This window comes from Artemia sp. Qi Xiang Cuo, chromosome 15 (assembly GCF_049724085.1).
Source record: "Artemia sp. Qi Xiang Cuo chromosome 15, ASM4972408v1, whole genome shotgun sequence".
NCBI classification, from domain to species: domain Eukaryota; kingdom Metazoa; phylum Arthropoda; class Branchiopoda; order Anostraca; family Artemiidae; genus Artemia; species Artemia sp. Qi Xiang Cuo.
Window position 1 is genome coordinate 8,075,853 of NC_142808.1, and position 57,414 is coordinate 8,133,266.

The 57,414-nt window shown below is 34.6% G+C and overlaps 3 protein-coding genes across 3 annotated transcripts in view; all 3 read right to left on the reverse strand.

The window, feature by feature from the left end:
- Window positions 1-3,332, reverse strand: part of LOC148943287 (putative E3 ubiquitin-protein ligase ariadne-2) — a 13,956-nt gene extending 10,624 nt beyond the window's left edge. The window contains exon 1 of the mRNA XM_089100919.1: window positions 3,194-3,332. The gene's annotated coding sequence lies outside the window, so the exon portion shown is untranslated. The remainder of the gene's footprint in view (window positions 1-3,193) is intronic.
- Window positions 3,333-11,107: 7,775 nt separating this feature from the next.
- LOC148943288 (putative E3 ubiquitin-protein ligase ariadne-2) lies at window positions 11,108-28,398 on the reverse strand. The gene is made up of 4 exons (XM_089101081.1): window positions 28,225-28,398; window positions 20,832-21,123; window positions 12,436-12,670; window positions 11,108-11,135 (listed from the first exon to the last, which is right to left on the reverse strand). The coding sequence occupies exons 1-4, from the start codon at window positions 28,396-28,398 to the stop codon at window positions 11,108-11,110; spliced, it is 729 nt and encodes a 242-aa protein (XP_088957207.1).
- A 3,443-nt stretch (window positions 28,399-31,841) lies between these two features.
- LOC148943289 (uncharacterized) lies at window positions 31,842-46,654 on the reverse strand. The gene is made up of 3 exons (XM_089101082.1): window positions 46,552-46,654; window positions 44,421-44,505; window positions 31,842-32,676 (listed from the first exon to the last, which is right to left on the reverse strand). The coding sequence occupies exons 1-3, from the start codon at window positions 46,652-46,654 to the stop codon at window positions 31,842-31,844; spliced, it is 1,023 nt and encodes a 340-aa protein (XP_088957208.1).
- Between the last annotated feature and the right edge of the window lie 10,760 nt (window positions 46,655-57,414).

Genomic DNA, 57,414 nt, shown 5'->3' on the forward strand with positions numbered 1-57,414 from the left:
GCATAAATTATAAACAAAGGAAGAAAATACGGAAAAAAAGAAAAAAAAAATAGCAAAAGGGAGCAACAAAATTGTACAAAAAGGAAGGAAAAACAAAAAAGACAACAATTAATTAGCAAGAAAAAAACTTTAGAAAAAGAGAACAGCAAAAATTATAAAAAAGGAAGAGAATACAGAAAAAAACTATGTAGTAATAGTGCTGTCACTGGTAAAATTGGTCACGGTAAATTGAGCATTTTACGTATTTTAAAGTAATATTACGGACCCCCGTAAAATTGGTATTTTACCTATTTTACGCAATTTACGCATTTTACCTATTTTATCGGTAATTTACGTATTTTACTGACATATTTTACGACGGCTTACAATTTTCATAGCACAAAAGTGCGTAGAAGCTAGCAGAAAAAGGATTGAATATGATTTTGTTTTGTGTATAGCTGTGTTTCCCGGTTTAAAAGGCGGTTTGTCTGACTTAGATCTTTTATTATCAGAACGATAAAGTGTACTATAGTCAGGTAATTATAACTTTAAAATGGTGAAATATTAGCTGTAATAAAATTAAATTAGTTCTGTGAAGTGTAAAAGATAATAAGGACAACAAGCAGGATTGAAATATGACAAATAAGAACAAATAATACAACTAAATAGCCGTGAGAAATGAGAGTAATGTCAGCCAGCAGAAAAAAAAGAAGCGAAAATGATAGATGTAGATATTTCGTCGGGGACTTCCCTCAAGCCGTCTTCAGTTCTCAAAAAAAGAAGGAAGACTAACCTTTTGAATTAACTGCAACCCAGCAGAAGAAAGACTGAATCAAACTAACCAAAAAACCAAGCCAGAATAAATGAAATACTATTCACCAATTAGACTGGGCGAGAATTCTCTGCTTGGTGATTGACTTAGGTTGTCTATTGATCACATTTTCACTAAAAGTGTGCTCAGATGATCTTAAATTAAAATGAAGAGAAATGTTATTCGGATCATTCAATTTTAAGTTATTGTCCATTGGGTTTATAGAAATATCTCCAGTATCTCTACTTAAAGCAAGGTCTCTATTAATGAATTTTTCTTAATTTTAATTGCCTTCCTAAAAGAATGTGGGAAGCCGTTCGCTTCAAATGCAAAAGTTGCCTCATGAAAAAGAACAACATGTTCTGGATTTTCAAAAATGAGGATTTTCATTCTGGATTTTCATTTTTATTTTAAATTTCACATCTCGGGGAAATCTTGTATTCATGTCGTATTTTCCCCAGAAGCTGGCGAAGCCCCCCCCCCCCCCCCCCCTGGAAAATAGTCGCACGGAATATCCCCTTCCCCCGTGGAAAATTGCCCCCTATTTCCCCTTGAATAATTCCAGATAATCATTAGAGGGGAAATTGAAATCTCTACTCTCTTGTTTAAGTCAGGGACAATCGTATTACATTACTTATGGTAAAGAACCATAAGGGTTCAATTTAATAATATTTGTTCGTATATTTTCCCAGAGGCACTTCATGTTGAACGGGTGGTCGAATTAGCTTTGGAGGGGGCTTAGTCAATTGGAAATCGAAAGTTCCAGTCCCCTTTTCTAAGATTAAGCCTCCTTTTCAACCTCCTTGTTACTACCGAATCACTTGTTACTGACTGCAGTGACTAAAAGAAATTCTTATTCTAGTTCAACGGCCCTTGCGTTTCAGCAGTTGTTTAGAAAGAATCTTCAGATAATTAAAGAAATAACTCTAAGGGAGAGACGATAAAAGGGTGGAGGTAGAAATTGTTAAATAATCCTCAGGGCCGTATCGATGACTTTTTTTTGGGGGGGGGGGCTTTGAAACAGGCACGGTCACCTGAATCAGAATCTAATTATGAAAGAGAGGAGTAACACTATGTTACGTATTATACGTAACAAGATGACTATGTTACGTATTAACGTATAATACGTATTATACGTATTATACGTAACAAGATTTGCAAGCAAATCTTGTTGATAACAGTCTTAATGACTGTGAAAGTGACTGAATATTCCGCTCTTATGATCCAGTGCTTTGTTAATCAAAGTCATCAAAGTGCCACAAACCTCATTTTTAATTGCATTCGGTACTTTTACAAATAAATAAAAGATTAGATATATATGATATGAGGAATGTGGATGAATACGGCTATTGAAATATGCAAGGCTGCTAAGGTAACATTTCTTAGGTTTAAATATAGAAAAAAATAACTAATATGATTTTACTCCCAAATAATGGTAAATTCAATTGATTTATTTTAATTTTTTATTCATATTTTTTTTACAAAATAGATGTCCGAAATCAGGCACTGTCCAATTACTGAGGTATTACCCTAGGCATAAGTTTACCAGAGGGATAAACTAGACAGTTAATTAAATTGATAAACTACATGAAGGAGCTTTAGCTTTTTTAAGTCAAAGAAAATCAGAATCATTAAAAATTTCATTAAAAGTTGTAAGTGATACTTAAAAGGAAATGCTCAACTGGACCTGTAGCTACGGGGCAACTCCAAAACACCAATTTGACCCTTTATTTCCCAGAGAGTACCTTATTTTAGCAATTTTACCTTATTTTACCAATTTTACCTTATTTTACCAATTTTTTATTTTAAGGTAATCTTGCAACACTAATTAGAGAAACATCTATTAGCAAAAGGCAATAGCAAAAATAGAGAAAAATCAACTAACAAAATAAAACTTAGCAAAATGGAGCAGCAGAAATTATAAAAAAGAAAAAAAAAGAAAAAAAAATCTATTTACAAAAGGGAACAGCAAAAATAATAACGAAAAGGAAGAAAACACAAAAAAAAATCTACTACCAAAAAAACTATTAGCAAAAGGGATCAGCAAAAATTAAAAAAAGAAGAAAAGACAGAAAACAAGAAAAAATCTCATTAGAAAAAAAAACTATTAGCAAAAGGGAACAAAAGAAATTGTAAAAAGGGAAGGAAAAACAGAAAAAATGAAAAACATATTAGCCAAAAAACTATTAGAAAAAGGGAACAACAAAATTACAAAAAAAGGAAAAAATACAGAAAAAAATCTATTAGCAAAAGGGAACACGGAAAATTTATATAAAAAAAAGGAAGAAAAAACAGAGAAAAAGGAAAAAATTATTAGAAAAAAGCGGTTAGCACAAGAAAACAGCAAATATAATACCAAAAGGAAGAAAATATAGAGAAAAATTGACAAAAAAATGAGCTCACCCTTTCATAATAATGTAAATACTTTTTAAGAGCCTCTCTGGCTTGCACATGAGCTGATTCATTGGCAATGTTGGTTTTTCTTTGTATCTTGAGCATTCATAATATTCAGATCCATGAGACTTCCAGTCTCCTAAGCACATCCAGCAAAAATCATGTTTACACGTGTAACATTGCATATGATTACAGCCACCATTTTTCTCAATACATATATGGCATTTTGGACACTGTAAAAAGTGAATCAATTAGAATAAAATTCGCAGCATTGAACACTTGACAGTAGCACAGACTTGCTGAAATATCATTTATGATTAGCATCAGATGTGACGAATGTTCTTTTTTTATACTAGATTTAAATAGTCAATCATTTTCGTAGAATTAGGAGTAAGATGCTATCCAGCGTTCACACAGCCGAGAATTTATGCAAAAAAATGGCAAAATTTGTTCTTCTTTTAAAAAGGGAACTTATAAACCGAAATGTTAAAAAAGAAGATGAAAAAATTCAGCTAAAAATAAGCATAATACATATGGCACCAAAAACCTTTAAAAGGTGCAATTTCCTTTGAAGGTTTTGCTGTCTTTGAGAAAGTTCGAACTTTTACGGACGAAAAGTGTAACAAAATCAAAGAAATAGTTTCGCTTATTTACTTTCATGGTTCAATATTGCAACACTGACAAAAATGTAATGCTGCTTTAAAAACTTCATAATTTCGATACAAGCCAAAGATAAGCTTTGGAAAATTGCGGTTTTCAGGCATGAGTAGACTAAAGATAGATCTAGGGATTGATATTAAAACCCTAGATGAAGTATATTTCCTTTTTAATGTATTCTTTAATTCCTTTTAATCAACTTAAATTCTTAATTGAGGTCTATTTTAAAAATGTTTTTTTTTTCCAAAAAGCCTCTGTTTTGCAAAAAAAAAAAGTTTGAGGAAAGCATTTTCCCCAAACGTCACTCCTCATTCATATCCCAGCCACCTCTAGCTGCTGTTTCCTATTCCTATATTGTCTCCCATTATTTCCTTTACCTCCCATTTGCTCCAACATGAACAAACCTTTTATTCCCTTCATTACAGAAAATATTAACAAATTATCTCACTAATTTCTCTTTTTTTGGACAGTGGTGCTACCCAGGTTTTTGTATTTATTCGCTTGTTTACACACTCCCTTTTTTAGTATCCCTTTTAAGATTTTTTTTTAGTTTTCATTTTTTAGTATATCTTCACCACTTTTTATCTTTTTAACCTTTTAATTGACATTTCCCAGTTTAATTATTGACTGACAGATGATTGACTGACAGAAACACAAAGTACACTGACACCAGAGCAGGAAAAGACCTTCAGATCAAGTTGTTACTAATGGTCCTTAGGTCTAGTCTTCATCCGTATCGTCTTTTCAGGCACATTCTGTGTTTGAGGTACTTGGAAGTACCTCAGGAGAAAGAAATTTGGAATTTCTATTTAAACTTTCTAAGAATTTATAAATTTCCTTTAAAATGAGCCCTTAAACAGCTTTCTATGATGTTCGAGTGCTCCGAAAGCTGCGGAGGTAAAAACAAACGGAAAAAGCTACTTCCGATGCAGAATTTCGTGGTTTCAGCCACTTTCCAGGACTTAGTAGCCAAGTATTTTCCTTGTTGTTCAAGCCAAGAGATTATAAATTTCCTTACATGTGTTTTTGGCCAAGGCATTTCTAATGGTGTGTTTTTCATTTCAATCTGACACCATTTTTAGGTGTTTCAGGCTAATTTTTCTGGTTACTATGGCCCGTGTTCGTCTTTTACTACCACGAACAACAAAAGTTTGCTTATTATACTTTACCTTTACTTATTATTCTACATTTTCTTTCATTTTTCTTTTCAAAGCATTTTCACACCTGCGAAAAAATTAGATGCTTATCCAGAAAATGTCAAACTTAAATACAACCTCAATCAGTTTCCCCTTATTACTACTCTTTCTCTCCTCTTCTGATTTTTATTTTATTTTCTGGTTCTGTTAAGGAATGGTGTCTTATCTGTCCACCAAGTCAAGCGAAGATATAGAATATCCTTATCGTTCCTAAACTTGATTTCCAATCCCTACCTACAGGCGAGGTTGAATCAGCAAACCTCTAATCAAGAGGATGACTTTCATTCACTGTACTGTCACAGGGTATGCAATAATATAATTTTTCTACAAGACTGTACGCAAACTTTTGATGAAAGGATTATATTGGCAATCTCTGACACTTTTGAATAGAATCGTTTTGAATCACATTACAGATAAGACTATGTTACTATATTCAGTTCTATAAGAAAATTAGACTACACATTTTTTTCAAAGATAATTACACGCAGGAAAAGCCTCTGGCCTTTTTAATAGTAATAGTAAAAAACCAACCAAAGAGAATCAGACAGTGGTCAGCCAAACATAGCACCATACCACAGAGAAACAACTTTTCAAAAGATGCTTGTTATATTATATGTTATGACCTCATTATGTACTGACGTCATTATAACTAACATCATAATATAGTTTTTACTTTTTACGTGAAAACGGAAAAAAGTTTCTGTTGATCATCTTGTATACGAAAATACAATTTTTTCTTTGTCGAAAATTGATATTTTTTTTTTTTTTTGGCTTTTTTTGTTTAATATTGTTGTATTTCTTGTCAATTGCAAAATGCCCAAGATGTGGTAATTTTCTTCAAAACAAGCCCTTAAACAGAAATCTATGATGTTCCAGTGCCACGCGGGCTGCAGAGAAGGAAAACGGAAAGAAAAAAGATGTTACCCATGAAATAAAAGAAATTTTCCTTGTTTTTCAAGCCAATAGATTTTCCTTGATATTCAAGCGAAGGGACTGTAAGTTTCCTTTATACAGCTTTCCTGTATAGAGTTTTCGGCCAGGGTAATTCTATAAGATGTACTGTTTCTTTCGACTCCACACCATTTTAAGGGGGTTTCAGGCTATTCTGTTAGGTTACTATAGGCCGTTTTCGTTTTTTACTAGGTTGCAGCTATCGCTGCAACCACGATGTGCCAGTGTTCAGTTGTATATGTAAATGTAGAAGTGTTCAGTTGTATGTGTAAATGTCCCAGTGTTCAGTTCTATATGTAGATGTGCCAGTGTTCAGTTCTATATGTAAATGTGCCAGTGTTCAGTTCTATATGTAACTTTTACTATATCTACAAACGGAATTTTTTGTATTTTTTTTTAAGGATAATTACCCCCAAGGAAAATTCTACGGCTTTTTCTTGGTTAGAATAGTAAAAAATAACCACAGGAAATCAGGCAGTGAATTCCGGCAAATATGGCACCATACCCTTGAGAAGGGTAGATAACCAGAGAAGGTTATCTTGTCGGAAGATAAGTGTGTTACATCATCTTTCATACTATTATTTATTTTAATATTTAAGTTACTATGGGCTAGAGTTCGTTCTTTACTATAATTTTTTTAAGGAGATATGGGTTTTTATATTTCTTAACATTGGACGTGATCGTCTTCTACTAGGTTGCTAACTACCGCTGCCACCCGGATGAAATAATCCAAAACTTGTTTTCATCAAAATAAAGACGAGAGAATTTGTCTCTGTATGTTATCATTCAGATTAAATATATATATATATATCAACCTAGAAGCTATTTTCAGGAAACAGATAACAGCAGGCACTCTCGTTTGCATACAAACTTTCAAAAAAATAGATAAAAAATAACAACCAACGCGAGATATCTAAACACCTACAATGGCACGAGGACATTAAAAGATAAAACAACACCTTTAATGACGTAGACAAAGGTTTTGGAGAAGAACTTTTTTAATTTCGTCCAAAGTAATTTTAACAGCTGACAAAGGTTGTCTTATAATTTCAAAATAGCAAAATATTTTATTCTAGGAGAGAGCAATGGCAAATTAAAAACTTTCCTAAACGGTTAATAAATTATTTTTTTATCCCGAAAATGATTTTTATTGAAAATTCAAGCCATCACCCTGTTATAAAAGTTCATAACTAGAAACAATAGTTATGTTTGGTTTTAAGGTTGAAAATGAAATGTTATCTCTTCTTATTTCCTTCATGGGACTGAACCTAGTGCTTATGACTGGCGGTGGTCTTTCAAAAGCTTTAGCATTTTTTATTCTTATGGCTCAATATGGCTATCTTTATATGATTATGGCAACAATGAAAACTGGAGAAACGTTAACTTGCTCTATGATCGATGTTAAAGACTTTGGTACAGAATTCAGTCAGAACATGAAGAGCAACAGAAAAGCTGCTATGAGACTGCTATTCGATAAAGTCAAAGAAGTTGCTCATAAAGTGAGAATTTCTGCGTTTACTTTTGAAGAGAGACTGAAAATCGGAACGTTGTATCTACATTTTGTCGTCTGGAGTTGTGCGTTGCTTTACTCACATTGGTGCATAAAGCTTGCTGCATTTGCCTGTTTAATTTCCTTGTACACGAAAACGTTTTACCCCTATCTAAGGACTGTCTCAGCCGAAGGTGAAAATCCTCCCAAATTACTAGAAAAATTGAGCAAAGAATTGAACTACCAAAATACAATTGAGGACGCTAAACAAAAAAAATAAGATATAGAAGTGAAAACGGTCTACCTTCATCTAGGGACTGACTCAGCAGAGGCTTATTATATATTTCGCAACTAAATGGTTGGAGGCGTAATCTGTGAGTATTGATAGCTTACAAATCAACAAAAATATGCATAATACGTTTAAAGCTTTAGAAATGCTGCGCCTAATTTGCGGAATAGCCTATACTTAGTAATAAGCAATCTCATACTTTTCGTTGTTTTTTCCATGGATTTACCACGTATAAGGATATTGCAGAAAATTAGGAGAACTCTGGTACAATCACAAGTTACGAAACTGCAAATGAAAGTTTTACCAGTCGCCATTTTGATCATAATCATCAGTCTTCCTTGCTAAACCAAAGTATTTACGCCAAAGTTTTGTTAGAACTTTTAAAAAAGCTTATTATTCTAACACCAAGAGGCAAGCTTTCAACCACTGCGCTGCCACAAATACAATGGTGTAATTTTTCTAAAAAGCTGTTCACATACTCTGATAAAAGGAATACGTTTTCAAAATCCTATTTCCATGGCCATGCAGACGTTAAAATCACAAAAGAAATAACTATTCTTTATGTTATAACATTTTTATTTGTAATCAAAATTAGGCATTAAGTGAAAGAAACTGCGTCTTACGCCGACGCAAACGTAGAGCCACCAAATCGCACACACAAATGGAGGGCACCCTCAATGTGCAGGTTTTAAGGGTTGCATGCCATAATCACCTCGCTGATGCCATAATCACCATAATCACCATAATCACAAGGTCCTCGCTGATGCCATAATCACCGATAATGACATTATTCACTGATATAGTAGCGGGAAAGGTGTCATTTAACAAAAATTAACAATTCACTTTCAAAGGGTATTCAAACACGCAAAATTTTCAGTTTTTTTTTAATTCTTCTATTACAATGGATCTATTTTTTAATATAATGCACTGTCAACTTTGATATCCTTCTCCAGGCAATCCTCCCATCCTTTTAGACCTTTTTTTAAGAGATGTGATAACAAGCTATTCCTAAGGAGAATTTGCTACGGTTGCCTACACTGACATGTTGGGAATAGAACAGAGAGTTGAAGCAGTGGCGGTACTGGCTCTCTTGCGCCCGGGGCAAAATCTTGATTAGCCCCCCCTCCTATCTCCCAAAAACTTAAGGCCAAATCTAAACAAAAATTTTCCTTTACTACCAAAATTTTTTTCAGTTTATTCTTTTAAATTATAATTTCAAGTATTTATTTACTGTAGATTTTATTATCTAATTATGTTTTCATTTTATTAATTAATTAACTTATTAATTCTTTTCATTTATTAACTGCGCCCTTTACTTTATTAATAAAATTTCAAATATTACAAAATGATTATAACCGTTAGATTATTTGTTTGGAATTTCGCGCCCATAAAATTTCTGCACTCGGGGCAAATACCCCCACTGTCCCTCCCTCTAAAACCACCTCTGACATGATGCTAAAATTAAAAATTAAAACTAAAATTACACATAAAATTAAATTTAAATTAATTTAATTATATTTGATAAAACTTAAATTAAGCTGAATTTAACTTTAAATTAAATTTATGAAATTAAATATTAATAAAATCAGAGTATTTTTTCAAAAAGATTGGAAAGGGGCTAAAAAATTTCCGAATTTTCTAAAAAATTCGTGAGCCAAATGTGCCTTTTACTAAATGTTAGAATTTGAGGATTTGTTAGATCTTCCCCAAAAAACTGTCACGGATTCTATTGGATATCCGTCTGACAAACCGTAGTTTAAAAAACAAGCAGTACAAAAAAGTGGTTCTTTCCCACTTTCTAGGGCTACTATGAGAGAAAGTTTGAGAAAGCTAGGACACGTTCTGTGGATGAAGGATGACAGATTGCCAATGATCATTCTTTTCGGCCAACCGCCTAGGGCAAAAAGAAAAGCAGGTTTTCCTCGAATGGGGGAGGAAGAGGTCATAAGGAAGGACTTAATAGACATTAGAACTTCTTGAAAGGCTGTGAAGACGGAAGCTTAGAATAGATTGGGATGGAGGAGGAACATACATAGCTGTGTTGTCTGACCTCAGGTGGCTTAGTGCTGCAGTGATTTGTTAGTAGTAGTAGTTAGAATCTGACCAGTTTGATGCACATAAATTAATCTGGCGAATGAGTAGCCTAGGGAACATCTCAAAAATCAAACCCCTCCTCCCATACCCTTTTCAATATTTATCTGAATTCTCTTGGAGGGTTAGACACTTTGAAACTTGGAATGTGCTCTTTTAGGCATCTGTCCCTCCCCTGCCTATACAGTGACCCACCACCACTCCTTCGCATAAACTGATGCAAAACTATACATCCCTACACGCAATTTCTTAATTAAATTAATCTTAGTTAAATAACCATTTTGATCGGAGCCGCATGGACTAGACTTAGATATAAAGTATAAACAAAAATTGGTTAAGTTAACAAATACAAATTTTGGATATCTTACATCTTTGGTATGAGCACTTATATAGTTAGCAGTTTCACTGTCATCTTCACATTTTGAAAGCCACTGTCTAATCGTCTCACAATCAGCTGGAGCGTGGTACTCACTCCCACACCGAAAACTGGAAAATAAATTATATATATATATATATATATATATATATATATATATATATATATATATATATATATATATATATATATATATATATATATATATATATATATATATATATATATATATATATATATATATATATATATATATATATATATATATATATATATATATATATATATATATATATATATATATATATATATATATATATATATATATATATATATATATATATATATATATATATATATATATATATATATATATTATATTTGTAAAGCAAACATATAAAGTTGTACAACAAATAGTAGGACGGGAGCACTTGTTGTTTTTGGTTAATATTGTCTACTAGGTACGGTATGGGAAAAGTTCCAAAGCTGCCAGAAGCAGTTTGACAGAATTCTAAAAGTTGCCGATACTTTAGCAGCACAACTTGTGTTTTGATAGTATCTCTTACAGCAAAAAGCATTTTTACACGTGAAAATTTTATTTTTAGACAAATTCTGCCAACAAACTTGAAAACTACCAAGTAGCATTGATACTATGCTACCCCATTTTTTGCACGGTGGCCCTTAACAGTCTCAAATAATGCATACTAGACTAAAACTAGCTAACTTCCATTATATGTCTCTTCACATAGACATATGGGGAGGATTCAAGCCCCCTGACTTCAGGAATGGGTCACGCGAGATAGTGGACAGCAGGATTACCCCCTCAGAAAAACAAAATAATGATTGAAACTTCTAATGTCGATCTTTTTAAAGCTTATTCATAAGGAGTTTGGCTATGAATCCTGAAAGTATTAAAATTAGATTTTACTGATAAATAGAAGAGTGATCCACTCCATGCAAAAACCTAGGTGTTCTACATATATATCCACGAATATAAATAATAATAATATGACCACTGTTCGAAATTCATAAATGAATTTCGTAGTAAACTGAAAGGACATTGTTTCTCCACTTGTGGATTATAATCCCTCTGGGCGAATTCTCCCTCGAGTGGTTCCATAGTATGGTTCTATCCATACCATCCACCTATACATCTATTTATTTTTTTTATTTTTTTTAGAGGGGGGCAGTAAAAATGGCTGGTAGTGCGTGAGGTAAGTAAGATTTTTTAAAGGGTGATGTTTACCCAAAAAAGTTTATTAACTTCAGGTTTGTCGTTGATTTGTTTATTTAATAAAACCCTTTTCCTATAAAAACTGTAAACCGAAGTATAAATTATCAATAACTAAATATAGAAAACACTCAATTATCTACAGGCGTATTCTTCGCGTAGCAGAGTTCTCACACGACAACAATACAACGTACTATGCGGCCTTACTAGGCTAAAAATACTTAACGGTATTTCCAACAACTTTTGTAAATAAAAATGTAAGTGATAATAGTACAGAAAAATAATACTAATGACAAATGATAACAAAATTGTAAGCGAAACGACATCTGCCGGTCCAGGCCGTCAGAACATTGCTGGGATTTCATTGTAGGGGTCTAGATCAATACAAGGGATTTAGCTTAAGCCAGATACGTCGTAGCATGGTCAAAATATCCAAATTGTTTCCCGGAAGTATGGACACCTTACAAAAGGTGTAAAACCTTTAAGAAAATTAGCATTTATGGCAAAAACCAACATCAAGCTAGTTTTCAACCGAAGTGTGTTTTAAGGATCTCAAAGGTGTCTCAACCCCCGCCCACCGAAAACAAGGAGAATTTTATAGGGGTATTAGATATCCTAACTAGATATAAGAATTTCTTTTACTGATAAGGATATAAAAATCCCCGATCAAACCAATATTAGGCTAGCTTTCAACTGAGTGTATCTGCAGGAGCCCAGAGGACTCTCACTCCCCCGCGTCAAAGATAGCGATTTCGGTCTGCTAAAGTTGGCTCTGTAACCCCTAGGAAACAGTACAGACAAACTTGTCGATAAAACCGAAATAACGCACGACTACCGATACAATGGTTTGACCACAGTAAAACCGTTTTTAGGGAAGGGGGGTCAAACCCTGAACCCCCAATTAACCAATTCAAACAACCAGGCCTCTTTTTCACTGTTCTTGGTACTTTCAGAAGAAAAAAGCCACTTACCAAAACATAGTTTTGCAGGAGGTGCATATCACTCGTTTGGCTTTGGTTTCTTTCACGGATCTAATAATAATACTACAATTAGGGCCAGGACAAAATCGAAGTTCTGGATGAGATTTCACGTAATCACTAAAGGAAAATTGCAAATACTTTTCTCGCAGTCTTGGGCGATTCAATAAAGATAAAACAAAATCTTCGGTGGCTAAAATCTTGCAATCCCCAGACATACATTGTATTCCTGAAATTTGAAAAAATAATTGTTAAGCAACACTAAAACCAACTTTTTTAACACGGAAGTATAGGATAATAATCTCTCTTTTTTCTCTTTGATCCCTTTGTGTTGTTTTTTTATGCATTTTTTTTGCAATTTTGGTACTTTTGTTTTATACACTGCTTTTTACGCTTTTTGTTTTGAATACCACTTGTTACATTTTTGTTTTTGAATACTGCTTTTTACACTGCTTTTTGTCTTGCTGAGGACGGCCCTTGGACAAAGGGCCGAAATATTCATTGAAATTATCTCCACTGTTTTGCAAAAAGATTTCCCTATTGTTCTTCGTGCTTTTCTTGTTTGTTATGGAAAGGCAGTGTGGTCTTCCTCGCTATTTTTACACTGTCTTGTTTTTGTATTCGTATTATCAATGTAATTTTTCTTACTGATGGCGCTGGTCTATCAAGCTCACTGTGAACTTAATAGCTATTATTGAAACAAGGGTACTAGGAATTTGTTTTCAACAGGAAGCCAACAATAAGTATGACATTTATATAAGTATGACATTTACAATAAGTATGACATTTATATGACAACAATAAGTATGACAACAATAAGTATGACAACAATAAGTATGACAATAAAATGACATTTGGCAGCATTGATTGGCACGCTCATATAACATACAGTAGAACCGCGGCTATCCGAAGTAGTGTGGACCGAGAGTGCTTCAGATAAACAGAAACTCGGATCACAAGGACTCTATAGACAATCAACAAGGCAACAGTGGTAGAATAAATAAAATTCGACCAAAGCTGTTAGATTGACATCGTTTTTTGTATTATAAAGGAAAAATGACAAACTAGCAATGTAACTTGATCGCCAATTATAGCTATCTCGCACTACTCAGTGCCTTAACAAAGAAAGAGAGTCTTATTTTTGTTTACAGTACCCTCAACACCGCAGTCAAGGCTGTATAATACTGTATATTTTTATTCATTGATAATTAGTAAAGCATTAAGATAACTGGCATTGTACATTAGCAGGATATGCAATTATGCAAGTAGAAAACCTCGGTTAAACTGGAACTCAGTTAGGCGGGATAAACGAGGTTCTACTGTATTTATTTTGAATACAATTTTAGAAAGTAATAAATATACTTTTAGGGCTCAGGGGGGATGGAAGTCCATCTTAAATATTAAAAAATACCTTTTAATGGCATTTTCATTGAACAAAAATTTTCAAAATAGTTTTTCGTGGCTTCATAAAAAAGAAGAAAAATCTTTACATCCCTCCCCTACATTTTTGTGAATTGGCAATCATGTATATTAGAAATTATTATATATTTATATTTAATAATATTATAATATTTATATATAATATTTATTATTATAGATAATAATATTTATATATAGATAATATATAAGAGATAATATATATAGATAATAATATTTATTATTATCGCAACGATAATTTAATTAACTGAAACAAATAAATGCAAACAACACAAGAAAAGAAAGAGATAGAGAGAGAGAGAGAGAGAGAGAGAGAGAGAGAGAGAGAGAAAGAGAAAGAGAGAGAGATAGAGAGAGAGAGAGAGAGAGAGAGAGAGAGAGTGGGAAAATTCTCGCCTCAAGAAATATTGCTTTGAAAAACAAAAGTTTTTCTTAAAGTTTATTTTTTAACGTAAAATTTTTTTGAAATTTACAACACTGACTGGTACACTCATATAAAATAAAAGAGGTATTTATTTTGAATATATTTGAAAACAAACTAAATGCAGTATATATTGTATTCTATTGTTAATGTAGCCATGTCATAGAAAATATATGCAGAAGAAAGCGCAATTAACAAATTACATCATGTTACATCATGAACACGAACAAAAAAAAGACATAATAGAAAAGAAGAAAAAAAGGAAGAATTCTTGCCCCTAGAATTTCCGCTTTGGCAAAATAAGTTTTTCTTCATTTTACAACATAGATATTCTTTGAATATTTATAACATTTACTGGTACGCTGAAAACGACAAAAGAGGTACTTACAACGCATCAAATATGTTAAATTTTATATATCATTATTATCATAGTAAAATTATAGTTAACATACTCAGGGTTAAACAAAACTAATTGAAACAAATAAATTACAACTAGACCCCGGCGCCGCGCCGGCGGATCGACCGAACGCCGCCGACGAGAGGCCCAGTCGAACGCCGCCGAAGCGTCGTAACACTTCCGGCGCACCGCAGGCACGCCGCCGCCGGCAGAGGTGGCGGCGTTCGGTCCACTTTAAATTATTTTTGCGGCAATTCTTTATTGCGTCAACCGCAAAGTCGGAGCTTTTCCTTCTCGTCTGGTTTAGTATTTCGATTTTCCTGATTAGAAATCAAGCAGAGCTTGCACTATCCCCGAATTTTCGGGTATTTTCCCGAAAATCTATGCGTCAGCCCGAAAAAAAATTTGGTTCCCCGAATCCCCGAAAATCACGCAATCACGATGCCACCCCTAGCCATTTATCACCGGTGACTTTCCCTGCCAAATATTACTTTGCATACCATAATTCTTCACTACTCTCTTGTTCATTAATTTTCGTCTCTTTTGTTACTTTGCATAAAAACCAGACAGATGCAATATGCTATTGCAAATATAGCAATATACACAGTTCTTCATATGTTGACAAAAAGTATCGTCTTTCTGAAATGAGTTTAAATCATTTTGAATGCAGTTTCCCAATCACTATTTCTTACATCATTCGTAGTCAAGAATTTTATTTTCAAGTTGAATAGAATTATAGAACGCATTCACTACTATACAGCTTCAGCCTTTTGTTGGATTTTGAAATTGATAGCCGACAGATTGTTTCTACAGCTGAATTGTAAGTTGGTAGATTTTTTTTGCTGTTTTTAGATAAGATTTTCTTAATGTTTAATACCCAATTATTGAACGCCTGATAGAAAATACAATCTTCTTTCTGGAACATTTTTACCCCCCCCCCCCCCCAAAAAAAAAACAACCTTCGGATGAGACAAAATTTAGCTATAGACTAAGCTATGTACAAGGTTGGGGAATTAAAGATTGAACCGGAAATTACCCCAAAAATATGATTCATAAATAAATTGTAAATTATTGCCTTTAGGGGGGGGGGGGATAGGGGGCTATCATTTTTAAATGATAGTACCTAATTTCTTTTTTATTGAAAGCAGGGATGCCAAAAAGATAATTATTTTTTTCATTTAATGTGAAGACAGAGGAAAATGATATCCAATTCTCTGGGAAACCATGGAAATATTTTGATAGACTCAGGACCCCTCATGGAGACTTATTCATTGTCTTGTGTTTATTGCGATGTCTCATAGGCTACTGGCCTAATTTGGCTTCTGTGTGTGCTCCCTTTTAATTAGATTCTTTGGATCTTATGGAATGCAATGGCGAATCTATAACTCATTTTTGCAAAAATTTGAGGTATGTATGAATATTTTCGAAATTTTTGTTGCTTTCATTGTACCCCTTTACTCATACCCTCAATTTTTTTTTTTTTTTCAAGAAACACTAAGCTGTTTAACGTTATTTTGCGGGTTCGTTTTACCCATATAGTGACCTAGTTAATTATTAAGTAAATTATTTTTCTAATGAAAGCTGAGACGGTATCCTATCAAGTTGGTATCCAGAGGGGGGGGGGGTAGGGGGGTATTATATTTAAATGATAATAGCTCAAATTATTATTTATTGAAATCCGGGCTCCCAAAAAATTGATTTTTTTTAATTTAAAGCAGAGACGGCCTCCTATCAAGGGGGTAATCAGAAGGGGGGAGGGGGTATTGAGCTATCATATTTAAATGATAATATCTCGATTTTTTTTAAAGCAGGGGTGCCAATAAGTTAATTATTTTTCTTTATTTAAAGCAGAGACGGTATCCTATAAAGATGGTATCCAGAAGGGGGGCATAAGGGGTTATTATATTTAAGTGATAGTACCTTGATTTTTTTTTTTTTTTATTGAAAGCAGGGATGCCGAAAAGTTGAAAAGTTGACAAAATTAAGAAGATTTTCGTGAGTTATACTTGATACAGCACTTACATGGTTTTATCGTCCAAAGGGAAACGGACATATGCGCCCAATCCGTTTTTTTCCTATTGATGAAACGGGTTTACTTTGAAAACATTCATTCATATGTATGAGGTAGATTCACACTAAAACGAATTGGTGTGACGAAAGCGATATCGACATCCCCACCTAACGTTGAGCTCGAGTAACAATGGCGCCCTTGGTCCAGTGCCCAAGTTACATTAAAAGGCCAGGTCATAATAAAAGCTTTCAATTTGGAAGGTTCAAGGAGGAGTCTTTGACAGTCTTATGACCTAAGGGTACTATATGTTGCAACGTTCTTACGTATCTACAGTGGTTTAGAAAATTCGATCTCCCCCCAAATGCTTACCAAAAATATCGACAAATGTAAAATTTGGAATATTATAACACTTTTTTCAAAGCTTTGAAGAAAAGCAAAAAAGTCTAAATACGCCTAACTACGCTTGAAAGCTATTTAAAAAAGAAACTCCTTGAAGATTTCCATGGAAATGACCATAGCAGAAGCTTTGAGTCTGGGTGGAAATCAAAGAGGAGTCTTTGAGCAATTTGACCACAGGTGACTTGTTGTTGCGACTTTCTTAAATTTGGCAATTCTTGTAAGGATTTGGAAATCAAAGCCTAAACTCAATAACTGATACTAAGTGTCCTAACATTTTGCTTGGATTAAAAGTGACGAACTAGGATGAGAATTCAACATCTTCCTGGAGCTACTTCAGTCTGCATATTATTTCAATAATTAAACTTAAAACGGATGAGCTTTTCATTTTTTACCTAAGAAAATAGCTGGCATTTCATTTTTCTTCATAGCGAATAAACTATTAAGTGTTTTTTGTGTCATTGTAATTGAAGTGTTGTCATGTGAAGTGTTCATCATGTATTTTTCAATGTGATAAATTTACTCCTTTTAGATGCAGTTTATAATTTGACTGATATTAGGTATTTAACAGTTTATAATTTGGAATGAATCCCCAAAAGAAAAAATGAATAATATCCAAAAGAGCAGCCAAAAGCCATGAAAAAGCAGCAGTTCAGCCTTAACCTACATGACATATATTCTATAAAGAAGCCAAAAAAACTTGAAAATGCATTTTTTTAAAATTGTTATTAAAAACCAATTTTTAATACAAGAAGGCTTCTTAGGAATCCAAAAGAGCAAAAAAAAAACTATCAATATCAAAGTCGCCCATTTCAACTGTTTTAAAGGTGACAAAACAGATATAGACAAAGGGTATTATGAAAAAATTAAGCTTCTAAGTTCAAAGTTTTTACCCAGATAACTGACGAATTTTGTGATACGGTATTTGAAGTTTATATGCAGTAATGCTCGATGAAAAAACTACTAATTTTGATAATTATTTATGTTAATAATACATAGCTAATAGATACTTCAACTACTCGTATCATGCAAGGGTTCTGAAACGCCACAGCCATTTCATATCTACCTGATTTCTACTTCTCTTGATGAATAACAAAGAAGACCAGGTTCCAGCCAGCGACTTGTGAATTTTTGAACTCATGAATAGGCTCGAAACTGGTGTAAATTTAAGCTGTGATTTGAGCAAGACTGATGAAAACATTAATGTTCGCGGTCAAGATTGATCACGCCGGCAGCATACCACCGACATCTTACCGATGGCGCGCCGCCGGCGGCTTGCTGGTGGCACGGCGTGGCACGCTGGGTTTGGAACTGCCGCTGCCGGTTTTTCCTCCTTCACGTGGCGCCGGATTCTAATTACAACACACACATAATAAAAAAGAGCAGGGCCAAAGCCCTGCGAAAACAGAAGGAGTGCAGGAACTTGAGGGAAAGTTTTTTCTTATGTTTTTTTTTAAACATTGATATTATTTGACAATTTATAGTTTGATTCAAGTGAGCAACAGATACTAGCACTAGTGTGTCAAACTGAGAACCCTGCTCTTGTACGACAGAAACCAACTCGGAACTGTTCATTATTATAACTCGAGTAAACATGAGATAACTATGGTAAAACAATGTATAAATCGTATAATGAATCTGGTAGTTTGCTATTTCAATTAAAAAAAAAAACATAGCAAAATGATACTATTGAATTGTCATAAAGCTAAGAACATGGCTACAAACGAATGAACGACTACTAATTTCAAAATAAAATGTTTGGCTACTCGAGACCCACCCTTGAGCATCACCCTTGAGCCACATATAGTGGCCACGCATAGAGCCACATACAGATCTCTACTACCATGGAAGGATTATTGACAGAAGTGGATCGATCACAAAAAATTACTCACAAGACTTGGTCAAGCTAATGGAGCTTGCAACGTTATAGTTCTCCTTCGCGCAACCGAAACCAAAACCTAAACCAAAACCGCAACCAAAACTTAGCAACTGAACCAGGAACAAAAGAGGAGAATACTCGCTTTCAAAAATTCAAGTCTAAGAAGAATCCTCAGCATCTACAGCAGCAGAAGATAACATATCTATCCATCCGCCACATGACGGGCCAGTGCATTGTGATAGGTGCCATAAAAATCATATATGGAGATACCTTAGACAAGCACTACGCATAAGCAATCTCCGACTTACCAATGCAGCACTCCACCGGCAACAAACACACACTGCAGAGGCAGACCCACAGAACCCCACAACAACATGCCAGATCAATCTGCATAACCAGCACGTCAGTCCAATCTTAGTGGGAGGACATTCCAGCAGTAGCAAATAATTGGAATGATTGGCGGCTTCTTCTTGAAATACTGGGTACCACTGGAGGCACGTGTGGATCTAAGGTCTAATATAGGGTAAGAGGCATTTTGAGATCTTGACTTGCTTCAGAAATTTTGGAGAATGAGGCTTATTGGAATACATAAATTCAACATATTTACTCTGTAGAATCAGGACGTGTCTGACCAGCGCTTGGAATGTAGACCTGTTTATAAGTAAAAGTCTTTTCAACTCATCCGAATCAGTATTGAGAAATCAGTTGATCGTCCCTCCCTTCACGCCAATCTCAGCTTATATTGCTTAAAGCTCTTGAACTTAATCCGACTTGAATTATGGTTTGTTCACACCACAAGCCATAAAATCTTTCACACAAGTAGGACTTGAGACTTTATGTTACTTTATGTAGTCCTTTTACATTGCGCCAGTTCTTCATGACACAAAAACAAAGGGAAAGAAAGAGATAGTATAGAATTTAAACCGGATTTTTTTTTTATCTAAGGCACAACACCTTAGACCACAAGCCCATAACAGGCGTTCACACAAACTTATCTGAAAAAACATTTTCAAATGCGTAATCACCCGAGCTGGGATACACTCCAATAAATAAAATATTCACATGCACGTCAATCATAACACCAAAAAGTGAGTTGAGGAAGGCTAGACCACGCTAAGTCTAAATTAGCCAAAGCCAAGAGCAAACAGACGGAGAAAATTAAAGTAGGCAGACTTTGTTTAATTTAAAAAAAAGCAACAAAATCTACACAGATATATCTAAAAATTAAAACAAACTTCAAGAACTGATGCTACCCATGTAAGGTTTGTTTTGTTTTATTTACAACATAATTTTTTATGAACAGTTTAAAAATACACACAAAACAGAAGTGAGGGAGAGAGACATCGAGAGAGAGGGGGAGAGAATCAGAAAGAGAGAGAGGAGGAGAGAGACTAAATGGATGGTTTATCTTCATCATAAATTGCTGATAAAAAATTCAGCATTTATACTATCGTAACAAGTAAAAAGTAAGAATATTGTTGTATTGTTTGAAGTTTTGAAGCCGATACAATATCAAATTTTAATTATCATAAATAAAAACTATAATAACCTAGCATAATTATGTAGAATTATAATAATTAGGACAGTCTTTAACTATCATTAACGGTAGACATAATCTAGAGCTCTAAATTGAACAGCCTGAATAGAGCAGCCAAAATAGATCAGATGGTTCCAGGGCCGCCATTGGTCAAAGACAGAACGGCCAACTAGAAAAATTGTTGAAATATAAGAAGACTAAAGAAAAACAGTTCAAATATATTGCTTTAGTCTATGAGAGAGTATGAAGCGTGAGTGAATTAGTGAGAGAGAGAGGAGGGGATAGAGAGGAGTAGGTAGAATTTGAACTAACCTGTTGTTATTCCTTGTTTAATTTGAACCTCAAAATGCATAATCCAACAGTCTTTGCAAAACAGATGTCCACAACCAAGGGACCTGAGGAAATCTGGAGAAGACGTCACAAAACACACTGTACATGTAGATGGCATTGTAAGTCTACTAAAAGCTCCGACTCTTAAATGCGAAGTCACACATATTTGAGTGTCCACTAAGAGCTTATTGCTGTCACTTAAAAACAACATTTTGACTTTCTCAACATCCCAGCTATGAGCATGAAGCAGCACTTTTGCAAGTGATGGTGTTACCTAAAGGAATATATGTACCTATGATTAACAGAAAAAAGTTAAAAGTATTTTTCAGAGATCAGCGTTTGTCCAGTGGCAGTTATAGCCTCTCTTGCACCCAGGGAAAAATATTTATTGGCCTCTCTTGTGCCCGGGGCAAAATATTGATTAGCATTCCCCCCCTGTCTCTCAAAATTATTTTTTCCAAATTCTCTTTTCCAAAAAATGATTAATAAATTTTTATTTATCAGCAAAATTTTCTATTTTCCAACAAAATTTTCCATTTATTTAAACCCGACTTTTCTTTCTTTAGTGTCTGCAAAATTTGACAACAAAATATCACAAAAAAACCGTTAAAAACAATTAAATTTAGTTTACTTACTTTTATTTTCAAGGAATGGTGATGAAGATGCGAGAAAAATGAAAATTTAGGATTCAATTTGCTTATACTTACTGCAAATTGCGCCCTCTAATATATTTTAATTAAAAATTCAAAAGTTACATAGTGCATATAAGCGTTAGATTATTTATTTGAAATTTTGCGTCCCAAAAATGTCTTCACCCAGGGCAAGTAGCCCTCCCCCCCCCCTAAAAACATCTGTGCATTTATTAGCTATTTGCTACTATCAACAGATCCTCCCAGACAAAAGAAATAAAAAAAAAGTAAAGTATACTCTCTTGTGAGGATCGGGGAATCCTAGTGACTATGTCTGTTCAATGAAAAATACCCGCATCAGGTACCCATTATATACCATCAATTAGTTTTTTTATAGCCTAAGTTTGGTGAATGACTGAGAATTAATATACATAGATAATTTACACAAAATATATACATAATATATAATATAATATATAGCATATAACCACATTAAGTTTAGAAAATACTTCACCATTGTTTCTTCTATTTGACCTTGAAAGGTGCGTCCCAAGGCTGCTCATTTCTGATAAAAGATATTATACCTAGAAACCATAATGGGAAGCAGATATATTTCCTATTTTAGCCAATTTGATTAATTAGTGTGATCATAATACTTTAGCACTAATTTCTTATTTTAGACTGTGTGATAGACAGCAGTAAAACCGTCTGAATAATTTGTGCAAATATAGGTTTTGGATGGGTGATTGTATAATTAATAAGAGTAGTATTTTTTTTTTAAATGTAAATATTTTAACCAAAGCTATACAGATCAAGTCAGACACCCTTGAGGATGAGCTCGATTGTTATTCGACCTGTAATATGTAATATATACCATAATACAGGCTAATATATACATATAATAATATTCATAGATAATCATCATTAAATGGCACAGAACATTAGATTTAACCCTAATATACTCATACCCTTTGGTAGCAAAATCGTCAATACTATGCAATATAAGGCCTTGGGTTCGATTATAAGGCCTTGGGTTCGACCCACGTACCGTAGGGTCGGGCGATAGGCTTGCTTTTTGTCCCTGTACAGAGAACGTCAGCAACTGAACATCAAAAAAGAACGTCAGCAAATGAAACATCGAACCGACCCCATATGCGCAATCAATGGCTCTGAAGCCTCTTGTCCTTTATTTTTAATACGATCACAATAAGTAAAAAGTTTATAGCAGATAAAACTGTTGTTATTTGTTGCTGTGCAAAAATATTGTATTGTGCAGAGTAAAAGCTGTTGTGTATAAATGTTGTGTCGTGAAGAATCTTTGTGCAGTGTAAAAACTGATGTATAAAATGTAGTGTTGTGTGAAAGTTTTGTGCACTGTAAAAGCTGTTATGTCGTGAAAAAGTATTGTGCAGTGTAAAGGCTGCTGTGTGAATGCATTGTACAGTGTAAAAGCTGTTGTGTAAAAATGTTGTGTCGTGAAAAAGCATTATGCAGTCTCAAAGCTGCTGTGTAAAAATGTAGTGTTGTGTGAAAGTATTGTGCAGTGTAAAAGTTGTTGTGTATAAATATTGTGTCGTGAAAAAGTATTGTGCAGTGTCAAAGCTGCTGTGTAAAATGTTGAGTCATGTGAAAGTTCTGTGCAGTGTAAAAGCTGTTGTGTAAAAATATTGTGTCGTGAAAAAGTTTTGTGCAGTGTCAAAGCTGCTGTGTAAAATGTTGTGTCGTGTGAAAGTATTGTGCAGTGTAAAAGCTGTTGTGTCGTGAAGTAGTATTGTGCAGTGTAAAAGCTGCTGCGTAAAAATGTAGAGTTATATAAAAGTATTGTGCAGTGTAAAAGCTGTTGTGTAAAAATTTTGTGTCGTGAAAAAGCATTGTGCAGTGTCAAAGCTGCTGCGTAAAATGTAGTGTTGTGTGAAAGTTTTGTGCACTGTAAAAGCTGTTGTGTAAAAATATTGTGCAGTTAAAAGCTGCTATGTAAGATGTTGTGCTGTGTAAAAGTTTTGAGCAGTGTCAAAGCTGTTGTGGAACAATGTTACGTTGTGTGTTGAAGTTGTTAAAGGTGTAGGGATAAAACTGTTATGTCGCTTTAGAATGGGTACAATAGCAGATGGTTCATTATCTATAATGATTACTGACTTATAAAAACACACCCCAGACAGAGTGGATAATTCCAGGGATTACATTGGCCCAAGAAAAACTAACTTAGTAAACAAACATTAAAAACATAAGAAGATCAGTGAAAACCGCTTAAAATATAAATCTTCTAAATTCGTACAGTGTTTTAGGTAAATGACACGTGATTTTTTTTTATTTCGAAGACAACATAAGATGTTTGTCTTCCATTTTGTGACTCCAGATATTCAATAGCCTCTTTAAGTTTCAACGAAATGCTCAAAGTTTTATTAATTACAGCTTAATATTTTATTTAAACAACTGTCAGTTTGAAATAATATCAAATTTACAATTATATTTATAATGTACAGTATGTAAAAAACAAATAAAAAAAAGAACCCATTAACCTACACTGTGGCTTAAAATTGTAGCATAAGCAGTAAAATAATCTCACAAAAATATAACTACAGAGGAAAAGAGATTACTGACCTACGAAAAGAATTTAAGAAGTATATACAATTGTAAAGTGTAAGTACTGGAGATTTTGAAAATAGAAAATTCCTATAACTGATATCGCCATCTAAATTTTAAGCATCCCTAAATAGATGTCACTAGTAAGCCAGCTACCAGTAACCCCGAAAAATTGCTTAAAACATGGCGCTTCTGTATGTAAAATTTGGCGCTCTGGTGATATGCAGAACGACGGTAAGACGATGGATATGAATGGGTAGTCTGTCGGTAATACGTAAATTACCTTATTTAATTCCAACTATGGTAGCAAGTTAAGTAATCTTTAAGAGTCTCCTCTCCTCATAAAGAAATGAGGAGGGCTTCTCTCCTCCTCACGATGATAGTCGGAGAACTATTTGAAACTAATCTGAAATACTTATTTATATCAAACCAAAATTCCCTTTAACCCAATCCCCCCTTTAATGCTACTACAACTACTAACAACCCAATGCAACAAGAAACCGCCATAGGCCAGCATTTGCTACGAATAGTGTTACAAATATTTTCTAAAACTACTACCCACTGCAACAACAAACCGCCATAGGCCAACATTTACTACGAATAGTGTTACAAATATTTCCTACAACTAAACAACAAACCGCCATAGGTCAACATTTGCTACGAATAGTGTTACAAATATTTTCTACAAATACTAACAACCCACTGCAACAACAAACCAGCGTAGGCCAACATTTGCAACGAATAGTTTTACAAATATTTTCTACAACTACTAAAAACCCACTACAACAACAAACCGCCATAGGCCAACATTTGCTACGAATAGTGTTACAAATAATTTCTACAACAACTAACAACCCATTGCAACAACAAACCGCCATAGGCCAACATTTGCTACGAATAGTGTTACAAATATTTTCTACAACTAATAACAAACCACTGCAACAACAAACCGCCATAGGCCAACATTTGCTACGAATAGTGTTACATATATTTTCTACAACTAATAACAACCCACTGCAACAAAAAACCGCCATAGGTCAACATTTGCTACGAATAGTGTTACAAATATTTTCTACAACTACTAACAACCCACTACAACAACAAACCGGCATAGACCAACATTTGCTACGAATATTGTTACATATAATTTCTACAACTAATAACAAACCACTGCAACAAAAAACCGGCATAGGCCAACATTTGCTACGAATAGTGTTACAAATAATTTCTACAACTACTAACAACCCACTGCAACAACAAACCGCCATAGGTCAACATTTGCTACGAATAGTGTTACAAATATTTTCTTTTGTACTTAATATTGAAAATAAACATTAAAATTTTTAACTGATGAGCTTTCAGCAATTAATATCATTATAAATCAAATATTCAGTTCAATTTATTAGTTCTTTCTAAAATCGTTCAAGACGAATATAGTTTCATCACAACAAGAGTTTGGATACTGCCACCTTCCTTAGCCATAAAAACCTAAGGCCTACTCCATCATTGGAGCTTCACTGAAAACAAATTATATTACAAATATTTACTTTTCCAAGTTTTTACAGAATTGAAAATGAAAATAAAATTACAGTGAAATAAAATTCTTGAACTGCTGAATATTTCAACAATCAATATCATTATATATCACATATTCAATTTGATTTTGTCTTTAGACTTTTACAGTGAGAGAAGGAGGCCATACCCAAACTCGTGTTTGTAATGATTTTTGTTTGTTTCAAGCTTGATTTGCATATTCAATTTAGGTTTCGCTCATTTTCCAATTTATTTATTCATTTATATTAGTATCTAACGTATGTTTGTTTGCATTGACTGTTTACTTAATTTCTATTTGTTTTGGGTTCATTTATGCTTCAATATCAAAATATTTTTTTTCATTTTAAGCTTGATTTCCATATTCAATTTAAGCATTACTCGCCTTAAGATTTATTTATTCATTTATATTATTACTTGTTGTATTTTTTTTTGCTATAATGGTTTATTTAATTTCTGTCCGTTTTGGGTTTCATTTATTCATTAATAGTAATTTCTGGTTGTTTCGTAATTTCTGGTCGATAACACGAATAGCCCTGGCAAGCTCGGCATTTCAACGTCATCGACCAGTCTGGAGATCAGCGGAGTACTCACTCCAGGTAAAACTTCGCCTTTTCATAAGCAACGTCCTTTCGATCTTGACGTAAGCGATGGTATGTTTAAAAGTAACAGCTGAGCAGGAAAAACGACTCACTGCATACTAAAACAACTGTCTTCGACGTATCCCGAATACTAACTGGAAGGATGGGATAACAAACTTGGAAATTCGCCACTGCACAAACCAGCCTGAGGTCGCTGATGTAGTCAGGCAACGAATATGGCGCTATCTTGGCCATGTTATCCGTATGCCAGGATCGACACTACCGAATATGCTTTCCAGTGGCAGCCAGACGACACGCGTCGACGAGAAAGGCCCAAAAACACGCTTCAGAGGACCGGAGAGCCCTTCATGCATCCTTAATACCAGAGTGGGAGGATATCTACGCCGCAGCTCATTTGCGGGATTACTGGAGGCAGTTAACGGACGCCCTGTGTGCCTCTGGAGGTACAGGAGGAGCTAAGGTCTAAGGTAAGGTCTGGTCGTTTCGAGTTTGAATTTTAACAGGTATTTGTATCTGCTGATCTTAAGTTTAAAATGACCTTTACTTTTCTTTGAAAAACTTATTTTTCGGAAAGTTTTTTTTTAATTAATCCAGTAAAAAGAACAAAAATCTTTTGAAACACAACACTTTTTTACAAGAAGGCTCTCTGTTTCTCAGTGTTTTGATTATGTTGCTTTCAGATGCTTTTATGGGCATAGACTCCTTGTTAATGCCCTTTTTTACCTCCAAGAGTAAAACTTACTTATATTTAAAACTCGTTGGAGCAAATTCCTAGAAAAATCCTTTTTTGCAATAAATGACTAAATTATTTAAGATTTATACTTAATATTTTGAAAAACTGTAATTTCAAAAAAAACTGCATAAAACTGCAATTTAAAAAAACTTTATATTTAAGAAAACTGTAATTAAAAAAAAACTGCATAAAACTGTAATTTTAAAAAACTGTAAAAAACTTTATATTTTAAAAAACTGTAATTTTACATCTAAGAAGGCAAGAATTTTCTGATTGATTTTGTGGATTAAGTGATAATACTAATGTTTGGGTTACGGGTGATGGAAATTCTGCCAAATTTTGCTTTTTTTAGATTTTTTTCTAATCCCACTTAATTCTTATGTGTTGAGATTATTCTCGTTCCTTCTAATAGTATATCAAGATTTTCCAGGACTATAGGCGAGGGGTTTGTAATTCTTCTAAAAATAAGATGCACCCAACCAGTTCCTTCAAAAAATACCAAAGGCGAAACTAACATTTTTAATGTTATATCTAAGAAGGAGCTTATTTCGGGGTCAAAATGTCGGCAACCCTCCATGTCTTTCCAAAAAAAGAAGATCAGCTTCTATATGTATTTTAAATCAATCACACCAAGACTGATGCAAAGAGCCCTTCTGGAAGAAAAAAACAACTGAAAAATAGTACCCTGGAAACTTCTTTTTGCCATTTTATATCCTCAGCCATCAGAAAAACTTCTGTAGCCCCCAACACACCACACAACCTAACCACTATAGGTAACCTAAACTTTGTGACCTATAGGCTATATACAATAATTCTGGTTCTATTTTCCTGTATAAATATTGCGTGATTATATTATGTTTTTCATTAGTTTGAATATTGCAACCAAAGATGTACAAACGTGAAAATCTAAGTACCTGTTTTATATATCTTTTCGTAGTATTAAAAGAATCCCTTTAAATCTATTTTTTTGCATAGCACATAATAATTTTTCACTAGTATAGGCTACTCTACAATAGGCAATGTTGAACTTTAGAACAGGGGCGGATCCAGGGTTTTTTTTTGGGGGGGAGGAGGGCAAAAAAGGTTGATTGAAAAAAAAATTGGGGGGGGGGGGGAACAAAATAGGTTGATCCGATAAACTTGCGTTATGAGCAAGTTTAATTAACGCAAACTTGAGTTAATTAAGTAAATTACACTATTTTAGACTACGCTAGGGGGGGGGCGCCCCCCTCGCTCCCCTCTGGATCCGCCACTGCTTTAGAATAGTTGCCACTCACCTTGACTGATTTTGTGAGAGCTTCAATTTGTTCATTTAAAAGTTGTTCAATTTGTTCAGCAAAGAGGCAGGAATAAGCCAAATACTCTGGGTCCAGATCAGATTGACCAACATCATCAGTTTCCAAATAATAGTCATCAAAATCCAACTCTGATTCATTGTCACTCTCATCCATAATCTAAAAATTCACATCTTGATTAAATGAAGAGGAACTGTATTTCAGAATTCAATGAAGAGGAGAATTTCAGAATTTCAGAATTCAATGAAGAGGAGAATTTCAGAATTTCAGAATTCAATGAAGAGGAGAATTTCAGAATTTCAGAATTCATTTGAATTTCAGAATTCAATGAAATTCAATGAATTTCAATGAAGAGGAGGAATTTCAGAACGCACTTTAAATCAAATTAGGTCTATGTCCCTGATTTTAGCATCCTGACTTTTACCTTAATTTATTGTTAAATTTAGTAATTTATGCTTAAAAAAAATTATATACACATAAAATTATTTCTTTTTAAATTCATTTTTTCAAATGTCATTATGTTTATTGAAAAGAGAAATTTCTGCTTTTTGCATTGCTTAAATACTTTGATAATAATTCGTTTTCCTCAGCAAAAATATGGTGAAAGTATAAACAGTGTCTGCTGGACAACAGGCATAAAGAAGAAGAAAAAGAATAGCACATACTCTCTTGTAAAGGTTGGGGGAAGATTGTTTTGCCCCTCCCCCCTAACACAAAATATGAAAGCAATAGATAAACAGATGAAATTAGTTAGAAAAATAGACATTTTAAGAATTAAAAATGATTTGGTGAATAATTCCCACTCCTTTTCTTTACACAATAAAACAAAATAATATTACTGCTATAATAAAGATATAATATATACAATATAAAGATATATATATACAGATATTTTTATATACAGAAATACACCAATATAAGATATCTGTTTATATACACAAACACATTAATTTTATATACAGAATAAAAGACATAATAAAAACAGAACAGTCATAAGAAAGTGATTACAGAGATAAAATATATTTTTTCTAGTAAGGAGAGATACACAAGACTTTTGTCCTGGGAGGGGGCAAGTTCTTTGAGAAAATTTGTTAAAACGTTGATACATTAAGACGTTGAAATTTATATCCAGATAAAAAGACATAATAAAGAAAGAACAGTCATAAGAAAGCAATTACAGAGATAAAATATGCTTTTCTAGTGAGGAGAGATTTACAAGGACTTTGTCCCAGGAGGGGACAAGTTCTCTAGAACAAATTGTTAAAACGTTGAAATTTATATACAGATAAAAAATACATAACAAAGGCAGAACAGTCATAAGAAAGTGGCTATAGAGATAAAACATGTTTCTCTATTGAGGAGAGATACACAGGACTTTTGCCCGAGGAGGGGACAAATTCTCTAGAACATATTGTTAAAACGTTGAAATTTATATACAGATAAAAAATAAATAACAAAGGAAGAACAGTCATAAGAAAGTGGTTATAGAGATAAAACATGTTTCTCCATTGAGGAGGGATACACAGGACTTTTGTCCCAGGAGGGGACAAGTTCTCTAGAACAAATTGTTAAAACGTTGAAATTTATATACAGATAAAAAATACATAACAAAGACAGAACAGTCATAAGAAAGTGGTTATAGAGATAAAACATGTTTTTCTAGTGAGGAGAGATACACAAGACTTTTGCCCCAGGAGGGGACAAGTTCTCTAAAAGAAATCGTTAAAAGACTGTAATTTATATAGAGATAAAAAGACCTAATAAAGAAAGAATAGTCATAAGAAAGTGATTATAGTGACAAAACATGTCTTTATAGTGAGGAATAGTGTTGTAACTGGTAAAACTGGGTACATTACGTATTTTACCATAATTTTACAGACCCCCTGTAAAATTGGTATTTTACCTATTTTACATAATTTACTTATTTTTCGTATTTTACTTATTTGCCAGTATTTTACCGGTATCTTACATATTTTACGACGCCTTGCAATTTTCAGAGCAAAAAAGCGCGAAGAGGCTGGAAGAAAAAAGATTGAATATGATTTTTTTTTGTACATAGTTGCGTTCCCTGGTTTAAAAGGTGGTTTGTCTGACTTAGGTCTCTTGTTATCAGAACAATAAAATCTGTTATAGTACAGGTAATTTTAATTTTTAAATCGTGAAATATTAGCTGAAATAAAATTACATTTGTTCTGTGAACCGTTATAGACAAAAAGGACTAGAAGCAGGATTGACATACAACAAACAAGGAAAAAATAATAAAATTAAATAGCCGAGAAAAATAAGGGTAATGTCAGCCAGCGGATAAAAAAGAAGCGAAAATTATAGAGGCATATATTTCGTCTGGGACTTCTGCCCAGCCGTCTTCAGTGCTCAAAAAAAGAAGATAAACTAATCTTTTTATCTAGCTTGAAGATAATCAAGCTAGAGTAAACCAGAGACCACTCACCAATTAGATTGGGCAAGAGTTCTTCTGCTTAGAGATTAACTTAGCTTGTCGACTGACCTAATGTTCATTAAAAAAGTGGTCAGGTGATCTTAATTTCAAATTCACTTTATTTTTCCCTTAATATTCTTGTTAACAAGAAAAATAACAGCAGAAGTCAAACAATGTAAAAACACTTACAAAATTAAATTATTCAAACTTGATTTATTTACAATTTTTCTGGGTCACCATTGTAGTGTTTTACGAAGTATGGACCAAATGACTTCAGGTAGTCCTCGGATGAGTGGATCGGCGGTCGTTCCAGATTTGCTGTGTTTTTTGTTATTTCTCTGAGCCTCGTAGAATGTTGAGTTTGGCGCGCCTCAAAATCCGGAAGTAGATCACGGTGTGTTTCAGAGTCGAGGATTTTTCGACCAAAGTCCATGACCAGTGTGTGCCTCCTCTCTTTGAGGGACTCCAACTTCAAAACTTTGAGGCTCATCTCATAGTCAACGTAACTACTCCCCAGTATTATTTTGCAGGCCCTTTTCTGCAATCCGTCAATTTTTTCGCTTTGATCTATGGTCAATGTGCTGTGCCACACTGGGCAGGCATATTCAGTGAGCGGTCTAATGTAGCATTTGTGGCATGCAACAATGACCTCAGTTTTCATCCCAAAGCGGCGAAGGTAGGCAAAAAATCTTAGGAGGAAGGCGGTCTTCGAGACGATTGACGATACGTGGGTATTCCATTTCAGATCGGCATCCAGGTGGACACCAAGGATCTTCACCCTTTTTACAGCCTTCGGCCCACCGCATGGCGGGTCTGGAACTGGCCGTTTAAGGAAATTAACCCCAAATAGGACTGTTTTTTCCTGGCTGAGTGTAAGTTTCACTTGGTTTGCTTCATCCTCGATTTTTCGCATTACTGTTAGGATTGGGTATGGCTGTAGGTTCTGTGAGAGAAGTTTAAGGAGAAGGGTTGAGAAATCATCAGTGAATCTTTAGCGGTCCATAATTTCACACAAAAGTTTGTCAATCCCAATAAAGAAGGCTCAAGGACCCATCTTTGAACCTTGTGCTGCACCACAGGTTCGCTCCCTGATGTTTGATGTTTCGCCATTGTGAAGTTGTACTTTCTGTTCGTGGTTCGTCAGGAAACTGCCAAACATTCACTAGACAATTTGTCTTAATCCAAGGTAAGTTGCCTCGTCAATAACAACTGAGTGGTCGAGTAAGTCGAACGCTTTCATGAAGTCCGCGATGATGCAGTCAATATAAGCACCGTCAATCTCCAAATGTTCCAGGATGTTTCTGATGAGGCGAATCAGGTAATGCACAGTACTCTGACCTGTACGTAAGCCGTACTGCCGAGGATCAAGATTTTCACTAATATCTTCGAAAAGCCATTTGAAGACAATTTCTTCCAGGACTTTTGAGAAAATCGATGTCTTTGAAATGGGTCTTGAGTCATTTGCAGATTCGACGGATGATTTTTTCGGTATAGGAATGACCACAGCAGTTTTGAATCGTGTCGGGAAGGTGCCCTCACTCAGGCATTGGCTTACTACGGCAGTAAACGGTACCGCAAGTTCGTTACTGCATGCTTTGATCAGTTTGATCGGCAGTTCTCCAGGAAATGAGGCATTGGATGCGTCCAGTTTTAAGAAAGTGGTCTGGATGGTTTCTGCTTCAATGACAGGGATTTTAGTAATGCTTGGAAGGTCGGGAAGTGATGTAAGACCAGGGTACTTTGTACAGATTGTAGAAAAGTGGTCGTTAATCGCATTAGCGGTAAGTTTCTCCCCGTTTTCGTTTCTTAGTTCAACGTTTTTCTGCTTTCGGCCAAGAATGTTCTGAACCGTGCTATGAAACTTTTTAGAATCGGAAGATAGAAGCTTCTGTACAGTCAAGCGGCCGTGCTGCTTCCTTGCATACTTTATCTTTCTCACCACTATATTTCGCAACTTGTTGGACTCTGCTCTGTTAGAGTTGTACAAGTTATCCCACCTTAGGATAATCTCTTTTATATATGGCGTGATCCAGGGTTTTATTTACTTTCCTACTAACCGTTTCTTTTCTGGAAAATTCTCTTCGAACATTTTATGAAGTTGGTCGCAGAAGGTCTTTGTCATGTCTTCAGTGGACGGTAGTCTGTAAATAGGGGTCCAGTTCTTTAATGTTAGCTTTCCCTTGAAGGCGGGGATTTGTTCATCCCTGATCAGTCGATAGGTTACTGTTTGTTTAATTACCTTTCGCCGTGACGAATGCGTCGGTCTCCAGGTCACTGTTAGGTAATCACTTCTATGCTTTCTGTGATTTCTGGCTCGTTGTAGTACTGTTCGAGGTTAGTGAAGACCTTGTCAAGTAGGTTGATGCCACGGATTAGAGACTTCACCCCTTGTTTCAGTGATAGGCTGGACTCTCTCCAGGAAGGCTTTATATCATTGAAATCTCCGCACATCACAATACCGGCAAAGGGATATTTACTCCGGAGGTGGTCGACGGAGTATTGTAGGTAGTTGACTAGTCTTCCGGAATGGGGCTTTGGGTGGGTAGTAGACGACTCCAAAGATGAGGGATGACACTCCCCTTGGTAGGATGCGCGGTCTTACCCAGACCCATAAACTGAAGAAAAATATTTCTTCAGTTTAATTTAAACTGAAGAAAATTTTTATTTGAATCCTTAAATTTTAAGTTTTTGTAAATTGGGTTTATAGGAATATCTCCAGTATCTCTATTTAAAGCAATGCCTCAATTTATGTTTTTTTTTCTCAATAGCCTTGTAAAAGAAATTGGGAAGCGATTTGCTTCAAATTTAAAAGTTGCCTCTTCAAAAAGAACTACATGATCTGGATTTTCAATAATGTAGAGGGCCAAAGCAGAATCAATATCCGCATTTCTACTTTAAATTTCACATTTCAGAAAAATCTTGTATTTATGCCGTCTTTTGCCCGGGAGCCAGCGTTTACACCCCCCCCCCCCCTCGAAATATCCCCAGACACCCACCCCGCGCAAAATTACCCCGGCACAGTCACCTGGCACAGTCGGAACAGGCACAGTCACCTGAATCAGAATCTATGTCTGAAGGAGAGGAGCTAGATTTGCAAGAAACCCTGTTGAAGATGGTCTTAATGACTGTGAAAGTGACTGAATGTTCCACTCTTATAATCCAGTGCTTAGTTAATCGAAGTCATCAAAGTGCAATAAGCCTCTTTTTTAATTGTATTTGGTGCTTTATAAATAAATGAAAAATAACATGTATATGGTATGAGGAATGTGGCTGAATACGGCTATTTAAATATGCAAGGCTGTTAGGGTAAAATTTCTTAGGGTTAAATGTATAAAAAAAATGATTAATATGATTTTACTCCCAAATAACGGTAAATTTGATTTTTTTTTTTCAAAATGGATATGCAAAATCAGGCACTGTACAATTTCTGAGGTATTACCCTAGGCACCAGATTACAAAAGGGATAAACAAGACAGTTAATTAAATTGATGAAACTCTAGATGAAGGGGCATTACCTTATTTAAGCCCAGGAAAATTGGAATCATTAAAACAATTCATTAAAAGCTGTAAGTGATACTTAAAAAGAAATGCTCAACTGGTCTTGTAGCTACAGGACAACTCTAAAACACCAGTTTCATCCTGTGTTTCCTAGGGAGTATCTTATTTTACCCATTTTACCTTATTTTTTACCAATTTCACCTTATTTTACCAATTTTACTTACTAAGTTTTTATTTTACGGTAATTTTACAACACTAGTTAGGAGGGATACACAAGACTTTTGTCCCAGGAGGGGACAAGTTCTCTAAAAGAAATCGCTTAAACCTTGATACTTTAAAACGTTGGGTGAAACGTTTTTCGCCCAACAAAAATATATTTATTGCCATATTTTTTTTTGCTTATTTTTCCTATTTTTTTGTCATATTCCCCCCTCCCCCCTGTATATGCACCAGCAAGAAGAGACACATTAGTAAAGCATTGGGGAGCCAAAACAGCACTTTGCATTTGAAGTTTCCCACTGAACCCCTACCTCACAGTCTACAAGTTGGTTCTAAATCATTGCATTTGATGTTTTCTGTTAATGATGTATCCAGATAGTTCAGGCTGTAGTAAAAATCTCAAGCTATATGTTAAGGGAACCATCTTGCCAGCCCTACCCCATGGAAGTCATTATTTTTTATAGCTAGTTTTTTGCTACCATAATAGGGCTCAAAATGTTGAGGCATACATTTTAATGCAAGATGCAAGACAATGCGTACATACAATATAATAAGTTTTCAACGAAGTTCATGGTAACAAACGGTAAGGAGCAACCTGGTTCAATAGTAACTGAAAATCTAAAAAACAGAAATTTTTTGACCAATAGATATATCAAAAGAATTGACTATGTTGCTGATTTCGAATATGTAAGTTTCATTAAGTTTAGTCTTGCCCATCAAAGGCTAAAAGCCTGAGCAAATTCATCTGATTTTTGAAAAAAGGGGAAAACCCCCTTTAAAAGTCATAGAAACTTAATGAAAATGGCACCATCAGATACAGCTTATCAGAGATCCCTACTGTAGATGTTTCAAACTCCTGTCTGCAAAAACGTAGATTTATTTTCCTCCACAAGAAAGATCATGGATGCATGTTTATTTGTTTTTTTTCCCCAAGGGTGATCACATTGACCCACTGGTCCAAGAATACAGGGAGAGGGGTCAATTAAGCGGAAATCCCCCACAGTCCCTGGAGAAAGGTCTTTAAGTTATAAAATTTGTCCATTGTTTATATATAGTATCTGTTATTGAGAAGTATGCATACATTTTTTTTTTTTTGGGGGGGGGGGGTATTTTCTGCTGGGGAGAGTTTTCCATGAGGAAGAAAGTTCCCAGGGGGTAAATTTTTCAAGGGAAATTTTACGCTGTCTGAATTTACCAGAATTCCTATATGAAATTTGTCTAATGCTTTCTCTTTGCCAACTCGATTTTACATCTGGAGATGTTAAGGGAAATACCCGGGGGAAATTTTCACCAGGATTGAATTGTCTAGAGAATATACCCATGGGGAGAAGGGATTTTCCTGTGGATATGGAGTCAAATTTCCTGGCGTTATTTAGAAAAATGATCAGAAATTGAATTAAAAAAAAAATTTCAACTGAAAGTAAGAAGCAGCATTTAAACTTAAAATGAACAGAAATTATTACGAATATGAGGGGGGTTGCTCCTCTTCAACACCTTGCTCTTTATGCAGAAGTTTGAATTTTGTCCCAATTCTTTAAGAAAGACTCCTGAAACACAAGGTTTGTTTAATTAAAACAATAAGAAGCTTTTTTTAAAAGCACTAAACCACTTTAGTGTAAAGAGCAAGGTGTTGAGGAGGAGCAACCCCTCTCATATACATAATAATTTCTGTTCATCTTAAGTTTTGATGTTGTTCCTAACTTTCCATTAAAAAACTTGTTTTTTTTATTTAATCTAAAGTATTAACAAATGTGTCAACCACAACAAGTACTAGTAAAAAAGTCTTTTTAAACAATAAACTGATTCAAATATGTGAACCTGAGTTTTCTGTAATAACAAATCCATGTCCAATGTCCCATGTAAAAGTACTATGTGAACACATAAATTGAAAAGGGAAGAAGAGAGATAAGAGCTTCAAAATACCTATCTAAGCAAATACTTTCTCCAAGGTAGTAAAAAGCTTCTCATCTAGACTTTAGTTTCAGTGGAACACAGAAATCAGATAGGAAAAAATAGAATAATCTATGTACAAGAATCTGCATCTGAGCAAGAGCAATGAGCAAGAACAATTAATGTCTGGGTATTTATATAGGGTAAACACAAAAGGTTGTGGGTTGTGATGGTTTGAATTTAAAAGTACTAGGCCTATTTCAATATAGAATGGGACTACATCTAGGCACTAGGGAGTGGTCTAGGATGCCTCTACAAATTTAACTAATAAAAATGTTCTAAATATATAATTAGGTAGGAAATGTGCTATTATGGTGTATACTTCAGAAATATGAATAAACTTGACTGATACCAAATATAATAATTCTTAATATTTTCAGTGTGTCAGGGCCCCCTCTACCTGAACCCAAAATATTAGATAGTCATATAGTCATAGGCTATGCTCAAAGTATACTGATTCGGTTTGCATGTATTAAAATTCATCAACAGCTGGTTCACAACATAAATCTGAAAAGAGGTAGAAGCCTAGGGAACTTGTTTCCTTTCTGTAATTACAGCTTCTAGTTTAACAGCACAAAAGCCCCCTTCCCCCCTGATGGGACACACACTTAAATTAAATCTAAAATTTGATTACTTTTTTTAATCAAGGAGGCACACTTGTGCCTCTATAAAGAGGCGACCCACCACAATGTTAAGCGATTTCAGGTCCTAGAGGTCGCAGAGAGACGGGGGTAATCGCATTTTGTAGCCCAAGCTCAAACTAAGAAACTTGCAAAATTTCATCCTCCTCCGACTTTATCTTCATGGGGTAAACTGGGCCGGAAGTTTCGACCCTCCCACCACAGCCCCCCGTTAACGTTGTAAGATAGGGCTGAAATTTAGAAGTTAAGCTTTACTAGAGCCAGGGATCTTATCGTCGAAATTTCAGCTCAATCAGATCACTCCTTCCCTGGTTAACAAAAACACAAAAACTCAACTAAAAATTCATTTCTTTTTTTTCTTATCCACGCCTACAGGCCACAGTTGTCAACTGATCCGGGTGAATGAGGACTCATTAGAAGCAGAATTCGACCTTTTAGGGCCTTTTGATATTTTCAGACCGAAAAAATTATCCCCCGAATTTACATTTACGAAAAACCTCGTTTTCCTATAATAGCCCATGTTAATTTTTCCCACCACAACCCCCCTTTAACGTTATCTGATCAGGCTGAAATTTAGAGGATAAGCTTTCCTGGGGCCTGGGAGCTTATCCTCGAAATTGCAGCTCAATCTGATCACTCCTTCCCTGTTTTCCAAAAACCAAATATCAAGTTTTGTGAGAATTTGCTTGCGTCGAAAATAGATTCCATTTACTAAAAAACAATTACAATTGTGTCTCTTTGGTCCAGCAGTTGATACTCCAGACTGTCAGTCGGAAAACCCGGGTTCGACTCACCATCAGAGCAAATTTTTTATATACTGAATTTAAACTTTAAAAAAGAAACTCAGTTTCTTTTTTTAATTATTTGAAAAAATTACGTTTTCTAAAGAGTTAAAGAGGCTGAGTTACAAGGTCGACCCTTAAAACGTAAAGGGATTAGGAGGAACAGTTGGGGGGCTGTTAAAGAGGCTGAGTCACAAGTTCGAACCTTAAAACGTAGAGGGATTACGAGGCACCCTGTACGACGTGATTTGAGTGTTCAAGAATTAAAAGCCTTAACACAAGAACGTTCAAGAGCAGGGGGTTTGGGGGGCGGCAGCCCCCCTACTTTAACTCCTGACACGATCAGCTAACAGTTAGTCAAGCAATAATAAGTAATAAACTGGACAAAAACGTGCAGAAATTATTTGAAAAAAACTACGTTTTCTAAAGAGTTAAAGAGGCTGAGTTAAAAGGTCGAACCTTAAAACGTACAGGGATTAGGAGGCACAGTTGGGGGCTGCCGCCCCCAAACCCCCCGCTTTTGCAGCCTTTAAATATTTTTTTTTTTTAACTGAAAGTAAGGAACGACGTTAAAACTTAAAACGAACAGAAATTATTCCGTATATGAAAGGGGCCGTGCCCTCTTCAACGCCTCGCTCTTTACGCTAAAGTTTTTTATTGCTTAAAAAAAAGAGTTGTGAAAAAGTCAAACAGCCCCTTTCATATATGGAATAATTTCTGTTCGTTTTAAGTTTTAACGTCGTTCCTTACTTTCAGTTTAAAATTTTTTTTTATTTAAAGGCTGCGAAAGCGGGGGGTTTGGGGGCGGCAGCCTCCAACTGTACCTTCTAATCCCTGTACGTTTTAAGGTTCGAACTTGTGACTCAGCCTCTTTAACTCTTTAGAAAACGTAGTTTTTTTTCAAATAATTTCTGCACGTTTTTGTACAGTTTATTACTTATTATTGCTTGACTAACTGTTAGATGATTGTGTATTATTCTTTTCATTCTCGACAGGGTGTTTAAAAGGTCAACCTTGTAACTCAGCCTCTTTAACTCTTTAGAAAACGTAATTTTTTTCAAATAATTTAAAAAAGAAACTGAGTTTCTTTTTTAAACTTTAAATTCAGTATATAAAAAATTTCCTCTGACGGGGAATCGAACCCGGGTCTTCCGCCTGACAGTCAGGAGTATCGACCGCTGTACTAAAGAGACACAATTGTAATTGTTTTTTAGTAAGTGGAATCTATTTTATATGCAAGCAAATCCCCACAAAACTTGATATTTGGTTTTTGGAAAACAGGGAAGGAGTGATCAGATTGAGCTGAAATTTTGAGGATAAGCTCCCAGGCCCAAGGAAAGCTTATCCTCTAAATTTCAGCCCGATCAGACAACGTTAAAGGGGGGCTGTGGTGGAAAAAATTAACATGGGCTCTTATAGGAAAACGAGGTTTTCGTAAATGTAAATTAGGGGGATAATTTTTTTGGTCTGAAAATATCAAAAGGCCCTAACAGGTCGAATTCTGCTTCGAATGAGTTCTCATTCACCCGGATCAGTTGCCAACTGTGGCCTGTAGGCGTGGCTAAGAAGAAAAAAAAAAATTTGAACTTTAAGTGGCTATATTTGGTTTTTGGAAAACAGGGAAAGAGTGATCAGATTGAGCTGAAATTTTGAGGATAAGCTCCTGGGCCCTAGGAAACCTTAGCATCTAACCATCAGCCTAATCTAACAACGTTAAAGGGGGGCTGTGGTCGGAGGGTGAAACTTCCGGCCCACTTTTACCCATGACGATAAAGTCGGAGGGGGGGGGGGAAATTTTGCACGGTTCTTAGTTTGAGCTTGGGCTACAAAATGCGATTACCGCTGTCTCTCTGCGACTGCTAGGACCGGAAATCGCTTAACATTGTGGTGGGTCGCCTCTTTATAGAGGCACAATTGTGCCTCCTTGATAATTCAATTAGCCATGCATCATAGATCCTTTGCAAAAACATTGGTAAATATTTAGTGGTGGAAGTCTCCAGAAGAAATATATAAACATAGCATCACATGCTTCTTATGTCATGCAGTCATGCTATTTCAAAATATTTGGGTTGTTTTTCTGACAATGCACCCCTCCCCATACTGCTTGACAGTAAATATCAAAACTACAAGAAAATACTGAAACAATGAAATTCTTACTTTATAATTCTTGCAGCAAGATTTTATTAAATAGATTATCATGGTTCCCTCTATTGTCATCCACTTTTTAAAATATGTTAAAATAGCCTGATATTTACTATTTCCATAGTATTGTTTAGAATCAGGTACAACAAAACTTCATGAGAGTAAACAATACAGAAACCAGTTTAACAAAGAAGAATGGCATTACCAGGGGATTCAACACAACAGTGACATATTTTATAATAGCTATATCTGGGACCACTCAGGGGGAGGGCATACAATATCAAAAAGCAACTATAATATTTGGAAGTAGCACAAAATAATGCATCTAATAGTAGGCAACTACATTAATTTGCTTAGCATGTTTCCTTCTGTAGTTGAATCATTAAATATTTACCAAAATGGGGTTTTGTGCAGTATGGAATTTATCTTTGTCATTGGTAGACTAAGGCTAAATTAGAATCAAAAAGGTTCTTATCTTTTTATTCAACAGTATTTCCTTCAAAAGACCCCTAACTCTACAGTGCTACCACATAATTTACAAAAATGTCAATTGATGTTTTTAGACAATGGATCAAACCTGGAAAGGAACAAAAGATGTAAAAAAAAGTAAGTCTTGCATCTTGCCAGTTCATATGCTCAAGGGATGATATACATACCAATAAAATTGTACCTGTTTATCAATAATGAAAATTTGCTATGAAAAGAATCTGGCAAGGGTAGGCTACTAAATTTATTTGCTTACAATGTTTCCTTCAGGAGTTGAATCATTAAATATTTACTAAAATGGGTTTTTCTGCAGTCTGGAATTTATCTTTGTCTGTGGTAAGGCTAAATTAGAACCAAAAAGGTGCTACTTTTTTATTCCACAGTGTTTCCTTCAAAAGACCCTCAGCTCCTAGACCCTCAGTGCAACCACATAATTTACCAAAATACCATTTGAGGATTTTAAGAACTGGATAACTTGCTATTAAGATTTTACATCTTCCTACACAGATTACCATTCTTTAGCTCATCATTGTTCTAAGATCTTACAGCTTAATGATGTTAGCAAAAAGAGCAAAGAACACCATTTTTCTGCCACATGTCATAATGATGAGAAAACTTTGATGACATACCCATCATTGATCTAAGAATTCTGATCAGAGTAGAATGATAAAAGATGTTTGCAAAAGATTGGCATAAGAAGTAAAATCTTAGTCCTAAGATTTCACTAAGATTTACACAATGATGAGCAAAGAATGCCTTTCTTGGCTCAATATTTCTCATGAACTACCAATCAGGTTTTTAAAGGCTGGGTTGTTAGTTATTATTATTGTTGTTTGTCTTAGACAATTTTAAAAAACAATGGAAGGAAGCATGAAAATGTGATCATAGGCAGCGCAATCCCACTGCCTAAGTAAAGAACGATGTTGGCACAATGTATTATTTTCTTTTTTCCATACCAGGGCACTTTGTATCAAAGGAGTTGTCTTAGAAACTTCAAAAAGGGCTCATTCGATTGGAAATTGGAGTGGCTAGTGCCCTTTTTAATATTCAAAAGTGGTTTGAGGGCAACTAGCCCCCCCTCCCCACGCCCATCAGTCCCCCAAACGCATCCGATCAAAATTTTGAGATAGCCATTTTGTTCAGCATAGTTGGTTTCCAGATAAAAAATATGTTTTTGAGGAGGACACTCCCCCAAAACCCTCAGGGCAAGGGTTTTAAGTTATGCCCTGGGGGCATATAAGAACAATGTTGACAGAATGTATTATTTTTTTCCCTTTAGAGCAGGGCACTTTGTATCAAAGAAGTTGTCCTAGAAATTTCGAAAAGTGCTCATTCAATTGGAAATTGGAGTGGCCTGTGTCCTTAATAATAGTCAAAAGTGATTGGAAGGCAACTAACACCCCTTCCACACCCACCATTTCCCAAAACACATCCAATCAAAATTTTGAGATAGCCATTTTGTTCAGCGTAGTTGATTTCCAGATAGAAATTATGTTTTTGAGGACAATCCCCCACAGCCCTTGGGGCAAGGGTTGTAAGTTATGCCCTGGGGGCATATAAGATTTTTATAGAAGGCGTTGTCATAGAAACTTCAAAAAAGGCTCATTTGATTGGAAATTCAAAGGGCTAGTGCCCTTTTTAATAGTCAAAAGTAATTAAAGGCAACTAACCCCCCTCTCCCGCCCACCTTTTCCCTAAACACATCCAATCAAAATTTTGAGATAGCCATTTTATTCAACATAGTTGAAAGTCTTGGAAATTAGACCTTTAAGGATGACAACCCCCCCCCCCCCACACCCCTCAGGGCAAGGGTGGTCAGTTATGCCCTGGGGGCATATAAGGTTTTTATAGAGTGTTGTCGTAGAAACTTCAAAAGGGTCACATTCAATTGAAAATTAAAAGGGCTGATGTCTTTTTTAATAGTTGAAAGTGATTGGAGAGCAACTAATGCCCCTCTCATGTCCATTATTTTCCCAAACACATCCAATCAAAATGTTGATATATCTATTTTGTTCAACATAGTTGAAATTTCTGGAAATTAGGTCTTTTAGGATGATAACAACCTCAGAGACATCAGTGCAAGGGTTGTAAGTTATGCCCTGGGAGCATATAAGGTTTATATAGAAAGTTGTTGTAGAAATTTCAAAAAGGGCACATTTGTTTGGAAATTGAAATTGCCCTTTTTAATAGTCAAAAGTGAGTGGAGAATAATTAACCCCCTCTCATGCCCATTATTTCCCCAAGAACATTCAATCGAAGTTAACAGATAGCCATTTGTTTAACATAATTGAAAGCTCTGAAAATAATGTATTTAAGGATGACAAACCCTCCAGAGCCCCCAGGGCAAAGGTTGGAAGTTATGCCCTGGGGACATATAAGCTTTTTATAGATAGAGTTGTTGTAAAACTTCAAAAGGGGCTCATTCAATTGGAAATTGAGAGGGCTAGCGCCCTTTTTATTAGTTGAAAGTGATTGGAGGGTAACTAGCTGCCCTCTCACGCCCACCATTCATCCAAACACATCCAATCAAAATTTTAAGATAGCCATTTTGTTCAATATAGTAGAAAGTTCTGGAAACTAGGTCTTTGAGAATGACAACCCCCCCCCCCAGCCCGCAGGGCAAGGGTTGTAAGTTATGGCCTGTGGGCACATAAGGTTTTTATTGAAAGTCTTGCCATAGGAAATTCAAAAGGGCTCTGTTGATTGTAAATTGAAAGGGCAAGTGCCATTTTTAATAGTCGAAAGTGATTGCAGAGTGACGAACACCCCTCTCAAGCCCACCATTTCCCCAAACACATCCAATCAAAGTTTTGAGATGTGGTAGCCATTTTGTTTAACATAGTTGAAAGTTCTGGAAATTATGTCTTAGAGGATGACAACCACCCTAACAGCCCTTTGGGTAAGGGCTGTAAGTTATGCACAGGGGGCATATAAGGTGTTTGTAGAAAGTTTTGTTGTTTCAAAAAAGGCTGATTTGATTGGAAATCAATTGGCCTAGTGCCCTTTTTAATAGTCAAAAGTGATTGGAAGGCTTGACATTTTTATGGTAAAGATTGATGTGGGCATAATATGTTATTTTTTATTGTTGTTGTTATTTAGACCAGGGCACTTTGTATCAAAGGAGTTATCATGAAAACTTCAAAAAGGGCTCATTTGATTGAAAATAGAAAGGGATGATGCCCTTTATAATAGTCGAAAGTGATTGGAGGGCAACTAATCCCCCTCCCACGCCCACCCTCACATTTGCCCATTATGTTTAAAAACTAAATGTAGCCTTAAGATTAAACCAAAATGCACTGTGTTAATGCTAATTCCAATAAGGCATCTCAGCAGTATCCCAAGAACAACTGAGGGTATTATGTTCAAATTTTCAGGGCTACTTCTGCTCTAAAAATTTAATCAAATCAAAATAGCATAAGTGTATCCAAGCTATCAAAGAAAGTAAACAGATTTTTTTTGTGAATGGTATCAAGTTTTCCATGTCAGGTGAACTAGAGGAGGTATGAAACAAAATTAAACATTACTCCTCGTGTCCAGATTTTTAAAAGGGTGTATTTTGTTAAAAATTGCTGAAAAATTTTCTCCAGTATACAAATACCAGGCTAAACTATAAAGTCTTAAAAAAACGAAACGATTTAAAGTATTATTTTCTTTTTCCCTGAAAAGACTATGTCAATATAAAACAAACAGAAATTAATTAAAAAAAACTTTTTCCACAAAATAAGTTTTTCAAAGAAAAAGTAAAGGACTCCATTAAAAAAAAAGAGCAAAAATAAAATCAAATAATCTACCAAGTGTGAAACTACCACAAATCAGCATCGATGAATAAATGAAACCCAAAACGAACAGAAATTACAATAAATAGCCGAGTCAAACTCAAAACGAGCAGAAATTAACATAACTTGGGCTCAAAACCCCCTATGCCTTCCCAAGGCTAGAACAAAATTTGCACTTTACTGAAAAAATACAAATTAATGTGCATTTAGACGCCAATGCCCCGCTGGTGGATCGACCAAACGCCACCGACGAGATGCCTGGTTGAACGCCGCTGAAGTGTTGAACGCCACTGAAGCGCCGCCGCCAATATAGGCGGCGGCGTTCAGTCGACCTTAAATTAGTTTTGCAGCAATTCTTTATTGCACCAACCGCAAAGTTGGAGCTTTCCCTTCTGGTGTGGTTAGTATTTCAATTTTCCGGATTAGAAATCAAGCAGGGCTTGCACTATCCCCGAATTTTCGGGTATTTCCCCAAAAATCTATGCATCACCCCGAAAAAAAATTTGGTTCCTCGAAAATCACTCAATCACGGTGCCACCCTGAGCAATTTATCACCAGTGACTTTTCCTGCCAAATATTACTTTGCATACCATAATTCTTCACTACTCTCTTGTTCATTATTTTTGTCTCTTTTGTTACTTTGCATAAAAACCAGACAGATGCAATATGCAATTGAAAATATTGCAATATACGCAGTTTGCATTTCAAATGCAGTTTCCCAATTGCTATTTCTTAAATCATTTGTAGTCAAGGATTTTATTTTCAAGTTGAATCGAATTATAGAATGCATTCAGCTGCTATACAGATTCAGCCTTCAGTTGGATTTTGAAATTGCCAGCAGACACATTGTTTCTACAGCTGAATTGTGAGTTTACAGTTTGTTTTTTTTTGCTGTTTTTAGTTAAGATTTTCTTAATGTTTAATACTCAATTGTTGAACGCCTGATAGAAAATACAATCTTCTTTCTGAAACATTTTACCCCCCCCCCCCCAAAAAAAAGCTTCTATTGAGACAAAATTTAGCTATGTACAAGGTTGGGGAATTAAAGATTGAACAGGAAGTTACCCAAAAAATATGATTCATAAATAAATTTTAAATTATTGCCTATAGAGGGGGGGGATAGGGGGCTATCAGTTTCAAATGATAATACCTAATTTTTTTATTGAAAGCAGGGATGCCAAAAAGATATTTTTTTTCACTTATAGTGGAGACAGAAGAAAATGATATCGAATTCCCTGAGAAACCATTGAAATATTTTGATAGACCAAGGGCCCCCCATTAGGACTTTTTCATTGTCTTGGGTATTTTGCGAATTCTCATAGGCTACTCGAATAATTTGGATTTTGTTTGTGCTCCCTTTTCATTAGATTCTTTGGATTTTATTGAATGCCATGGCGAATCTATGACTCAGTTTTCCAATAATTCGAGGTAAATCTGAATAATTTTGACATTTTTATTGTTGTCTTTGTACCCCTTTACTCATACTCTGAATTTTGTTTCAAGGAACACTAAGCTGTTTAACGTTATTTTGTATGTTTGTTTGAACCATCTAGTGACCTAGTTAATTATTTAGTCAATTATTTTTCTAATGAAAGCTGAGACTGTATCCTATCAAGGTGGTAACCACGAGGGGGGGAATAGGGAGGTATTACATTTAAATTATAATATCTTGAGATTTGTTTACTGAAAGCAGGGATCCCAAAAAGTTTTTTTTTTAATTTAAAGAAGAGACGGCATCCTATCAAGGTGGTATCAAGAGGGGGGGGGGGGGTAGTGAGCTATCATATTTAAATGATAATATCCCGATTTTTTTGAAAGCAGGGGTGCCAATAAGTTAATTATTTTTTTATTAAAGCAGAGACGGTATCCTATCAAGATGGTATCCAGAGAGGGGGGGCATAGAGAGTTATTATATTTAAGTGATAGTACCTTGATTTTTTTTTTTTTTTTTTTATTGAAATCAGGGATGCAAAAAAGTTGAAAAGTTGAAAAAAATTAATACGAATTTTTTGATTTATAATTGATACAGCACTTGCATGGTTTTATCATCCAAAGGGAAGGGGACATATGCATCCAACCTGGTTTTTTTTTCTTATTGATGAAATGGGTATACTTTGAAAACATTCATGCATAAGTACCAGGCAGATTCCAACTAAAACAAATTGGTGTGATGAAAGCAATATCAACATCCCCACCTAACATTGCACTCAAGTGACAATGGGACCCTTGGTCCAGTGCCCAAGTTACATTAAAAGGCCAGGTCATAATAAAAGCTTTCAATTCAGGAGGTTCAAGCTGTGATTTGAGAAAAACTAATGAAAACATTAATGTTTGCAGTCAACATTGATTGCATCGGCGGCGCGTCGCCGACATCTTACCGGCAGCGCGCCACCAACATCTTATCGGCGGCGCAGCGTGCTGTTTCTGGCCTCGCCGCCACCTGTCTTCCCTCATTGGCGCAGCGCTGGGGTTTATGTGCATTGTCAGTTTAATATACATATGCTGATATTTAGTAATCAAAATGTTAATATTATTTATTTATTAAAGTTATAGAAGTGAACATTTATATTTTTCAGTAAAGTGCAAATTTTGTTGTGGATTTGGGAAGGCCAGACAAAAACATTGGCTGGCCAAATAAAAACCAGGTCAACCTTGCATTGGATGGGAAATCCTAAGGAAGTATTTAAGGTGGGTGTAAAAAGGGAGGCTCCAAATAGATTGGGAAAAAGGGGTGTGAATAGCTATGTTGGCCTCATGTGGCTTGGAGCTCTAGTGAGTTGTTAGTAGTAGTAGATAATTAATTATTTTTGTTATTTATTAGTACGGTACCAAAATATGGTAAGCTTTAACAAGCTTGTTGCACTAAACAACTATAAAAAAGTATATGACAATGTTGACAACATAATATATATATATATATATATATATATATATATATATATATATATATATATATATATATATATATATATATATGTATATATATATATATATATATATATATATATATATATATATATATATATATATATATATATATATATATATATATATATAATATCCTATATAAAATAGGATATTCATCCTATTTTATATATTTATATATATATATATATATATATATATATATATATATATATATATAAAATAGGATATTCATCCTATTTTATTTTATTTCATTAGCATTAACCATACTTGACTTCTTTAGCAGTATATAGAAGTGACCATCTAATGCATAAGTACCACTTTTGGTATTAGTCTATTGTTAGCCTTACTCAAAGGAAAGCCTATAAATTTATATATATATATATATATATATATATATATATATATATATATATATATATATATATATATATATATATATATATATATATATTATATATATATATATATATATATATATATATATATATATATATATATATATATATATATATATATATATATATATATATATATATATATATATATATATATATATATATATATATATATATCCTATATAAAATAGGATATTCATCCTATTTTATTTCATTAGCATTAACCATACTTGACTTCTTTAGCAGTATATAGAAGTGACCATCTAATGCATAAGTACCACTTTTGGTATTAGTCTATTGTTAGCCTTACTCAAAGGAAAGCCTATAAAATTTTGAAAACAAATTTAAAAGATCCCAAAATAGCCTAGCCTACAATACTTGCTTAGCCTAAATCATTCCTAAAAGTTCCTCACACCTCCCCTCTAATATGCAAGTATACAGCACAGATTATTTATTTTGGTAAAATTCTACTTTAGCTACTTTTACCTATCTTGGAAAGCAGTTAGGTTGGGAAAATGAAACTTTCAGGGATAGGTCTACAGGTTAAAGTAGAGCCCAAGAAGGTATTTTGAAGTAGCAAACCTTCCTCCACTCCTTCTCCCTTTAGAGGGTCCAGAAATTTGCCTACATAACAGGTCTATACCCATTGAAATTTTGACAAAACAACATTTCACCTTAATTTTCAGTTATCAGTTTCTTTTCTATGGCTTTAGTTCTGAAAATGCAATTCCTGATAGTTGACTAGAAGTCTAAGCCTAATCAATGTTTTTTTCCAAATATTGGAAATATATTTGCATATCTGTAAAACCTTATAAATTGTGGTTGAGCTAAGTTGTGAAGCTGAAAAAAATTTGCTGCACTTTATTTGAGCAGAATATCTATTTTATAAAGTTTTGCTTTTATAACATACAAATTTTTAAAGGTCAGGACCCTCTAGAGGGTGAAGGAGTGGAGGTAGGTACTTCAAAATACCTTCCCAGGACAGTAGACTCATCCCTGAAAGTTTCATTCTGCTAACCTAACCCCTTTCCAAGATAGCCAAAAGTAGCTAAAGTAGAATTTTACCTTTATTTCCTATGCATTCTCATTTCTTGTTTTTGTTAGTCTACTTCATTGTAGTTAAATCTATTTGAATAAGTGACTTAGGAGGTAAATTTTTTTTTATGTTGATTCTGAATATAACAATCATTTCTATTGGAAATGAATTTTAACCCCCCCCCCCCCCACTATATATGTCAATTCAGAATATATATTTGCACATATGGGGGTGGGGGTTAGGTTAGGGGGGGGGGGATCTGAAATGGTAAAGTTCTATGAAATCATATTATTGAGTTAGGACTAAAGTGAATACACCATTTGATGCCTTTTTTTATGCTGATTACAAATATAACTAGCATATCTATTGGAAATGAATTTCAGCCCCCCCCCCCCTATATATGCCAATTCAGGGTTAGGTTAAGTATAGCCTATACAGGGGGGGGGGGGGGTCTGAAATTCATTTCTGATAGAAATGCTTATTATATTCATAATCAGCATAAAAAAAGGTATTGAATGGTGTATTCACTTTAGTCCTAACTCAATAATATGATTTTGTAGAACTTTACTGCTGAAATTCATTTCCAATAGAAATAATTATTATATTTGTAATCAGCATAAAAAAAAGGCAGAGACTGGTATATTCAGCTTAGTAGTTACTCAATAAGGTAAATATCTACCAAATCATATTATTGACTTACTCATAAAGTGAATATACCACTTGATGCCTTTTTTATGCTGATTACAAATATAATGATCATATCTATCAGAAATGAATTTCAGCCTTCCCCCCTATATATGCCAATTCAGGGTATATATTTGTACATTAGGGGGGGGCAAATTTTGTTTCTGATGTAAATGGGAGGTAAGTTTAAACTTTACCCCCACCCCCCGAATGTAGAAATATATGCCCTGAATTGGCATATATAGGGGGGTGCTGAAATTCATTTCTGATGTAAATGATTATTAAATTTGTAATCAGCATAAAAAAAGACATTGAGTGGTGTATTCACTTAATGTGTAAGTCAATATCTACCAAATCATATTATTGAGTTAGGAATATATTGAATACACCTTTTGATGCCTTTTTTTATGCTGATTACAAATATAATAAACATTTTTATCAGAAATGAATTTCAGCCCCCCCCCTATATCTGTCAAGTCCGGGTTAGGTTAGGTACAGCCTATATAGGGGGGGGGGCTGAAATTCATTTCCGATAGAAATGCTTATTATATTTATAATCAGCATAAAAAAGGTCATCAAAAGGTGTATTCAATATATTCCTAACTCAATATGAATTGGTAGATATTGACCTTCAATAATATGATTTGGTAGATATTTACCTTCAATAATATGATTTGGTAAAAATTTACCACTTAGGCTAGCCTACGCTAATCAGGAAACAAGAGGTAAAATTCTACTTTAGTTACTTTTGGCTATCTTGGAAAGGAGTTAGGTTAGGGAAATGAAACTTTCAGGGATGGGTCTACAGACTAAAGTATGTCCCGGGAAGGTATTTTGATGTACCTACCTCCACTCCTTCTCTCTCTAGTGGGTCCTGAAATTTGCCTACTAGACCTAGCCTATTGAAATTTTGACCAAACAACATTTACTTTAATTTTCAGTTACCTAGGCTGTTTCTTTTTCTTTGGCTTTAGTTCTGACAATGCAATTCTTGTTATTTGAGTAGGCCTAGAATTTAAGCCATATCAAGTTTTTTTTTCAAAATATAGAAAATGTAATTGAATATCTTTAAAACTTTAAAAATTTGAACTGACCAAAGCTGTGAAGCTGAAAACAATTTGGTTGCACTTAATTTAAACAGAAGTTCTTTTTTGCGAGGTTTCACTTTTATAACACACAGATTTTTAAAGGTCATCAAATGTCAGGACCCTCTGGAGGGAGAAGGAGTGGAGGTAAGTACTTCAAAATACCTTCCCCAGAAATACTTTAACCTGTAGACCCATCCATGAAAGTTTTATTTTCCTCACCCAACTCCTTTCCAGGATAGTCAAAAATAGCTAAAGTAGAATTTTACCGTAAATCAATTTTGGAAATTATATAGCCTGAGTAAATATTTCAGATTTTGTTAGCATAATTCAATGTTTCATAATTTTGGTGTTTCCATTATAGTAGAAACTCTAAACCAATACCCTTCTTTTATTAGCATTTTCCCTATCAATGGAGTCATCTAAATCAGTACCCATATTCAAACAGGCTTTAAATCCTACCTTTTGTCCAAAGGCAAATATTTCTAAAGGGATCAATGACCAGTTTGTTGTAGATACTTCGAATAATTTCTTCTTAGAATGTTCGTCAAAATCAAAACGGCGCTACTTTCTACATTAGCAAATAAAAATTATATTGATTTCGGCCTATGGGCTGGTGAAGTCCGAAAATAGGATAATTGAAAATTAACTGCATCTGCAAATTAGTACCCATATTCACATAGGCTTTAAATCTTACCTTTTCACAAAATTAAAATTTTTCTAATGGTATCATTGACCTGTTTTTTTTATATACTTCTAATATTTTACTATTAGAATGTTCATCAAAATCAACACGGCACTACTGTCTACATTAGCAAATAAAATCTAAATTGATTTCGGCCTATGGGCTGGTGAAGTCCGAAAATACGATCATTGAAAATTAACTGCATCTGCAAATTAGTACCCATATTCACATAGGCTTTAAATCGTACGTTTTGACAAAAGTCAAATATTTCTAAAGGGATCAATGACCAGTTTGTTGTAGATAATTAGAATAATTTCTTCTTAGATTGTTCATCAAAATCAAAACGGCACTACTGTCTACATTAGCAAATAAAATCTAAATTGATTTCGGCCTATGGGCTGGTGAAGTCCGAAAATACGATCATTGAAAATTAACTGCATCTGTAAATTAGTACCCATATTCACATAGGCTTTAAATCTTACGTTTTGACCAAAGTAAAATGTTTCTAATGGGATTAATGACCATTTTTTTTTATATACTTTTAATAATTTATTCTTCGATTGTTCGTCGAAATAAAAACACCACTACTATCTACATTAGCAAATAAAAATTAAATTGATTTTGGCCTATGGGCTGGCGAAGTCCGAAAATGGGATCATTGAAAATTAACTGCATCTGCAAATTAGTACCCATATTCAAATAGGCTTTAAATCGTACCTTTTAACCAAAATCAAATATTTCTAAAGGGATAAATAGCAGTTTGTTTTAGATACTTCGAATAATTAACTCTTAGAATGTTCGTCAAAATCAAAACGGCGCTACTGTCTACATTAGCAAATAAAAATTAAATTGATTTCGGCCTATGGGCTGGCGAAGTCCGAAAATGGGATCATTGAAAATTAACTGCATCTGCAAATTAGTACCCATATTCACATTGGCTTTAAATCGTACCTTTTGACCAAAGTCAAATATTTCTAAAGGGATCAATGAGTATTTTCTTTTATATACTTCTAATAATTTATTATTATATTTTTCTTCTAAATAAAAACGTCACTACTGTCTACATTAGCAAATAAAAATTAAATTGATTTCGGTCTATGGGCTGGAGAAGTCCAAAAAGAGGATCATTGAAAATTAACTGCATATGCAAATTATTACTCATGTTCACATAGGCTTTAAATCGTACCTTTTGACAAAAATTTAATGTTTCTAAAGGTATAAATGATCAGTTTGTTGTAGATACTTCGAATAATTTCTTCTTATATTGTTAATCAAAATCAAAACGGCAATATTGTCTACATTAGCAAATAAAATCTAAATTATTTCGGCCTTTGGGCTGGTGAAGTCCGAAAATGGGATCATTGAAAATTAACTGCATCTGCAAATTAGTACCCATATTCACATATGATTTAAATCTTACATTTTTACAAAATTAAAATATGTCTAATGGTATTAATGACTAGTTTTTTTTATATACTTTTAATAATTTATTCTTCTATTGTTCGTCTAAATTAAAACACCACTACTATTTACATTAGCAAATAAAAATTAAATTGATTTTGGCCTACGGGCTGGCGAAGTCTGAAAATGGGATCATTGAAAATTAACTGCATCTGCAAATTAGTACCCATATTAAAATAGGATTTAAATCTTACATTTTGACCAAATTAAAATATTTCTAAAGGTATAAATGACAAGTTTGTTGTATATACTTCTAATAATTAACTCTTATATTGTTCGTCAAAATAAAAACGGCACTACTGTCTACATTAGCAAATAAAAGTTAAAATGATTTCGGCCTATGGGCTGGCGAAGTCCGAAAAGGGGATCATTGAAAATTCACTGCATCTGCAAATTAGTACCCATATTCAAATAGGCTTTAAATCTTACCTTTTGACCAAAGTCAAATATTTCTAAAGGGATCAATGACTAGTTTGTTGTAGATACTTCGAATAATTTATTCTTAGAATGTTCGTCTAAATCAAAATGGCACTACTGTCTACATTAGCAAATAAAAATTAAATTGATTTCGGCCTATGGGCTGGCGAAGTCCGAAAATTGGATCGTTGAAAATTAACTGCATCTGCAAATTAGTACCCATATTCAAATAGGCTTTAAATCTTACCTTTTGACCAAAGTCAAGTATTTCTAAATGGACCAATGACCAGTTTGTTGTTGATACTTCTAATAACTTCTTCTTAGAAAGTTCGTCAAAAATCTAAACAGCACTACTGTCTACGCTGGCAAAAAAAATTTATCTGATTTAGGTGTATGGGATGGCGAAGTCCGAAAATGGGACCATTGAAAATTGCTTGTGTCTGCAAGCAAAACCTGAAAGCAGACCATTAAATATTGTTGTCAAAGATTTACTAAAACTCACATTGTATGAAAAAAGTAAATCAAGAAAAGTAAATTACATGAAGATGAAAAAAGTAAAGTCATTACAAAACATACATACAACAATAACCTATATATGAAAAATAAAATATGAACTCTTAGCATTCATTTTTATTAAGCAATGCCAGGGACATAATTTTGTAAGAAGGAGGGATGGGCGATCTCACCCTTCCAGACCCATGTCCACCCCCCCCCAGACCTCATTTTGCCCCCTACAGCTGAAATTTAATTTTTGCAAAAAATCTTGTCAAAACTAAGATGAGAGTGCATAGTTCAAGAATCCAGAGAAACATGACAGTTTTATTTAGTATATCTTTGCTTTTATGGTAATATATGGATAATTTTCAGCTGTCACTGTCATTTTCACTTGATTTGGAAAAATTGGCTCCAACTTTGCTAAAGTTTTGTACAAGTTGGACACACAGTTCAAGAGGAGATTTAAACCGTGTAACACCGCCCCCGTCCTAATCTGAAAACCGCCAAGCAGAATAACATCAAACTCAAGCTTTTGTGGTGACGCTTTCTAATTCAGTCAATTTGGAATTTAGTAAAATATTAACACGCAAACACAAAAATTTAGAAATACCACTTTTTATTAAGATAAGAAACATATACTGGAAGGTGTATGCTAAATAGGAAATTGAAAAATCACCACTTCCCAGCTATGTGCGTCAGGAGCCTCGATAAGGTGGGGCTGATGAAATGTATAAGAGAAACATTTTATGGGGACGGGGATTGATATACTATGTATATGCTGGACTGACCTCTGGTCCGTTGATTTAGAAATACCTTGTAATATTGTCAGATTATTGTAATTGTATCTTATTGTATTATATATTATTGTAGATTTCTGATACTTGTTGTCTCCCTGGGACCACCAGTCCAGACAGCATATATATATTATCAAACTTTGTAAACCTTGTGCTGGTGTATGCTAACTGAATAAAAGTATTTTATTATAGCCAACCTCTCTGCAATCTAAATTGTACACGGAACCTTGTAACCCAGACTATAGAGACCACGGGAAAACTTGTCAATATTATAAAAAGGAGAAACAAAATTTTTAAATCCAAATTCAGATCAGGAAACAGAAAAAGGGATAACTAGTTTTGCTCACAGTCGTTTAGTATTTGAATAAATTAATGATAACCTGAGAAAAAAAGGGTAAAGAGCCTCTAGGAAACATCTAAAAAAAATCCCTTTAATTGGTATGCTAAAAACGTCAAACTTTTCCTCAAAATATATCTCGTCAGTAAAAATTATTAACGTAGAAAATTAATTCTAGAAAATTATAGCCTAGAGATTCGTAGGCTCCCAGAGAAAAAGGAACTCAGATCTAAATGACATTACTGCATCCTTTACTAATTTGTTTCCATGATGAAGTAAGGCTTCGTCAATGGTTTTCGGATAAGACTTATAAAAATGATGTTTCATAATAGGAATTAATTATTGTCTCGTAACTTTTAATGGGTGAAGTTAAACTAACTGAATTATACATATTCAGAACCAGAATTGAAAGGTATTTCTTTTGATATGTACATTAAAAAAAAATTGGGGAGTTGTTGAAATAAAAAAAACGAGGGAGGTTATACTACTGAAGTGAGGTTACTGGAAGCTAGCAAATTTGGAGTGAGTTCAATCACTGCTGGTCTCTTGTTGTTAAGTGCATGCAAAGCATCTACTGAACTTTGACCCTCTGAGGTGGCACCACCAGTCAAATTTGAAAAAAAATTGTTTGGAAAGAAATTAAAAATAATTTTAATGGGAGGCAGCAAGAGTTTACATTAAATGGCCACTACATAATATGGCTGTAATCTTAAATAATCTGGCAATAATCTGGCGGTAATCTTATTATAATTAGTAGGAGATAACAAATGAATACTTACCCAATAAGGATGGTATACATAAATAAGATCCTTAGATAAAATTTGTCACAATTTAGATAGAGATAGCATAGTATAGCACAACGCTATTTCGGGTATAAATAATTTCACATATTACATCAGCACACCATTCACAGAAATAAACATGGCGAAGGAATTGCAGGTGAAAGGTACCAACGATAAAAATATCAAAAATTAAATATTAAAACTACTGATGGTCTTATCGTTTGGGGAATCCACCAATACCAAATGTATGTCAGAAATTTGGATCAAATCAACTTTTAAGTCAATAGAAACAGTCAAAATGTCACGGTAGATATTTTGGAGGGGACAAGTGTGACTGTGGTGAGAGGTCCAGAAATTTAAATAAATCGAATCTCTCTACAAGTACCAACCCTAACAAAGGAGTGAGAGGGCACAATTAAACTCAATTACTTTATGAAACTAAGGCAAAAATTAAACTGAGGGATGAACCCCAGTCGAGAATAATGTAAGAGATTTTAGGGAAACTGCAATAAGCACTGATAACCCCTATCGCAGAACAGAATTTGGCGAGAACTAGGCATTTTTTGTAAGGCACGACCACTAAAAGTTGGGAAGTTAAAGTGAAAATAATCATGATCACTTGTATGTCTTAATATAAATTACAGTATGCCATGAAGGCAAGGTATGTTTCATGCAGAAAGGCCACTATGAATGATAAGAAAATCATAGGCAGCGCGCTAGCGCTGCCTAAGTAAAGAACGATGTGGGCACAATGTGTTGTTTTATGTTTTTGTTTTCTCCATACCCGGGCACTTCGTATTGAAGGAGTTGTCGTACAAAGTTCGAAAAGGGCACACCATTTCCCAAAACACATCCAATCATAATTTTGAAATAGCCATTTTGTCCCACCCAGTTAAAGTTTAGGAAATTATACCTTTGAGCAGGACGCTCCGCTCACAGTCTTCAGAGGAAGGGCTATAAGTTATGCCCTGTGGGCATATAAGTTTTTATTGTAATCTTTATTGTTGAAACTTGGTAAAGGTCTCATTCGATTAGAAATTCAAAGGTCTAGTGCCATTTTTAATAGTCGAAAGTGATTTGAGGGCAACTAGCACCCCTCTCTCACCCACTCTTTACGCAAACACATACAATAAAAATTTTTAGGTAGCCAGTTTGTTCAGTGCTGTTGATCTCCAGATATAAAGTATGTTTTTGAGGAGGACACTCCCCCAGGGTCGTCGGGGCAAGGGTTGTAAGTTATGCCCTTGGGGTAGATAGTTTTTTTTCTGAACGCGTTGTCATAGATACTTCAAAAAGGGCTCATTCGATTGGAAATTATAATGGCTAATGCCCTTTTTATAATAGTCGAAAGTGATTGGAAGGCACCTAACACCCCTTCTTCGCCCACCATTTCCCCAAACATATCCAATCAAAATTTTGAAATAGCCATTTTGTTTCACGCAGTTAAAGTTCAGGAAATTACCTTAGAGCAGGACACTCCCCCCACAGTTTTCAAGGCAAGGGTTATAAGTTATGCCCTGGGGGTATAAAAGGTTTTTTATTGAAATATTTGTCGTAGCAACTTGAAAAAGGGCTCATTCTATTGGAAATTCATAGAGCTAGTGCCCTTTCTAATATTCGTAAGTGATTTCAGGGCAACTAACCCCCCTCTCATACCCCCCTGTTCCCCAATAAAATCCACTCAAAAGAGTTAGATAATCTTTTTATTCAATGCAGTTGAAAGTTTTGGAAATTAGGCCTTTAAGGATGACAACCTATCCCCCCACACAACCCTCAGGGCAAGAGTTTTAAGTTAGGCCCTGGTAGCCTGTAAGGTTTTTATTGAAGGCGATATTGTAAAAAAATCCAAAATGGCTCATTCAATTGAAAATTGAAACGGCTATTGCCCTTTTAATAGTTGAAAGAGATTGAAGGGCAACTAACCCCCCTCTCACGCCCAATATTTTCCCAATCACATCCAATCAAAATTTTTAGATAGCCATTTTGTTCAACATAGAGACAGTTCTAGAAATTAGGTCTGTGAGGATGACAACAAACCCTCCCCCCAGCTCACAGGACGCGGAATGTAAGCTATCCTCTGGGGGCAAATAACGTTTTATTGAAAGTGTTGCCGTAGAAACTTCAAACGGGTGTACCATGTAT

Coding starts and splice junctions, on each gene's coding strand:
- LOC148943289 (XM_089101082.1), bottom strand. CDS start 46,654: ATGCACATAAACCCCAGCGCTGCGCCAATGAGGGAAGACAGGTGGCGG. Junction 44,506..46,551: donor ATGTTGGTGGCGCGCTGCCG/GTAAGATGTCGG, acceptor AACTAATTTAAG/GTCGACTGAACGCCGCCGCC. Junction 32,677..44,420: donor TTCAACCAGGCATCTCGTCG/GTGGCGTTTGGT, acceptor GATTATCCTAAG/GTGGGATAACTTGTACAACT.
- LOC148943288 (XM_089101081.1), bottom strand. CDS start 28,398: ATGGATGAGAGTGACAATGAATCAGAGTTGGATTTTGATGACTATTAT. Junction 12,671..20,831: donor TAAACAAGGAATAACAACAG/GTTAGTTCAAAT, acceptor TTCAAATTTCAG/GAATACAATGTATGTCTGGG. Junction 11,136..12,435: donor TCCTGCAAAACTATGTTTTG/GTAAGTGGCTTT, acceptor TAATACTTTCAG/GATTCATAGCCAAACTCCTT.